This window comes from Tenrec ecaudatus, chromosome 10 (assembly GCF_050624435.1).
Source record: "Tenrec ecaudatus isolate mTenEca1 chromosome 10, mTenEca1.hap1, whole genome shotgun sequence".
Classification (NCBI taxonomy): domain Eukaryota; kingdom Metazoa; phylum Chordata; class Mammalia; order Afrosoricida; family Tenrecidae; genus Tenrec; species Tenrec ecaudatus.
Genome location: NC_134539.1, coordinates 55,356,153 through 55,428,241, shown reverse-complemented (window position 1 = coordinate 55,428,241; position 72,089 = coordinate 55,356,153).

Here is a 72,089-nt window from a genome sequence, read left to right as displayed (position 1 = left end):
CTGAAATTATTTGTAATTGTTTTTTTCCCCCTGGGATGGATGATGGAAACATTGCTATTTTATTTTTGTATCTTTGTGCTTACCTTCATTTACATTGTTGCCTTTAGTTCAACACATTTTATTCACAAAATGCTGTACTTCAAAACCACTTGGCCCTTCACATAAAATCAGACTACTATCACAGGCTTTAACCCATGTCATGTCATTTAATCACCACCCTCTAGTTTCATTGAATATATTTCATCTTGGTCTTTATCACCTCTGTCTTTTCTGAGAAATGATCTTTGAACATGGCCATGTCTGTTTAGATGTTTCCCATAAAACCTATTAACACTGAAGATGAGGTTTAATAACCAATTTTCCTCAAGAAAGCAGAACTTCTTGTATATGAAAGGTGACTCAACTTTTGGTATAATTGTCCACTTAGTAAAGGCTTGATTTTAAGAGGGTAATTTACATGGAAAAGTTTCAGATTGGGGGTATTGATGTCACATGTAAGGACAATGCGGGCAGGATGCATTCCTTGGAAACAAAAGGTTAGTATGTTCAGGGAAGAATATATCAACATGTAAGCAATTTTTTACCAGAAAAAAATGTATCCACAACTATAATCAAGTAAACCTGACTGTAGTAATACAAAACTGTCTACAGCTATGCATAAGCAAATCAGTCTGAGAATCTTCGGACATCACTCACCCAGGTGGTAACTCACTCCTCCCTAGTCAATTGTCCAACATTTCAAGACAGCTCAAGGTGAATCTGATCTTACCTGCAATCAGTGCTTAACTCTCTACCTTTCTCATGTTCCCTTTCTCTATAGACTCCGTTCTTTGCTTGATGGATGACATGCTTGGTAATTTTCCTTAGTGCTACCGAGCTCTAGCGGTATTATGCCTCAATAAAGCTCCATTAAGAAAAAAACAAACCAACTGTGGTGATTCTTCTGGACAGTTCTAAGGAATGCTTGGCTGCTAAAAGATGGTTCCAATCTACCCGTGGTTCCGTGGGAGAAAAGACCTGGTGAGATGTTCCCTCACTGTAATCAATCTAAGGAACTCTATGGGGAAGTTCCACTCTGACCTACAGTGTTGGTGGCTATGAGTTGGAATCAACCAATGGTTAAAAATAGCAAATACAATATGTTCATTCAATGCAGGACAGAGACATTGGTACTAGATCTTGATTAGTATGCCAACCAGGGTCTCGTCTATGGTCATGGGAGTAGCAAAAGGTCAAAGTCAAAATGTGCTTCAAAGGAAGAGAGAGCACACATGTAGAAGTCTTGTTTCATGAATTGAATGTAGTATCCCTCAATCCATCCCTATATTTATCTCTATCGTCTCATGTCTATACCTCCCAATGGGACCATGGTTGAAGATGTTAGGTTAAAAACAAAACACAGAAGCTACAGCTATGCTAGTGTAGGATGGTACCTAATGCTAAACCCTTCTGAGAAGTAGCTGATGAGAAGGCTAGCAAGTACAGACCCAGTCACAGAAGGGGGAAGAGGACTGAGCCAATGCACCTGCAAAGCAAGGAATTACAAGAGATAACTAGGCTAGCAGGGATTCGACGCTCCTGGTGCTTCCTTTTACCTGCTCTAATTGTGAGATAATAAACTTTTATCCTTTAATGCAATTCACCCTTTCAGATTATGTTACAGCAGCTTTTGGAAACAAAGATAGTCCTACTATTACAATAACCATCATATCTGCATCAAGATTGTGCCTTTTACTGCCAGCAATTTGGAAGAATAAAAAATATATTGTCCGTTAAAATTGCATAAATAAATTTAAACCTTTAAATATTGTTGCTGGGAGGTTTCTTCAAGTTTTTTTCTTGTGAGGCCTGCCCATGCTATGATCATTCCATATTCATAAACACTAAGAATTTGAACTTAATTAGATAACTATGTCCACCAGAAATAAATTGTTGCTCTCAAGTGCTTGCTATTGAGTCGGATTCAATTAGTTGGGTCCTTCTGTATAACAGAATGAAACACTGCCTTGTTCTGCACCAATCTCACAATTATTGCTACATTTCAGCTCCTGGTTGTAGCCACTGTGTCAATCCATCTTTCTGGGAAGCTTGCTTCCTCGTTTATTTTTCTGCTAGCCTTCTGCTTAAAATATAATGTCCTTCTCGAGGGATTGGTCTTTCCTGATCATCTCTGAGATGTATAGGAGTTGGAGTCTTGCCATTTTGCTTCTATGGTGCATTCTGGCTGTACAACTTTACTCATTCTACAAGTCTGTGCTGACAATGGGTTCTCTAGAGAAGCAAAACCAATCTTCTATATAGAAATTGATTTGTATCAACAAATGGCTGACACAATTGCAGCAACAGGTATGTCCAGTCTGGTTCAAGTCAGGCTGCCCCTGACAAGTGGAAGCTGATAAACAGGAAGCAGGATGATGAAGCAGAGAGAGGAGGGGCATCGGCTGGCAGATACAGAGGTCTGAAGTCAATCGAATAAATCTACCTTTGGTAGCTCACTGACGATTCCTGGCAGGCAACCCAATGGGAGATTAAGGAACCAGACACCAGATGCAGGTCTGACGAAGCTGAGGTGTCATCAGACTGTGACCCAATTGGTATGTAGTGCTAGGCCCCTACTCTTGTTTAGTTGACATAATCCCTAACACCACAGTCCAGAGCATATGGAATATTTCTTTGTCAATGCAATCATTAGAATGCATCAATTCTTCTCTCAACTTCCTTATTCATTGACTAGATTGCACATGCCGAATAGACAATTGAAAGAACCAAGGTGCACATTAGGTGAACCTAATCCTCAACGTGACATCTTCACTCTCTCACGCATTAAGTAAATTGCTTGCATCACTTTTTTCACTGCAAATGCTTGATTTTATGACTGGTGCTTTCCTGAGTACTAATTGTGGGAACAAGAAAAATGCAATCCGTCACAGTCTCAACCTTTGCTCCATTTATCATGGTATATTTTTATTGGTCCAGTTATGTCGATGTTAATTTTCTTTACTTTGAAGTATTATCCACAGTCTTCATGTTACCATAGGCTTTGATCTTCATCGGTATGTGCTTTGTCTTCTTTTCTTCAGCAATTCATGAGCTAAGAAATTTCAAAATAATAAAATTTACAAATATCTAATGATAGAATAAAGGGAAGCTACCGAGGGGCTCTCTGTTATTAAGTGACCACATGTGAACCGAGCAACTGGAGTATTGCTATGTACAGAATGGTACCAAGTCGTGACATTGCTTAAATTGGGACAGCTATGACTGAGGCCTCATCTACGAAGACTGAGCTAAAAACCCTCTCCTAGCAGCACTGAATCCATTTTATCATAGGGTATTTTAAAAGGCTTCTGCGTTAGCCTTTGGACTTTGAATTGGATTCAAGAAACTGGTTGCTGTTTTATATCATGAATACCAGAAAGTCCATTGATATCTCTGTATTATTCATGACCATTTTGTGAATACAATGGGCTGCTCTAAATGATATGAAATTTTGTCCAACTCTAGCAGACTATGATTCTTTTAATTTTTATCTGCCTGATTTTAGCAAAAGTTAATACATATTTTTAAATTTTATTGAGCTGTAATTAACATAGAAAATTTAATAGTTCAATCATATCAAGAGAGGCTGTGCAGTCCCTGCCACAATCAGCTTCGGAACCTTTTCTTCCGTCCTAGAACCATTGATGCTGACTGCCCATTTCCTCCACCCTCCCTTCCATGCCTCCAGGCAGCCATTAATCCTAACCTTAATATTATCTATTAAGGCTGAAAGGGAAAAGTAGGCTGCAAATGCTAGAAATATGTATAAGCATATGTATCTCATGACCTGCCAATGATCTGAGCAAATCTTTAAAATATAGACAAAAATTAGTATGGAACCAAGAGCAGTTGAATTAAAATGATGGATATTATTAATAGGATCAAAATGGGTCTTAAAGTCCATGATAGAAAGGCAGTTTCTGAATAGAAGAAGCAAATTACCTAAGAAGAGCTATTTTAATTCAGAAGGCACGCTAACTCTTCTTTGAATCATGCTGGCAGTAAAGTTTCAGTTGGTGTGGTTATTCAGCAACTTCTTGGAGGGATAAGAGAAATAGACTTTTCTGGCCATTTTAGATACAGAAAGAAGAGTGGCCTGCTGTGTTAGCCACGTTGATCATGGCTGCAGGCTGTGAGATGGGACAATATGGAACTTAAAAAGAACCAAGGAAAATTAGAGACGAGCAGGCTCTGAGGTACAACATTCTGTTTATTTTTCCATTTTACAGATGAAGTAGTATAAAGAAAGATATTTTCCTAGGTTCATGCACCAATTTAGTCTCAGAGCTATTTCTGGATCTCAAATCAATTAATCTTTTATTCAATGTGCTTTTGCTGTGTTTGTGACTCCAATTAAAAATGATAAACAAGAAAGTCATAAATAAAGAGATGAATAACCTATAGGGAGTGAGTATGCTTGTCTCCTATACTTACTGAAAAATATTCTGAAATGTTTTAAAGAGTTAAAGAAAAAAATGTAAAAGAGTGTATAGCTGGACTTGTGTATGAGATTAAGAATATTTGTTCTTTCTAACCATGAAACCAAGAACATAAATAAATTACAAGGGGAATGATAAATATGACTGCATATAAATGTAAATGTGTCATTTATCATAAACAACGTAAACACATTTATGGTAAATCAGGGGCAAGAATACTTACCTTGATCGGTAAGGTCCTGGTGTTCGTTTTAAAAAGTATTCCATTGCCAATAATAATACAAAAAATAGAAATGAGGATAAGATATTGAGTAAACCAAGCACAATTAGTATAACGCATGATAATATTTTTAGACTTACAAGTAAATACTGCAATGCAATTAAAATAAGATGGTACCATTTTCCCTTATCAAATTTGAAATGATTTAGACTGGTGATATCTGCTACTGGTGAGGCTGGGAGAAAGTCCTAATTATCCTACTGTGCGATGATATTGTATAATTGGCTCTCACTATGGGCTACCTCCCTCTATTAGTTCCATCCTTGTAGAGACAGAGGTTGTGTTCTTCTCTGTGGGAGTGATACGTTTTTTCCTTAGATGTCAGGCTTCCACGTGTGATTTATTTTAGCCAAGCAGGTGTGAGCAGGAGTGACAAGCTGTTTTAATTTGGGAACTGTTAAGTAGGACGTCCCAGATAGAGCTGTTGTTTCTGCCTGGACCGCAGATGTAAAGAAAAGCCACGGGGAAGAGCCCCAAATGACACACAGCCGTGAAATCAGCTTTGGTCACTTCACCTATGTAACTATGAGATTGTTTTGATTGTACCTTTAGCTTAAAAAACTGACAAATGTAATAGACATGCAAGCTACATATGTTATATGAAAGTTTTGACAATACATATCAGGGGCCTTAGAGACGAGTCAACATGATTGAATTATGTATTTACTGCCATGCCTTTGTGTGCTGTGGAGAGGGGGACTTGAATTCCCTATTTTTAGTATTTAAATACCTAAGTATTTGCACCACACAGGGACTTCCTGCCATGTTAGAAAATCATTTCACTTATTCTCAGAAAGAATATCTAATGGCATTAGAAAGTGGTCACTACACTCATATTATGAGGTACAATGTTTTCCCTATAGAATCTTTCAATATTTATGCTTTATTGACTACACAGAAGTATCCAACTCTGTGGGTGGTAACAAACTCTGGATAGCCTTAGGAAGGATCAGAATTCCGGAACACCTCACTGTGCTCCTGCAGAAACCGTGCGCCGAGCAGGGCAGCTTTGGAAGCAGAATAAGGGGATAGCATATGGTTGAAAATCAAGAAAGGTGTGCATCGCAGTTGTATCATCTCACCATACTTTCTCAATCCGTATTCTAAGCAAATAATCAGAGAAGTGGGAATGTATGATGAAAACAGCAGCATCCAAATTGGTGGAAGGCTTATTAATAACCTGTGATATGCAGATGCCACAACTTTGATTGTGGGAAAGTTGAGGACTTGAAACCCTTGTTCATGAAGATGAAGGACTGCAGTCTTCAGGATGAATTACAACTCGACGTAAAGAAAACCAAAATCCTCACAACCAGACAAATGGGCAACATGATGACCAATGGAGAAAATATTGAAATGGCCAATGACTTCATCTCGCTTAGATCCACCCTGCTCAGGGGAGCAGCCGTCAAGAGACGGAACAACACACTTCAGTGGGCAAATCTCCTACCACTGTTGAGATGTTTAAAGTGTTGAAAAACACAAATCTAAGCTTGGAGAGTAAAGTGTGCCTGACCAAAGCCGTGATATTTTCAATTGCCTCAAGTGAAAGTTGAACATTGAACTAGGAAGACAGAGGAAGAAGCCATGTGTTGGAATTCGGCAATCGGGAAAGAAGATTGAGAGTATCACGGGCTGACAAAAGAACCAACAAATGTGTCTTGGAAGAAATACGGCAAGAATGCTCCTTAGAAGTAAGGATGGTGAGATTTTGTTCCCCGTACTTTCTAGATGTCATCAGGAGAGAACAGTCCTTGGAAAAGACATCACCCTTGATAAAGTAGAAGGACAATTAAATAAAAAAGAGGACCTTTGACAAGATGGATGGACACAGTGGCTGCAACAATGGGCTCAAACATAAGAACAACTGTGAGGATGGTGCAGGACCCGACTGTGTTTCACTTGGGTGCATGTAGGTCGCAATGTGTCACACCAACGTGACTGCCCCCGAGTATAGCAACAGTAAGAGGTGTGTGTGTGTGTCAGTGTGCGGGGTGGGGGAACTGTTTACAAACTTGAAAAGTCAGAATGGTGCCAAAATTGTAATACATACAAATATGCATAAATACTGTTAGGAATTTTATCAACACTTTGCATGTGTTTATTACTTGATAGGTGAGAAAAAAAGGTTATTTTATTACTTTTCTATATACATAACTGATTTTTTTAAATCATGAAGAATAGGATGTTTATTTTCCTAACTTGAAAAATCTACTCTCTAATTAGAAAAAATAACATCTAAAAAAATTAGATTGTCCTCACTCTGTAAAAAAAAAGATGGAATTTAAGAGAGATTATGCAGATCCTGGAGAAGCCAGAACTTAAACCTGATTCGGTTTATGCTTTTAAGCATTATATATTTCTTGCTCTAACATTATACCTTCTTGACTCTCCTCTCCTACTGCCATCGAGTCAATTCCAACTCACAGAGACCCTGCAGGGCAGGGAAGAACTGGCCCTGTGCGTTAACCAAGACTGCACATCCTTACAGGAAGAGGAAGCTTCTTGGCCCTGTGGGGTGATAGTTTCTAATCTTGAGGGTAACAGCCCAACACATAACCCACTGTTCCTCACACATGCCCAGGGCTCCTTGAACATACTTCTGTTCAAGTAACATCTGTGTCGTGTAAATCTAAACCAGTTGTTTGTTAACATAGTTATCACCTTAGGACAAAATTTTAATAAAAGCAGAATAGGTTATATGTCTTCATGCACTGTAATTAAGGATTCTGCCATTTATTCAGTTAAAAAATGTTACCTATCACCTACCAAGTCCCAGGAACAATGCAAGACACAGACAATTGAGCCAGAAATAGGAAAAAAGTGAGGTCTCCCCTCATAGAACTTCCTGCCACGTAGACAGAGATTTTCCGCTGTACTATCGACTGTCCCTAGCAACTAGCCTTCGATTTCCTCCCCATAGCATCACTCTAGACATCAGAGTGAATTTTACATTATGAATGTTCATTAAGTGTTTTTTGTACATGTTTATTTTGTTGGCTGATTTTAAATCTCTGTACCCATCTGCCAAAAAAGTTCTCTAGCATGTTTCTGTCTATATCACAGAGGGCATTCTTTACCTAAAAGTAGGCGGGATATATATCCTGAGAATTTCCCCACTGTGCATCGATTTATTTGGTTTCCCTCTTTTTACCTTGCCCATTTGGATGACTTTTCCCCCTTCTACTTTTCTTTATAAACAACGCTATAATGAATATTCATATAAACGGAACTGGGCATATGTGCAGGTATTTCCTTATGATAACTCACTATGGCACATGTTTCTGTTTTAAGAATGTCTAATTAACTCATACTAGCCTGGTTGTGTTGGCACAGCTGGCTATTCACCGACCCCTCTGTGAGAGAAAGCTGAGCCTGGTAACGTCCATAGAGATAGGAAGTCCTGAAAGCCCAAAGGAGCCTTCTTGGACTCCGGCCGCGAATGGGGAATGAACTCCTACGCACCCTTGAAAGCCTTTCTTAGCCACTCTTTCTAAAGATTTTCCCCACCCATTGGGCTTGATGAACGCTCCTCTCTCAGTGTCACTGTTGAACTACCTGTTTAACTATCTAATGTGTGACCCTACCTGATGGCTGCCTGACCCAAATGCCTAGCACGTGGAAGGTAGCCAGTGCATGGTGGCTCAGTCAATGGAACTAAATGTTACAGACAACAGACACCAAGACTGCAGGACACACAGAAACCAGGAAACAATGAGGATTTTCTTGATTAAGAAACTTAATATCTACTTAACTTTGAGAACAAGTAGAAGGTAGGTCTCCCCCTCCCCGCCCCCACCCTCCCCTACCCGCATCTCCACACATACAACTTAAGTTAAATATATGAAATCGATGAGGGTGACGTGCTTTGAGAGATTAATGCAAATAATGAGAAAAATGAACGCTTGCACAGGGCTGGTGGCAGCTTCAGAATCATCTAAAGCAGTGATTCTCAACCAGTGGGTCATGGGGGTCGAACGACCCTTTCACAGGGAACGCCTAAGACTATTGGAAAACACATATTTCCCATGGTCTTAGGAACGAAGACATGGCTCCTCTTTCTGTCTCCAGGCGGGTCGGCCCACATGCAGATACGCCCAGATATGTGTACCCGGCATGAAGACTGTTCCCCATGCTACACCATGCTTCCAGACAAAATTCATTTATTTGTCATAGAAATGTATATTTCACAATATACAATTACATATTGTTTTGTGAATGCTTTAATTATGTTCAACGAACATAATTTTATGGTTGGGGGTCACTGCAACCTGAGGAACTGTATGAAAGGGTCGCAGCATTAGGAAGGTTGAGGACCAGTGATCTGAAGGATAGCCTAGAGGTGATGCTGCTGCTGGAATTCACGTTCTTAGTTTACCAAGAGAATGCTTTACTTCTGGAAGACATACACCTTCACAAGAGAACTTTACCTAGAGACTCCTGGGAGGAGGAAAATCTCATCTTCCACATGCACACCTAGCATTTTTTAAAAGTTTTATTGGCACATAATCCACACGTTATGCAATTCAGTAGTTCAATCATATCAAGAAGAGCTGTACAATCATTACCACCATCAATTTTAGAACGTTTTCTCCACTCTTGTTCTCATTGTTATTCGCTTCTCAAACACCTCCCATCCCTCTCCTCCACGCCAACCGTCCCTGCCATACCCGCAAAGAACTACTAACAAAGTTACTGGCTCTATAGATTTTTTTTCTATCTTGGATTTCATATACATAAAAACATACACAAAAACAAATAAAAACTAACAATAGTAGCAAAGTTAAGTAGAACTAAATCTCAACTGAAATGAAAGTAAAAAATATTAAAGACAAGAACAATTTAAAAATGGGTCACAGGGCAATGAAATGACAAGGCGTTATACTTGAACCTAGCCACATCTAGAATAATTTACTCTCCGGAGCATGCATCAGAGCAAGGCTACTCACATCCTTGGCCTGTGATCAGAGGGGATCCACTGGGGTTTTATGCACATGCATTTCCCGTACACTTTTGTTTTCTCTAAACTGAAACAACTTTTACATGGGTCAAAAGGGAGATAAAACGATATTCCATTTTAACATAACTATATGCACCATAATCAACTTTACAGATCAATGCTCTTGATCTGACAACAAATCTATTCACAAGTCTCGTCAACTTTGGATTGAGGGGATTCACCGGAGGCTTGATCTATTTGTGGACCTTGCAAATAGACTTTAGGTTTCACTGTCATCCACAGTCTTCTACAAACCAGGTGTTCACAATTTAAACTAGGATACCATTCCCTTCTTTGGATTGGTTTTTATTTAATCTTTGTTTGTAATTACATATTGTGAAATATTTCCTTTTTTAAATTTTTTAACATTTTATTAGGGACTCATACAACTCTTATCACAATCCATACATATACATACATCAATTGTATAAAGCACATCTGTACATTCTTTGCCCTAATCATTTTCAAAGCATTTGCTCTCCACTTAAGCCCTTTGCATCAAATCCTCTTTTTCCCCATCCCTCCCCACTTCTCCCTCCCTCATGAGCCCTTGATAATTTATAAATTATTATTTTGTCATATCTTGTCCTATCTGAGATCTCCCTTCACCCCCTTATCTGTTGTCTGTCCCCCAGGGAGGAGGTCACTTGTAGATCCTTGTAATCGGTTCCCCCTTTCCAACCCACTCACCCTCTACCTTCCCAGTATCAGCCCTCACAGCCCTGATTCTGAAAGTATCATCTACCCTGGATTCCCTGTGCCTCCAGCTCCTATTTGCACCAGTGTACAACCTCTGCTCTATCCAGGCTTGCAAGGTAGAATTCGGATCATGGTAGTAGGGGGGGTGCTAATCTTTTAAAAATCATTTTATTGAGGGCTCATAAACTCTTATCACAATCCACATATCCATCCATTGTGTCAAGCACATTTGTACATTTGTTGCCATCATTTTCAAAACCTTTTCTTTCTACATGAGCCCTTTGTATCAGCTCCTCACTTTTTTGCCTTCCTCCCTAACCTTCCTCCTGAACTTTTGATATTTTATAAATTATTATTTTGTCATGTCTTACATTGACTGATGTCTCCCTTCCCCCACATTTCTGTTGTCTGTCCCCCAAGGAGGGGGTTATATGTAGATCATTGAGATCAATTTCCCTCCCCCCCCACCTTACCCTTACCCACATGGTATTGCCACTCTCATTATTGGTCCTGAGGGGTTTATCTACCCTGAATTCCTTATGTTTCCAGCTTTTATCTGTACCCGTGTACATGCTCTGGTCTAGCTGGATTTTTAAGGAAAAATTTCATTCATGATAGTGGGGTAAAGGAAGCATTAAAAAACTAGAGGAAAGTTGTATGTTTAATCATTGTTTTACTGCACGCTCTCTTGTCTCTTCCTTGTGACCCTTCTGGAAGGGAGTGTCCAACTGTCTACAGATGGACTTTGGGCCTCAAATCTGACTCCCCCTCATTCGCATTGATATGATTTTTTGTTCTGGGTCTTTGATGCCTGATACTTGATCCCACTGACACCTCATGATCACACAGGCTGGTGTGTTTCTTCCATGTGGACTTTTTGCTTCCAAGCTAGATGACCGCTTGTTTATTTTCAAACCTTTAAGACCCCAGATGCTATATCTTTTGATAGCCCGGCACCATCAGCTGTCTTCACTACATTTGCTCTGCACCCATTTTTTCTTCAGTGATTCTGTTGGGAAAATGAACATCATGGGATGCCAGATTATTAGAACAAAGTATTAGTGCATTGAGGGGGGGGTATTTAAGTAGAGACCCAATGCCCTTGATACTTAACATATAAATATATGTACATAGATCGATTTCCCTATTGTTATAAATAAATATATTTACATGTATACATGCCTGTATTTAGACCTCTGTAAATGCCCTTTGCCTCCTAGTTCTTTCCTCTATTTTATTTAACTTTCCTCTTGTCCCACTATTATATTTGGCCTTCATTTGATTTCAGTAATTTCTCTCAGCTACATTGCCCTTGATCAAGCCCTATCAGGCTGGATTGGAATTTGATTATTTACAATCCTTGGATCACACTTCCATGTGGATTTACTTGATTTAGTTCACACCTCAATGAAACGACTACTTGTTTGAAGACAAGCCTGTAAGAAAGACCTCAGATTCTGATAGGTAAGCATCTTCTAGCTTCTTCGCCACACTTTGCAATAGCGCTAATGTCTTCAATGATCTCTTCATGAAGTTTCACGTCAAGTGGGACCATGTAATAATAATGGATTGTTCTTTATTTTGGGCTAGAATTTAATATGAGCCTCCAATCCATTCATATACCTATGATTTATATATGTCTCTGGTTCACCTTAGAGATATCATTGCCATTTTATGTTAGAGAATATTATCATTCATCTCTCTGGGCACAGAATAATTTTGCTGATCGTGTCATAAATTTAGCCAATCATATAATTTAAAACACATTTAAGAAAAAGAAAGTATACAAGTATAGACTGGTTTCAGACCATAATACATGAATTGTTGCCCTTCACAGATTACACTCTTAAATGAATGGACACTACATTATTTACATGAACAATGGGGATTGGTGATAGGGTAAAACTTTCAATAATATGAACTGTCAATGATGGGATCATGCCTAAGAACCTATCATAATAAACAGGGTTGGCATTAAAATACTAACTACATTAGTCTTAGCTATTAAATTAGACTTGGCTAATTTAACAATGCTGTCAATAAAAAAGAAAAATAATAACAACTGCCATTGAGTCAATGCCGACTTGCAGGAACTGTCTAGGATGTGGTAGAGTTGCCTCTATGAGTTTCAGAGAATTTAACAGTTTACGTGAGTAGAAAGTCCTGGCTTTACCCCCACAAAGCAGCTGAGCTTTTGAACAGTAGACCTTGTGGATTGCAGCCCAATTTGTAACCACTACACCACTCAGGACCCTGAGCTTTACCTTGAACTCACCTGTAGCCCTTTGACACCCTAGTATGAGAAGAAGCAGATGAATGCTATCTCAAGGTTATTTCTGGAAGTCAATGGACTTTGGTTCAAATCTCTTGCCTTGAGCCTGCTCCATAAGGTACTTCTATTGATAGATGCTTGATGCTCAATTCCATCATCTCTATTCCACCATCATCTCTATTCCAGGTCACTTAGACCCTCCTTGCATATCTCCAAAAAATGAGTAAATTACTAGTTACATAAGTAAATTAGTTCAGTTACTCACATGGTGCTTAACAAACTCCCTTCAAGTACCTTCTTAATTAATGGTAGCTAAATTTGCATGACTTGTCTTCTATTAATTCTTAGATGCCTTTCTTTAAATTTACTCTCATGTAAAATAGAACTTGATGCCACACTATTAGAAAACCAGTATCTTTTGGCCAAAATATGTTATCAATACAAATAAATTCAACTAAGAGTTCATTGACATAAATGAATGCAACTACATATATCCAGACACATACATAACACACACATAAAACCCACGTGTCTAAAACCATGCCACTAACCACAAGTACTATGTGCACCACATTTTTAATTACTTGGAATTAATACATATATCAAATCATTCCATAACTCAATCATTGTACATTTGCTACCCCAGTTTCCAAACATTCTTTTTCTAAATGGACATCTTAACATCATCACCCCTTTACCCCCTCTATGTCCCTCTACCCCCAAAACCCTCATTCCACTTACTGACTCTATAAATTTATCAGGCCTGGTTTTCAAACCCTGAGAAAAGAAAAATCATTTACTGCACCCTTGGGAGAGTGACCTCCAACACTCCCAAGATACCCCCTAACATATACATAGGTACATGATTTTGAAGGAGGGAAAAAAAAAAGACTATACCTCTTTAAGCAAAGCTGTAATTGCTTATTCCCATTCGACAATTTTAACAAATGCACCTTACCCAAGTAATTATAAGGAATAAATCCCAGTATTGGAAATAGGTACTCCCTAACTCATAGCGACTCCCCCACTGTGGGTTTCAGAGACTGTAACTGTTTACTAGAAAATAAGGCTCAGTCTTCAGGTGGCTCCAAACTGTTGCCCATTAGGATCACAGTCCAACCATTATGCTACCAGGACTCCCTTGGATATAGGTCGGATGGAACTTGGAAGAAAATCCATCAGTAAGACAACTTCCTGCTCAAGTGCAGTGGGACTTCATGGTAGTAGCAGCCCTATAAAGCCAGTTCCTTCACTTAGAAACACGTTCCTCATTTAAGCTAAAAAAAAAAAAAGCAGAAGAACTCTATTTTAAGTGATTAAATGCAGATTAAACAATTCCCCTACAACCCAATTTCCTCTGTAAATTTGCTCACTGAATCCTTTCTCCATAAAGAGTACAAAAGGAAATTTCTAACCAGTCCCAATGAGAGCGAGGACTGAAAATCCTTTTGCTTAAAAGACTCGCCAGTTTCTTGTCCTCTGGCCAATTGCAATTGGCTATGTGACCTGGAGCGATCATTTACCCGGATTTCAGAACCTGTGAGAAGATTTCCTGGTCGGTCCCAGAAGGTGGTCCCTAGAACACCAGCCTGGATGCTGCCCTTAGCAGGCCAATTGCACTGGGTAGACCTTGGAACCCAGCATCAGCCCTTCTCCCCACATTGGCTCAGCAAATCACAGTCCTTTGAACAGGTCTGCCCTGTGATTCTGGTGCTGAAGTTCAAGAGCCACTGGACTAGAAGATAGAAAAAGCCCCATGGCTTGGCCTCTGTGAGGTACCATGCTTGTTGCGGCTGCTAAATAAGAAGGGAGCAAAACGACCCGTGCTGCCAGCGGACAACCGGCTCCATGAGCTGCGTGGAGGATGAATTTATCCTTTGGGGAAGCGTCGCCTGTCCTAACTAATGCTTACAGATCCCAATGGGGCAAAATTCCTAGGACCAGTTTCTCTGGCCACCTGGAAAGGAAGCAGCGCCAATCTGGGCGAGCTCTCTCCTGATGTTTAGGGAAGGAGAGAGGCAGGCAGATGATGTCTTCGTTAGGAGCAGCTTGGCATGCATGCATCAGGCATCTTGTATACAAACAGAAGTGGTGCCTGATTTGGCCTCAGGAATATGGTTCCCGGAGATAAGGAAACACCCAGGCACTAAGGTCCTCCTTTATTTTCCCCTTCCAAGTTGTGGGCAGAGGGGAGAGTCTTGAGGGCACAGGGGGGCTACAGGGGAGCAAATCAAAGCAAGACCGAGGAAAAGAGAAAGTTCCAAAAACACCAAGGCCACAAAATGCTTTCTATCCCACAAAGTCCCGAGGGAGCAACGATTTTCCTAGCAAACAAATTCATCACCGCCCTCGCGGAGCCTGCACTGATGACAAGGGAAGGGCTGATGGTGGAGGGAGGGAGAGGACGAGAGGGACTCGCGCGCCATCTAGTGCTCCTTCAGAGAAGGCGCCAGTCCTAGCATGGCTGACTGGCCATGAAGTTTTTGTTTTTTTAAACGAAAGCCCTTAATATGATTTAATTGCTGTTCCTCAGGGAGTTCAGCAAACCCTGAGAGCCCCACCATGCAGAATCAGAAAGCACGGATGGTAATGGCATGGGTGACAACCGGGCGGGAGGCAGCTGCTGGGTCAGAGCGTGTTCATTGTATCAACAATTTCCTGTTGTTGGTAAAGCACTCCACTCCACGTGGCGTTGAATTGTCTGAAGTTCATTCTCGCCTCAAATGAACCTGAGGTTTAGGCGCCGATGGAACAACCACCTCACATTTTACCTGCGGAAACTAAAGTCACCGCGAACAATGAAAGAAAATTAAATTCACTGCCCAGAGAGCGCTGATTCTGACTCCTGGTGACCCTTGGAGAATTGCCTCTGTGGGTTTGCGGAGTGTCGCTCTCTGCAGCAGCAGAAAGCCGCCTCTTGCTCCCCACAAGGCTGGTGGTGTTCCACCTGCTGGCCTCCTAGTTAGCAACGCGACCCAGGGCTCCTGGCCAGAGCAGAAGAAGGACGAGAGACTGGCCCCTCACCGCTCTGCTTCTTGGCACGATCTCTGTGGTGTTCTTAGCCACACTACCAAAGATCCTGACCAGGTCAGGACAGCCTTCCCTTCACAGATTGCTTTCTGGATATCGCACAAACCTCTTGGCCTTCAGAAGCCAGAATTAAAAGAAACAATTCTGCCCCTTGCAGTCCATTCCGCAGGGCGGCCCGAAGAACACAGGAAGTGTGTGTTGCTTTGTTTCCACACAGTTTGCAAATTGATTGACCAGCAGGCCTTAATCACAGGCAACCTTAGGCAATTCCTCTGGACTCACTGACAAATAGTGCAGACGCTTAGCTCCTTTAGAGACAAGGTGAAGAGGAAAAGGTAGAACCCCACCCCACCCCAAAAAAAATCCAGCAAAATGTTTAATTGGCAAATTGAGAGTGGAAGAGGCATTATTGGCCACCTGCTTTGTCCCAACTCAGAAAAACTAGAGCTTCCTCAGGACCCACTGTGACAAACCCTCCCACTTTCTTCCCTGCGCCTTCCCACACGCACTATACAGTTTCCACACCACTGAATCTAGCAGGCTATGACATTTCCCTCCTTAACTCTCTGCTATGACTTTCCATTGCGCTCCTAAGAAAACTAGCGACATTTCTTATGGTCCTGGGTCCTAGGTGAGCTGGTGTTGGATTCTTGATCCTTCTTAATCTGTTTTCTAGATCTTTCGCACCTGGGAGGGGTCAGCCCGAACTTCTGATCATTTGTACGCATGCTAAGCCAGGTGCTGCTCTAGCAACTGTGTGGTTTATTTTATGTTAAGAACTCCATTTCCTTCCGTCCTGGCATGCCCCCTTTGGTTCTCAAGTGCTCCTTCCTCAGATACTCTCGGTCAATACCACCTACAGCTCTTTCCCTCCTGAAATTTTCTACCACTTCAGCTTCTCCCCTATCCTTTCCATCTCTCCTTCTACTTACAACATGCTAAAATGGCCTTCCTTTTTACAACATATTTTTCTCCTACCTATCTGGGTTCCTCATTAGAATATATGCTGGAATGGTATAAATATTTACCATATTTTCAGTACAGGACTTAGATTTGAGTACATGCTCAGTAAATATTTCTCCTACCAAAACGTATCTTTTTAGGAAATGATGGTGTATCCATTAGTTAGTTACATATTTTTAAATGCAAAATCATATTTTATGCCATAATAAAAAAAACTTAAATCCAACAATTCAATCATGTTTATATACTCCAAAGCAGTGTGCATGTATGTGTGTACAAAGATAATAATACGCATCACAGTACTAGGAATCATCACTAGGACCAACCACTAATAATTATATTAATCAATAATACTAGTATTATTAATAGTTTCAATAAAAATAATATTAGTAAATATCCAGGGTAGCATTAATATTAATAAATGTTCCTAATAGACTAGTATTCAACAATGAAATGGAAATAGATTATCACTACACGCAAAAAATTGGCATAAATTTTAAGAGTAGCATTGAGTAAAAGAGACCATAATTTAACCAATATTCTAAATATTATTCCTTCTACCTAATGTTTAAAACATAATTCAAATTAATTTCCAGTGATATGATTTAGAACAAGTATTTTCATTGGAGGGAAACATAGTAATAGGCGAAAGGGCAGGGGGACTATTTGCTTGTCCTGTTGTTTGGTGTCTTGAACCTAACAAAGGAATCTAACCCCGCACCGTCTTGTACCGTCCTCACCATTGATGTGCTTGTCCCCATTGTTGGAGACACTAGATCAGTTCATCTCTTTGCGAGTCTTCCTCTTTTTACGTGATCCTCCACTTTGCCGAGTCTGGTGTCTTTTCCAAGGGGTTGCTCTTTCCTGTCAACATGTTCAAGGCTGATCATCCTTGTTCCTAACAAGCACTCTGGCTGTACTTCTTCCAAGACAGCGTGCTTCTTCCTCTGGTCCTCAGGGATACCTTCAAGATTCTTCACCAGCGCCATAACTTAAATGCATCGCTTCTTCTCATGCTTCCTGTCCATCGCTCAATTTTCACATGCACACTAGGACCACCTTAGTCTTTGCTGTGTCATGTCTTTACGACTTTAAGGAGGTCTTGTGCAGCGGTTTTGTCCAGTGAAAGGCATCATTAGAGTTCTTGACAGCTACTTCCATGAGCATTGATCGCGGGTCCAAGTAAAATGAAATCCTTGACAGCTTCCATGTTTTCTCTTTGCTATTCACTGTGGATTGGTCCATTGTGAGGACTTTTGTTTGCTTTACATTCAATCTCAAATCCATGCAAAAGGCGGTGTTTTGTTTTGTTTTTTTAATTTTCATCAACAAATATTTAATGTCTTTGCTTGCCTCGGCAGAGAAGGTTATGTCATCTATGTGGTGAAGGTTGAGAATAAGCCTTCCTCCCATTCTGAGTAGCTGTTCTTCTGCATGCAGTCCAGCTTCTTAAATTCTTGGTTCAGCATACAGACTGAATAAGTGTGGTGAAAGGATGTAGTCCTGAGGCACACCTTCCTGCTTTTAAGCCATGCAGTACTCTCTTCTTAGGGCTGTCTTCAGATTTCCTAGGAGCATATTAAATGTTCTGGAATTCCCATTCTTCACAATGTTATCCATAATTCATGACACCCAGTCAAATGCCTTTTCACAATTGATGACACCCAAGCAAACAAATGTCTGGTTTCTTCTTTCAGCCAAGACACATTTATTCCTGGTTTCCAGTCCTCTTTCAACTCTGGCTTGAATTTTGTGCAGCTCAAGGTTCTGATTTTCAATAACCTTCAGCAAGATTTGACATGTAGGTGATAGCCATGATATTGTTTTATAATGTCCACATTCTCTTGGATCACCTAACTGTGGATAGGGATCTCTTCATTTCTAAAGCCATATGATTGTCTATTTTACTAACCGTTTGTAATCCAGTGGCCTCTATTTATCAATGCAGCTTGATAGAAAGTCTGATGACTTCTAGATGGATGAAGTTGGTAGAATTCTTCAAATTCTTAACCATTTGTCATTCTGGGCCTAGTAAATTATATGATTATCTGACTCGAAACGGCCAATGCCAGTCCATTTCCACTCACTAATACCTAAGATATACGTTTTTATGTGTCCCATTTAGTTTTTGACAACTTCCCATTTTCTGATATTGATACTTTATACAATCCATGTTCTTGTTATTAATAAATGATTACAGCTGTTTCTTCTCATTTTGAGTCAGGCCCCATTAGCAAATAAAGGTGTCAAGAGCATTGGCTCACCTGCATCATTAAGATGAGCCCTACTTCGGGGAGGCGGCTTCTTCTCAGCTGCAATTCAAATGTTTTTCAACCTGAGGAGCTCAGTTTTCTGGTACTATATTTGATTGTTGTGCTGCTCTTCCTATGGGTTTCATAGCTAAGCCTTTCAAAGTAGATAGTCTGTTCCGTACTCATAGTTTATTCTGAATCTACAAGCTCTGCTGAACTCGTTCACCACAGGTGATCCTGCTGGTATTTGAAACACTGATGGTGTCGCTTTCAGTAGCATAGCAACCTGCAAGGCACCACAGTGTGACAAACGACCAGTGTGGTGGGTGGGATTCTAGAGTTCAGCAAATGTTATCTTCCCTTGTCTGTGTCGCGGTTACATGGGGACTCTTCTTGTGAAAATCCATCAAAGACCATGCATAGTAAGGGTTTGAGTACTTTGCAGTATCTAATTATACTTCAACGAAAAATATTACACAAAACATAATGACTGCTTGCATAAAGGGAGAAAAAAGGGAAAGAAGAGAATGCAGGATGGGAAGGAGAAAAGAACCAAAAAGCAGAGAAAGGGTGGGGAGACAAAGAAAGGAAGGGCTACGTTGACTTCCCCCTTGCTATGTCTCATCAAGCTCCAGCGATCACAGCCACCTCACGGTGAATACATCACCTTCAGCTACATTAATTCTGCATTTCATTCTCATCTGCTCTTTTGGAAGTCTATGTTGGTGTCTGCTGTGTGTTTTCCCTCTTGGATTCTTCCTCCGTATCTGTCAGTAGGCATGGGAGCATCAGGACAACCCGGGAGATGCAAATAGTACTTTTCTAACCACCATGAGGCTTCAATGTCTGGGAATGAATATATTTTTAATTCTTAGTCGTTCACTAACCTGACTAACCTGATGCTGTCATAGTTGTGAATAACCAGAAGGAAGAGTCAGTCATTCATTGAATGGGGGTGGGGGGGCGATGGATTTGAGGCATGATATGCAAATTGGGAAAATTCCGTTTGCAACAAGTAACCTTAAGTTGCATATGTGCTGGGTTCATTGATTACCTATATCTCCTTCCGCCTTTTGGCTCCCACTGCCTCCAATAAGGAATATCCGACAGCTGAGCTCTTGAGCACTCAGAGCTATAAAAGTGAGAGTTATACAGTAGTACTCAATGTTATTTAGGTTATATTAGGTTATGATATTCTAAATGAGTGGAACCCAAATCTTGTTGCTATCAGAATCACCTAGGGATCTTGTTAAAAATATGTTCTCCAAGTTTTGTTCCAGGCTTACTGATTCTGAGACTCTGGGTATCTATAGTAGTTAGCAAGGTTCTTAAGTCATTCTCATGTACCAAAGCACAGAGGTTAAGAGTAACTTGTTTTAAACGTCAGGCCTCTCTTAGAGTCTTAGTTTCCTATCACGTCCTATTGTGTAGCCCTGAGAATTTATCTAAATGTTTAACTTCTATGTATTCATTTGTAACATAAAGACAATCATTATATAGCTCATTAAATAATGTGTCCATCACTGATACAAAATTGACATTTTAAAAACACTCTTTAAAAATATTTTATTCCCTCATTAATATAGGTGATATTAGAACATTAATTATAGACCTAGACACATTTACATATTGGTGATTTGTGTTCTGCCCACATATGGCTACCAAAAATTTGGGCATTTACTTTGTAGATCGAGCACTGGTATGTCAGTTTGTCTTACAACCGTAACTTATGTGTTACGATGCCAGAAGCTAAGTTACCAATATTTCCAAATCATCAGAGTCAGCCATCATAGACATATTTTAGGAACTCTTCTAGACTCAGATAGAATAGGTAGAAAGGTTTATCAAACTCCCTTTACAAAGATAGACAAGGAGATCCCTGTGATTCAGAGCAGACCATCACCCTGTATTGCGCCAGAAGAGGGGCACGCAGGGTTGGAAGATAGCCAGAATGCATAGGGGCTAAACCATGGTGGACTGGATCAGACAAATGATCCTGCAAACGCCCAGCTCTGGACTTCGAGCTCTATTTTACATGGTGTGGCTGAGGTTCAACTGATTCAAAGGCAACTGATGACACCGGTAACAATTTATCTCCTAGACTGTAAGCATAATCAGGACAGGATTCAGCTTAATTTATCCTGTCATTGCATTTTGTATATTTAGTTTTCCATCTAACATAATGCCGGGCATACAGAGTTATACATAACCAGTGATGCATGGATGAACGCCTCATTAATGAATGATTAAGGATGGACAATTCTGTAGCACTACCTCTGAGACTTCCGTGCCCATGCCAGTAAGTCATGAAGAGAAAAACATACTGTCTGCTTGGAACTCTCTCTGGGAAATTTCAAAGTTCTGAGGTTGCCAAGTTAACCAACACAACACAGGACACTCAGTACATTTCGATTTTAGATAAGCAATTATTTTTTTTAGTATAAATATGTCCCATGAACATAATTATGCTAAAAACCATTTGTTGTTTATCTGAAATTCAATTGAGCATCCCGTTTTTTTGGGTCTGGAAACCCCAGACACTAATTTCCTCTCGTGTTGAAAATCAGGAACATGACATGAGTTGGTAGTTAAAATGTAGTTTATAAAGATCTGATTCACTGTTTGGGGTGTGTGACTGTGTGTGTGTTTATGCTCTTAAGTGAAAAATAGAATGAGACGTATTTTCAGTAAGATTTTGCCATTTAATTACAGCATTGTTCAGCAACATGTAAAAGGTTACAATATTCACCATTCTATTTAGTTTGTTGAGTGCTTTCTTATTACAGAGGAGTTCCAGGTCCGCAGCCAATCCTCCCTTCTATTGGCTTCTCTAATAAAAGCAAGGCCCATGTTTGAGCTAACAAGTAATTAGCCTTCATAAGAAATGTGTAAACAAATCATTGACTCATGAACTTTCTAATTGTTCTCACCTATTATTTGATCTGAGCTCATAATACCGCCATAGAAGTAATTCAAATGCTGGCTGGGGGATTAAATAGATTATCTTTAAGGTTTTTAATGTGTCCATGAGTTATACAAGGGGCATAGATTCAATTCACATGCATCTATAGGCAGGCATAGACATTCAAACACACGCTCAGGAAGTGGACTGTTTAAGAAAAGAGACTAAGTGAGCTGCTTAAATAGAAGGTCTATGAGATGGGGAACCAACCGTAGTCACTTGCACCTCTTTCCTGCCCAAGGCACCATTTCTTTAAAGCTGTCATGTCATCCCCTCACCCGGTGGCCTTCTCACCTCACTGACTCGGCTTCATAGACTTATCTTAGAGGAACATCTATGACCGTGTCGGCGACTATGCTGCTTCACCACCGTAGGCAGTTGCTACCAGGTTGATTCTGACTTATGGCGACCCCTCGTATTCCAGAGCCAAACTGCTCTCCGTAAGGTTTTAAAGCAGCCGCTTTTGGAAAAACAGATCTGCGGGGTTTTCTTCTGAAGTACTTTTAGGTGGGTTTGAAACTTTAAACTTTTAGTTAGTAGTCCTCAGTTAACCCATGTGCTTAGATTACTATAAATGTACTGTTGTCTTTCTGTGTGTGTATCAATTATTTTATCTTAGGAGATAAACTCCTCCTAGGTAGTTAGACAAGTTAGGCATCAGTCATATCTCCAATTAAAAATGTTTACTATTACCCATCCAATTTTACTTCTAATACCCACATCTCAAATGTCTAAAATTGACTTGGTCCTGCAATCCTCTTATAAAAGGAACTGCTTCTCCATTTCTACTCCCTGTCTCATGAATAATTCCGCTGGAGCCAAGATAAGCTGCGGAGTAAATGTGGATCCCAGCGACCTGCGATTCAACTCTAGCTCTGTACTAAAGAGCTCTCCAATCTCAAGCCAATAACAGAAGAGTTCATTTTCTCATCTCTGCCATGAATTCAAAGATTGTGCCGAGTGAATTCAAAGATACTCTCTATCTCTACAGGTGTTCGTCTTTAAAGTTCCGGAGCCTTTTACATCAATATCATAGTTACTAGAAACCAGGAGTTGAATTAAATGAGTATTTCTGTGGGAAGAAGAAGAGCAAGGGAAATAATGTCATCCCAGGAAGCCAGAGAATGTGAGACTCATTATAATTTTTTAATCACTTTTATTCTTTTACGGGCATCCAGACCTCTTATTGAAAATTGAATCTAGGAGTAGGAAGAATAGAATATGGTACTATAATCATTAAGTGAAATCTGTTGCCATTGAGTAAATTCTGAATCATAGTCACCCTATAAACTCACTGTCATCAAGTTGATTCCAACTGATCCAGTTGCTATGGGACAGGGTAGAAGGGTCCCTATGTGTTTCGGAATCTGTAACTCTTTACAAGATTTGCATCTTTCTCCTAAAGAGCAGCTGGTTGTTTTGAACTGACGATCTTGGCAACACACCATGTATCCACTATGCCACCAAGAATCCAAGGCAGAACAAAATTTCTCCATGGAGTTTCCAACTCTCTACCTATTTACGGAATTAGATTGCCACATTTTTGTCCCATGGAGTGGCTGGTGGGATTAAATGACTGACTTTTTAGATAGTAGCCAATGACCATTGTACCATCAAGGCTGTGCTTCCAGTCTTTGCTTTGAAGTAATTCATTATAATTGCGTTTATACACAATGGTGCATGGTCGACTGTTCCATATTGGATTATCTATTAGTGCCTGCTTTAGAATGATGACCATTATGCTGTTTCAAATGTACTGACAGTGAACTGTGTACCAGAGACTGTCCTAACCACTTTAGAAGCAGTATATGCTCTGAAACTGGGAACAATCCCACTGTGCTATGTAGTGTGGTCCTCCTGGCACAGATGAACCATCCTCCTGCGGCTTAGGAGGGTTCACTGTGTGTCCACCCGCACACAGCCTGCACTTTGTGGAGCGGGAAGGCGAGCTCAGGCCCCTGTGGCGAGAAGCCGAGCAGTCCACCCCAATTGCAGCGCCTCTTTTCTCCATTGTGGCATGGATTGCTCTGTGTTGTGTGTTTCTCTGCTCCCCGCTAACCTCACTATATTTTTGAGCGAAGTAGAGACCAGGTCCTTCGTTCCGGCCTATACTTGCTCCCAGGAAAGGTCTTAGTACATCCAGGGTGCAGACAGGGCACGTCTGATGAGGTAATGGAAGAATCACTAATGCTTGTCTTTATCTTCTTACAGTCATCTTGAGAATCGTGCCTATGTCAGATCTGTCTTCCCAATTGTGCTCAACAATGTTGAGGTGACACTTCCAATATTAGTAACATGGATTGAATTATTTGAGTGCGAGGGCTTTGAACATTGAAGAAGAGGGAGGGGGAAGCAATGCTCTGGGGATGATAATAGCTCCTGGATTGGCTTGAGCTTTGGGAACCTAAGAAAAGATTGCTAAAATCCAGGAAACACTGACATAATGCTGACATGGGTTTTAAAAGCTTTCTTTTTTTAATTACTCAATCCATGTGTGTGTTCATTTCCTTTATAGATTTGGGTGAAATGTTAACGACAGAAGTACAGTCTCTATCCTAACCAGCTAAGGATGTGTATGTATTAGGGGGAGAGTTTACAAAGAACAGTGGTGAAGATTGCACTGTGAAAACATCACTACAGGAAAGGGTCAGGTTTCTAAGGGACCCAAGGAGAAGGGCTTCTAACCCAGACTTGTTGATAAGAGAGCTTAGTCAGTAATATTTTCTGCTAAAATTACGTGAGAGTTATTACATAAAGAGAAATAGCATTAATAAGGGAGAACACAAGGAGTCTGATCGCATCCTCTGTCTATTCAAAAATCATCTTCCCTTTGTTTAGGGAGGTTTGGGCTATTTCTGTTCAGGAAGATACAAAGTTATATCTACCAAGGAGAAAGATTCCATTCTAGAAAATAAATAAATAAATAGATCAACTCTTTCTACCTCTTGATGGGGAAAATACGTACAGAGAAAGTGTCTGCTCTTTATAGAAAGCTGCTTTCTGCCTCTGATTATAGTGGCAGGATGATCAGCGCTGCTGCAGCTATTTTGTAACCATTAGGTAAGCATGCATAGACTCCAGAAACCAATCTGCTCAGATCCCTTCTATTGTGGAGTTAATGTATTATTCCCAGCAAACGTTCATTTTTTTTGAACTGATCTTTGGGTGAGAAAAGTAAATGATTCTTTGTTCAAGCCACTAATCAATGTTATTTCTCTTGCTTGTGGTAGAAAGTACTCTTCGTTGAAAGAGAAGCTGAGGGACATAGATGGACGCAGGTAAAGGTTCGGGGCCTATTAAGATTGTAACATATTTCAAAATGGGAAAGAAGTTTCAAAGTCGGCTGAATGATCACAGCAATTGCAGAGGAGGGGGTTAAAGGAAAAGGAGGGCCATCACTTGCCTCCCTCTCACCTTCCTTTATTCCACAAATATTTATGGACAATCTCATTTTATTCCAGGATCATAGCAACACACAAGTCCCAACCATATGTCAAACTGCCCGACAAGCAGTAGACAAAGTGCACTGGGTAAATCTGCTGAACAAAACCTCTTTAAAGTGTTGAAAAGCAAGGATCCTATTTTGATGAGTAAGATTAGCCTGACCCAAGCTGCTGTATGCAGTTCACCTCATATGCATGTGAAAGTTGGACAATGAATAAGGAATCTTGCATAAGAATCACTCCATTTCAATTGTGGTGCTGGAGAAGAATATTAAAGGTGCCACAAACTGCCCCAAAACAAAACACAATAAAACAGATCACATGGAACTTGGGAAAAGTATAGTCAGAAAGGCTCCTTAGAAGCAAGAATGGAGCATCTCTGTCTTGCATACTTTGGACATGTTCTCCGGAGGGACGGATCCCTGGAAAAGAGCATGGTGTTTGGGAACCTAAAGGGGCAGCTAAAAAGAGGAAGACCCTTGATGAGATGAATTGACTGAGTGGCTGCAACACTGGGACTTAAGAATAATTGTGAGCTGGTGGGGCGTAGTTCTGTTGTACATAAGGGTCGCTGTGAGTAGAGACAACTAGATGGCCCCTAGCAGCAGCTATGACGAATGCGATAACAATGAAGATGACAACACCTACTATTACTACCACTGTTACTACCATTATATTTTTGTTAGCGTTCTTACTACTTCTTTTGTTAGGCACTGGAGAGACAGCGAAAGCTAAACAGAAAACAATCTCAAAGCCAATGGAGTCTGTTTTCCAAGGGTTACGGATTGCTGGCTCTGATAGAGCAAAATCAAGACATGCCTGATTGGGAAGACAGCTTTTTGTACAAATAATTGAGATAAGATGAGAAGGCTCCGGCCCGGAGGATACATATTCCCAGTAGCGAGCAGAACAGCTGCAAAGCCCTAAAGGGCACGTTCAAGGAATACGGAGATTCGTGTCCCTGGGAGAGTAAGCCAGAGAGTCCTAGGAGAGACGCACACAGAGATAGAGGGGATGGGCTCACGTTGCATAGACTTCTGAAAAATCATTTACAAGAACCTAGGGTTTTTGTTTTGTTTTCACACATACTACAAAAAATGCTGTGGGGCTTTGGATAATGCATTGTTAGGTGTAATACTGTTATTCCTGCAGAGCTGTTTCTTGTTCTGAGGTGACTCGTGTGTTGCTGTGCTGCTACAAGCTAGGGTCACTAGGGTAAAAGGTTCGGACATTATCTGCTACAGCGATGGAAGATAAGCCCCGGGAGTCACTGAACATCACATGGGAAGAGTTGTCTTCTTAAACTAGAGTAACCTGAATGACACGGATGTAGCAACAGTCTTGAGACCTTCATTTGCTGATATGGCATGAGTGAAAATGAGAAGAAACAGCTTTAAAATATGGACTACATGAAATAAACAAAAAATAGAAACTGTCAAAAGTGAAATAGCACACTTCAAGGCCCGTATCCTAGATACCAATGAAGTTAAATGGAAAGGTGCTGTACACTGTGGATCAGACAGTTATATAGTGTCTTATTTCAGGAATGAAAAATCACAGGTAACCACTGATAATGCTATCAATGATAAGATCTCTACACCTTAAACAAAGAACAATTAACAGCTATTAAAAAAAAAACAAACCACCAACCACCAAAGAGATGATTTGACCAAATTCTGCAATCTGAAATTGATTTGACATAAAATCAAGGTCCATTGATAATTGTTGTGTTTGGAATACGAAATCTAGAAACAAACAAAAAATATTAGTAGGAAAATATGACCTTGAGGAACAACACTGGAGGTGACATGATAGAATTTTGCGAGATCAATGACCTACGTATTGGAAGTACCTTTTTGAACAATATAAATAGCAACTATACAGGTGGACTTTGCGAGATAGAATGCAGAGGAATTGAATTGGCTGTGGCTGTTGAAAGAAAAGATGGAGAAGTTCAATGTCATCAGTCATAACAAGCTCAGAAGCAGACAATCAATTACTCATACATATGTTCAAGTTCAAACTGAAAAAAATGAAAACAAATCCATAAGGGCAAAAATATAAACTCGAAATTTTCTCACCTGAATTGAGATTCTATGTCAATAATAGATATGACGGATTGAACAGTAGTGATTGAAAATGAGTTGTAGGGTACTGTCAAGGATGTTTGACATGAAGAGCATCATATGTGAAGAAAATGCAAAAAAATTAAAAGACAGGGAAGGAAAAAAAACAACATAATTAGCAGAGGGGACTTTAAAACTTTTTTTTTCAAACTAGTATGCCTAAATGAAATGGAAGAAATAAGTAAAAGAGCCGAGCAGAAGACTAAGTAAAGAACTAAATGAACTGTTTCGAGACCTGGTGCTAGAAAGACAAACCAGAAGAGAATGCTCAGCATTTCTCCAGCCCAAGAGCTGAAGAACAAATTCAAGCCTAGGTTTGCTCTGTTGAAAGGGCCTATTAACTCAGAGAACCTGCAGGCAGAAGGCTCTGTGCGAGGGAAGATGATGAGCCTTCTGTTGTACATGTGGCCAATTCCTGAAGAAGGGAGTCGGCCTGGTAAAGAAGAGAATCAGCAAAAGAGATATGCTATTCATGAAATGAAACGACACAGTAGTGCGACCATAGGCTCAAACCCAGCAACAATTGTGAGGAGGATACAGGAGTGGGAAGTGCTTCATTCTGTTGTGTACAAAGTTGCCACGAATCAGAATTCACCAGAAGGCACTTAGCACAGCAGAATGCTGTAAAGAGACACAGTGATTAGTGACAGAGAAAGATACTCACTTCAGTATGTGAGTGTTGACGATGTGATCATATTTAGATAAGGGGTGGCTTAGCAAATGAGATGAGATGTTTGGAATTTTGTTTTCTCTTTTTGCAGTTGAATGATGAATTTACTAATGGATTGAAAGTAAGATATAAAGGAAAGGGTCAAGTCTGATTCCAAAGCACATACGCAAACAACTGAAAAGATGGAGTTTTCATTTATAATGATAGAAATTAAGGTTTGGTTTTGGACTTGTCAATCTTGAACCATTTAGATATTAAAGTGGAGACATCACAGGAACCAGTAATTTAGCAGAGACTCCCTGGGCTAGTGCCAGAAGTATGAGCAATATTCAAACATGAAGTGTGAAGTATCTCCAGCCTTCAACTTGGTATGTGAAGACATGAGATACCATCTGTCTGTCAGTTTTGTCGTACAGGAATGGCTGGTGTGATGCTAACAATACAGCAGGTTTTGACAGAGCTTCCAGACTAAGACAGACTAGGAAGAAATGCCTACTTCTGGTAACCAGGTAATAAAAACCATATGGATGACAGAAAGCAAAATATTTTCAGAAATATTTCTGGAAGAGAAGCGTCCTAACTTGAAAAATACTCAACACAGTGTGGCCACAACAATGGAGGAGAGCATACCAATAGAGGAGACCCAGGACCGGACAGCATTTGATTCTGTTGTGCACAGCACCACCGTGACTTGGCATTGGTTCTATGGTAACTCCCAAGAAAACCATGAGGCTGGAAGCGATAACCGGGAGTGTGAGCAGTAAAGGGTTAGAATTGCAAAGGCTGGTGGTGGGGAATTCTGATGATCAAAGATTTTTAAAATAAGTCAAAGCAAGCAAAAGGGATTGAGGAGGAGTAAGTTGAGGAAGAGTCAAGAGTATGGTAGACTGAGAATCAAGCAAGGAAGTATCAAAAAGAAGAAAACTGATAGCGATTGAATGCCACATCTTGTGTTAGTTAAAGCTGTTATTAGATGTCCAATGTACTGATTCTATCTTCAAGCTCAGGAGAATGCTGAAGCAACCATCGGGCACAAAATTATTCCATCACAAACTGGCTAGACATTGTTATTGGATCAATGGAGAAGGAATCAAAGTCAGGCTCCCTGATCTAGAAGTCGGAGAATAATAGCATTGCCAGGACTATTGCATGTTTGGGGCATGCCAATTTTTCCTTAAAAAATTAAATATAGAAATTATTCTGCAAAAAATGACAAGAAACCAATATTTCAGCCAGCTGATGAGCTGAGATTGCTCAGGAAGCATTCAGCAGGATAAAACAGCCTTAGTGAGTCTCTATCATGTAAGCACGCATGTCAAGTAATGTGAGAAATTCCTCAGAAACCAAGGAAGCAAAAACTAGAGAGAGAGAGTTAAAAGTTTCAGCTTCGTGCATCATTAATGAACAAAAAGGAAAAGAGAAACCCATCTCACTCTGTGGTACAGAGAAATGATGGAGCACCAAACTCTTATCAGACCACTCTCCGTGCTTCATAAAATATGAGCAACTCTGGCAACCAGGTAAAATGAAGAAAAAACTATGCAAAACACACCCGTATTCTTGTGCACACACAGGGAAAGATAGGAGAAATGAGGACTTCTATGTTGATTTCCCGAGGATGGGAAAGTAAGGCCTTTTATACACCTATATGTGTGCGTGGGTGTGTTTGTATGTGTGTATATTCAATATATATTGAGGAGACTTCTGAAAGTTTATGGAAAATATTATCATTTAATTCTATTTTACATGAACCTTTTGAAGCATCCTTGAGTGAATATATGCATATGGTGCATATTTGTATTTGTTTATACTTAGAAATATATGTATATGTAAAATTTATATATATATAAATGTTGTCAAATATCAAATTTATTTGGTACACTAGCTATCTTATTTTGTGCCTTCACAGGTCTACTCTTGACTTCTATTGAGCTAAATGACCTTTATGAACAATTTTTGTGTATGGTATTTGTGTTAGTCTAGGTACTTTAGAGAAACAAATCCATAGAAACTCATGTATATGAGAGAGTTTTATATAAAGGTTAAGTGTGCATCAAGAAAACATCCCAACCCAGTGCTTCCCAAGCCCACAAGTCCAACATTAGCACATATGTCCAACACCAATCCACAAAGTCCTCCTCCATCTCACAAAACACACACAATGATGCCAACTGCAGGAGGAAAGCCAAGTCAGTGAATGTGTAAGCATCTCAGCACTGGCAAGGGTCTCCACATGGGTGCTCCATCACCCAGGGACTGCATATGGGTAGGTTAATGTGGCTTTTCCTCAGGGATTTCTTGCAGGAAGTCAGCCTTGCAAGCTGAAGCAGGGAACTGCCTAAGGCAGCTGCACCCTGGTCCCGCCATCACAAAGCAAGGGACCCAAGAACTAGAATGGCAAGGTTAACAGCCATTTATCCCTCTGCCCTTCAATTAACCCCACAGGTGTTTGTCGGCCAGTTTGACACAATAAACTAACTACCTCGGTATTCATGAATTATGGTACCATGAGCATTCAGAAAAAACCTGATTGAACAGAAAATCCTTTTTCATAAATAGAAAAATCAATTGTGTAAATATTTAAACAGTTCAAGATAATTTACTATTTCTAAGTACTCCAAAATATTTTCAAAGCACTCAGAATATATAAGGGCTGACAAAATAATTATTTTGTTGAAAACAAATCACTAAAATAGGTCCCCTAAGGACTTCTATTTCATCACACTTGGTTAAAATTATTTAAGTAGGAATCAGAAAAACTTGAAAGAGATTAGGATCATCCAAATAATACTGTTAAACATAACATATAAAAATGTGTTATATGTTAAAAAGCGTAGCTAAAAAGGAGTGCCCAGTGATGTGTTGGACTAAGCATTGAACCGCTAACTACAAGGTCAGTGGTTCAAATCCACCAGCCTCAGGAGAAAGATGAGGTCATTTGCTCTCCTGTGAAGACTTAATCTTGGAAGCCTAAGAACGAGCAATTCTATTATGTCTGCTTGGGTTACTCTGAGTTGGAATCAACTCCATGAGAGTGTTTAAAAAAAAGCACTATACATACAGTATTTCTTGTTGTCATTTTCACAGTAGTTTTTTTTTTCTCCCACAAATTCTGTGCCTATGAAAAATACTTGTGTCCTGTGTGGAAGTATGTTCAGCTATGGTCTATATTTCGACCATAATTAAAGTGGAATATGGAATGCATCCATTTTTAGAGGTAAGGGTTACCTTAGAGATTTCCTCTAAACCCTTTATTTCACTTGTGAATCAGAGAGGTTAGGCAATTTGCCTAAAGTCACACAGCAGACTAGCAAAAGGTGTAGTTAGATATTTTACTCACTGAAAGTAAGGCAATATCCACAGACAAGTCTTCTGATCATACTGAGATTTCAATTTCACAGGGCGCATACCCTAAGGATGCTGGCGTGTTTCCCGATGGTTTGCCAAGAAACAAATTTGGTACCTTTTGACATTTGGTTGGTTTAGTCACGAGTTTGTAGAGAGCTTAGTAGAGTTTCTATTTGCAAAGCACATTCACATCCATTATCTAGCATCTCCTGCCTGAGTAGCAATAGATGTAATAGCCCTGATCACAGACAGGCAAGCTAAGGTACAAGTCTGAAGACTTGTTCCGAGTGATTTAGCCAGAGATAGTTAAATCCAGGTATATAATTCCAAAAGCCGTCAGGTGACCTGGGATGGAATTTAGTTCCTAATTCATTTTGCAAAGTGCTTAGATGCAATTGACAGTCTTGTCCTCCCATACCTTGTGGTTTGAGGTCATTCAAATCCAACCATTTCCTTGCCAAGGTTACCAATCTGAAAGAAGAAGTAAATGAGAACACTCAAGTCTAGGTATATTTCTAGTATTTATATGTGCATGCTGTGTGAGCTTCATCTACATTATGCAAAAAAGTTTATTTTCCACCTAGCTTCTCTTCTTGCAAAGAGCTACTAAATAAGATGGTTTATTTCGCATGATTGATTACAGGAATCCTGCTCATATATCCAAGCGCTGACATTTTAAATCACATCTTCTTTTCAATTGAAGGGAATGAAATGATTTTCATATCTTGACATGATTGATCATTTGGAAGCCGAAGCCAAAAATCTATAAGAGTTCAATCTATAGCGCCTACCAGCTGATAGCATATTATCAAAGCTTATTAAAATCATGCATGACTTGCAACTGCAGCTTTATATCTGACAGTAAGCAAATATAATGGCCTTCTGCCTTCAGATTGCACCTTTGTATTAATGTGGTGGTTGATATATCTATTTATGAAAAGATTATAGGTTATATAAATTTTACCTTTACAGATAAATGGTAATTCTTTTGTGGTTAATCTCCATAAGAGTTTGGGGAAATCTAAAGTCATGATGGGGCTGGACGTTTATCAGAGGCAGATTTGTCGAGACTCTAACAGCAAGCTGGTTGTCTCAATAGGATACTGCTTCCTGATTTTTTCAGTGGTCTCTTCCTTTAATCAAAACCCTGAGAGGCAGCTCAGCTATAAAGATGAGTCATCAGGACACACAGGCTGAAATTTACACACCACAGTGAAGTCAACTTATCGAAGAAGAAGGTTTCCTTCATTTAAAGTTACGCAGCAGGATATGGAACATAGAGACCAGCCACTGTTCTGAGGGTTGGCACATTTATTGGAAAATCAATGCTTAAGTTATCATTTCCCCTACTTTAATTATAATTCCAATTTTCTTTTTGGATGGTGCAGATCAAATAAAAATAGGCTATGTCTCTTCATTGTAAACACCTCTCCATAAATCTAGGCTCTGTCATTACTGGGCTCTACAGAAGGCATTTAGCTCGGCTCTTCTGTGCCTAGAGTTCGATTCTGTTGGAAGATTTGCAGCGTCAGATAGAAGTCCCCTAGTGACCACACAGAGACATCCTCAACCCGCCTTCCAAGAAGCAAACATTTCAAGCTGAGGCTCTTCTAAACATCAAGTGAGTAAGTTAAGCAATGCATGTAAACACATGCTTCAAGGGAAGACATTTTATTCCTATAATACTTACAAACTCTAATGATTGGCTATGTTGTTTTTTTTTTAATCCTGCTAACACTGATTCTTCTAAGATAGGATGATGAACCAATATGGGGTATATGATGGGACTCAAAACATATGAAACATTCCATTTTTTTCATTACATTGTTCACGGGGACCTTGTGAAGTACCCCCTAGGGCCCCTATATTCAGATAGTTTACTGTTCAAAGGGCAAACAGTACAACAAATTAATGGGCTAAAGAACGATGTTCCATAGTAGAAAAAAGATAAAAAGATTCACGTAGGAAGACAAGCAAGGGCTCCTTTAAAAAATGCTTCATGGTCGAATGGGAGATTCACCGGTGTCCTGGGGATGAAGTTAAAAAGGCAGGGAAAGAAGACATTAGGAAGGAAGGAAGCTGGGCCAACAGACGGCCGATGAGCTGGGTCTACAGGAGAAATGCTGGGTTGTGCAGTGAGAGGCACACACCTGGATTTCGTAGGCATGGACCAGGCTAATAACAAATCCACAGTAATGGTAAAATGTTGTGCTTTATCCTGAGGCTAGGCAGCTCTAATAGGTTGAGTTTATTTATTTTTTTATTTTTTGGTGTGTGTTTTAGAATGGAGAAAATAGGTTACAGGTGATTCTAGTTCGAGTTAATGAAGGCATGACAATTTGATATTTGGTGATAAGTAAGGCACTAAATCAACTTTTTTGGGCCAGCATTTCCAGTGGATTGTCAGTTATCATGTAGTAATCCCCCCCTTGAGAAGAGCTGCTGTAGGATGTTACCTGCTTCCATTATGAATAGACAATGTAGAAAAGCTTGCTTGTTTTTTGCTGTTCTGGATCCTACATCTGCCACATAACCTGACCTCTGGTTCTTTGGCCTTGAGAGAATAGCCTGCTGTATTGTCTGCCCTTCTGGGAATTGCTTGCCAGCCTTGGATTAATTTAGCTCTGCAGTTAATCTTGGTTTCATCAGGCCCTGCAGAAAAACATGCATTTTTGTGTGGTTTTGGTTTGTTTGTTTATCAATAATTATGTTGGAACAACAGGAAGTACCCCTCTGACTGCTGGTCACCAAGAAAGTACTCTGGGAGGTGAGCAGGGAAAGCCCAGAAACTATTGAAACCAGGGGATATAGTGTCACGGAGTGAGTTGTTTGCGTACGTAGACTCAAGTCATCAACTTCCTGAGGAATGGCGAATAAAATGGATTGTGAGTTTGACTCATGTAGGGACATTGTCTACAGTTTTTATTGCGGCAGAGTAAAAGAACCTTTGAGTTAATGAACATCCACAGCTCACTCTAGAACAGTCACAAATGGGGAGAAAAGAGACCGTCACATATGGAGGATTTCACAGAATATTGTGGTTAATTGCATTTGTTGAGATTGGTTGTGAACATATATGAAGCATATATGAACTTGATACATGTACTGTGTGTGTGTGTAATCCCTCCAGATTTCCTTATCCCTCTCATCTAGATAGAGGTCTGAATAGCCACAAAAGGAAGGAAGAAGAAAAGAAGTGACAAACGTAACAGCAGATCCAGGTACACAGAAGGCTACCCCAGAGCCAGTCTTGTGGGCTGGATCAAATTTGAGTGACATTGTTGACCCTGAGAAAAGAAAGCACTCCTCTTCTTCGCTACATACGCCCACAAAATTTCAAAGTGCTGCTGATGGAAGCCATGCTGGAATGGCTTCATGGTGATCAGGAGATTCATTAAATGAATATGCCCTGTACACAGGTCATGATATGGTAATCAAGGAAGTTCCTTCTACATGGACTGCCCCCCCACCCCCGTGACCTTACCATTATGAAACAAAGCAACAAGTCAAGAATAGAGGCGGATCTGTTTGCATAACTACCCCACATAGGTTTCATAGAGGAGGTCCAATGCAATGGAATTACCCCCATGATCACATCCAGTAGGAGCAGTCAACTACTTACAGGGGCGTTTCCTTAAGGAAGTGGTTCTCAACCTGTGGGTCACAACCCCTTTGGAGGTTGAACGACCCTATCACAGGGGTCACCCAATTCATAACAGGGGCAAAATGACAGTTATAATTCTATATAATTCTATGGTTGGGGGTAACCACAACATAAGGAACTGTATGAAAGGGTCACGGCATTAGGAAGGTTGAGAACCACTGCCTTAAGGGGATGGACTACACTGAGCGCAACACATTCTGGCAAAGGTCTCAGACTATTTGCTCTTTCTAGATTGTGCATCTGTCTCATCAACATCGGACTTGCAGTGCTGTCTGTCGGCGACCTCAGCACCTGCAAATCTTAGACTCATGAGCTTCCTGTGCAGCTCATAGCCCATCCGCCTGCTCTTTAACCCACTGATCTTGAGCCTGTCAGTCCCTGCAGCTATGACTCAAGAGAAGCTGAATCTGACATTTAATCCATGGAATTGGGACATGCCTTCTTTTACAACCACATGAAGCCTGTTCTTGGGGGTAACTCTCTCTCTTTATATAAGTATACATACATAAACTTCACTGGTTTTGCTTCTTTGGAGAACCCAACATAAGACACCATAGCTTCAGGCACTGAAATGGAAGGAGATTAGGTAGCAGAGTTACCTGGAAAGCAGGAATTCAAACCAGATTCACCTGTGTCCTCCATCTATGTTGGAGAAGCCCTAGTAGTCTAGTGGTTACACTTTGGGCAGTGATCAGCAAGGTTTGCAGTTGAAACCAGCAGCCACTCTGTGGGAGAAAGACGGGGCTTTTTACTGCCTTAAAAGGTACAGTCAAGGAAACTCGCAACGGCAGTTCTACCCTGATCTATAGAGTCTCTACGAGTTGGCATCAACTCGATGGCAGTGAGTTTGAGTTTATACCATGTTTATTGATGCATGCTAATGTGCTGATATGTCCTGTTTTATGCCTATAATTCTGTGCATTGTTGCTGTTGTTGTTAGTGCATACAGTGGACGACTGTTCAGTAAGTAACTGGTGAAAGTAAGTGACCTCAACAAAAATAATCATGTTCTTTTTTTAGATGCATACTCACACATCATCATTTTGCAGATTGAGTTGAAAAGGTCTTGGTGAGTGTAAATAAAGATTTCAAATGAAAATGAGCACTTAATGGACAAAAGAGTGCTCTAATATCAATGAAAGAGGATTTGGATCTACACAGAAGTGTTTCCAAGTCCTGGGATGCTCTGCCTTCCACTGAGATGTGAGCCACACTGGGACGTATGGACTTGACACTTAAGAAGTGTCAGTTCTTAATCATTTCTTCCTGCAAAAGGAATCTGGATTGTCTCAGCCATGGCAACTGCCTGGAGAAACGAGTCAGCAAGGAGACCAATTGTGTCACTTGTAAAGGAGCAGAGTTAGGAGGCTCTATGGCATCCTTCCTTGAAATTTATACCAACATAATAAACGTAAGGCAGACTTCAGCTAGAGGAACCAAATAAATTGACAATATTCCTATCTCGAGTTTCCATGTCACTCTTCACTGTGGGTAGTATGGTATGATAGTGTCTCTAAATCACCCAAGAAGACCGTGTACACACATGCAGTCATGGCAGTATGCAAATACAATGGTGCAGTTTTAAGGGCTTATGGGGGTACTTTGAACCCTTACAAGACCTTAGTTTCTGAATCCTCAAATTGGAGGAACATTCTTGGTTTAAGAGCCAAAGGCTATGTTATTCAATCTTGGTACAATAATTTGATTTCATTAATAAACCAGAGAAAATTACTCCCCTACCTAAATTGAAATAGAAACAGAGAGTGAGTGAGAGAGAGAGGAGGCTGGTATATGCAGACCTCATATGTGCTCAAGGTGTGTAAGATAGAAAATATTAAGGCAATTATTCGATCCACTACAGTCAACAAAGTTAATTGTCTTTAAAAGTAATAACCATTGACAGTGCTGTATATTTAAAAAATAAAAATAGAAAAAAAGGTCGTTTCAATGTTTCATTTTACATTTTATTTGGTCTCTGTGTATAAAAATTTAGATGATAAGGTATGGAGTTATTAGGGCCATATCAGAATATTATGGTACCTCTACTGGGACCAATGCAGGAATTTAGACAAAGTTGTATTACTTACTTTGGTCAATGGAATGTGAATAAATGACATGTAACTTCCAGGTAGAAGCTTTGTGATCCAGAATGCACTTTACTGTGTTTTCTTCGGTTACACAGAATACTTTAAATACATCATGAAGTGCAGTCCAATGCAATGACGCTCTACCTGTCTGAATCCTTGAACCATTTTAACAGGAAGATTCCCTTCTGAATACGTTGGAACATGCAGTGTAAACAAGCAGTTTTCATTTAGTGTCTTTCTTCGATCACTAGAATGGAAGCCCTGTATAGACAGATTTTTATTTGCGATGTTAAGACTCAGATTGAGGTTGGATCATGTAGGACACCCAACTCCATACTTTACTCAATTTCAGCCTTGGCCAAGAATCAGTGTAAGAGATTGATGATTTAATAAGCTACCCTAAGCTCTTATATATTTTTGGCTCACCAAGAAAATAGATTGTATATTATAAATAGCAAAGGACACATTTGATTTTAAAAGTAACCACTATGCTTTCTTCAGCATACAGATATATTGAGCCTCACTTCATGACCTTAATAACTTATTTACCAAAAGGATGTAGTGAAAGCTATATTCTTGGGCTCCCATTTGCCTACTATTCACGTTTGCTTTCCAGGGATAGGAAGTACCATCTTTCCATTTGCTGTAGCAGAAGCGAGAAACAGGAGCATTTGGCTAGCACAATAAAACTGTATGTACTTCTTTGATTTTTCCTCTTACACTTTATATATGTGTTATTTATAGTAAGCCTTCCCTCATTAGAATGTAAACTGCACATTGGCCAAATTTTAATTTGTTTTGTTCATGTCTACATTCCAACTACTAGATCAAAGCTTGCACATAGTATTTACTTTAAATATGTGTTGGAAGTTTGGGGTGTCATTACAGGGTTATCATCATATGGGTTATCATCGCTATATTGTCATCATTGTAGAAACATATATCACATTTTAAAAGATATTTACTAAATAATTTGGGAATTGTAGCCTAGAGAATACTAAGAGAAACAAGGAAACTAGGCATAGCTATTTAAAGGATATGCTCTTGAAAACTATAAGAGGATTTTCCCATAATTCTATTTAGCTCTAAAAGCATAAATGTACTAGTGGATAGATGTAATATCAAGTATATGTTTTCTGATGTCAGATAAAGTGGAATTTGACTCTTGGCTGCAAAATGTACTACGTGTGTGGTTTGTGTTATTTAACCAAAGATACTAAGCCAAACTTCACTTCTTTCCATCTCACTTTCCTTCATTTTTTCATGGTGAATTACCAGGGTAAAATTTCTTATATTTGGCATTACTGCTTTCTCCCCCACTGATCAGATTCTGTGTTCATTCCCAGATCTCTCCTGTTATAAAGAAATAGACACCAAACATATTTTTTAACTTTTTTCTCAGTGCTCCAACAGGTTTCCAGTAAATACTGTTAAATGGGTGCTTATGCCTTCTCCCCAATAATTAGCATACCCCCCCCCTCCACCCCCGACCACCACAACCCAGTCTTCCTGGCAAGACTTGGCAGCTACATACAAAGGCCTAATACAAGACAACAGACCCTGAGAGGCTGGAGCTAAGTGGATGCAGATTGCTTTAAATCAAAAAGGAAAGGGCATCAAATCATCAAGGCATCCTTTGGTAACCAGCTCGACGATATGTGAAATTAAGGGGATAGGCGACGTGTCAGCAGTAAAATGCTGTAATCCACTCTGCTTCCCCCGTAGCGTGGTGCCATTGTTGGTTTACTCACGAGTAGCACCAGGGAACTGTCCCAAAGGTTTAAAATGCCATAGCCAAAAATAATATCCTTCTTCAGAAGAGCTAAGATGAGGGTAGTCTGGATTGTTTCTCTTTTTTTGACAAGGGAAGTAGTGAGCTAGAGGTTAGTTTTGCTACAAATAATTCTGTTGCCCTCCCATAAGGTCAGCAAAATTTGGAAACAATTACAATGAATCGTTGATTAATCAAACTCCAACCAGGTCAACTCCTTAGTTAACCTACCTCAGAATTTTAAGATGCAAACACGTGTCAATGGTAGCTAACTTGCATGATTCCAAGGGCACTTCCTTTTATTCTTGGTCAAGCATTACTGCACGTTTCTAATGAGCTCAAATAATAAACAAGGGAGCTTCCGAGAGATCCTGGAAAAATGAAATGTTCCCACCAAATTTTGAAGCCCCCTTGTATGTATACCCATTCTCTTTTTTTTTGGTATAAAAATGGAATAATTTGCCGTCCATCTCCCATGGAGGAGGTCACATGTGGATCCTTGTAATCAGTTCCCCCTTTCCAACCCACTCACCCTCCACTCTCCCAGCATCGCCCCTCATACCTTTGGTCCTGAAGGTATCATCCACCCTGGATTCCCTGTGCCTCCAGCTCCCATATGCACCAGTGTACCACCTCTGCCCTATCCAGCCCTGCAAGGTAGAATTCAGATCATGGTAGTTGGGGGGAGGAAGCATCCAGGATCTGGGGGAAAGCTGTGTTCTTCATCGGTACTACCTCGCACCCTGACTGACCCATCTCCTCTCCTAAACCCCTCTGTGATGGGATCTCCAGTGGCCGACACTTGGGCCTTGGGTCTCCACTCTGCACTTCCCCCTTCATTCAATATGGTATATATATATATATATATATATATATATATATATATATATATATATATACACACACACACACACACACACATATACACATATATATACATATATCTATTTTTTTGCATGATGCCTTATACTTGGTCCCTTTGTCATTTTTGCTTCTGAGTTAGATGGCCGCTTGTTCACCTTCAAGCCTTTAAGACCCCAGACACTATCTCTTTTGATAACCGGGCACTATCAGCTTTCTTCACCACACCTCCTCCATGGGAGATGGACAGCACAGAAGGGGGGAGGGGAGACTCCGGATAGGGCAAGATATGACAAAATAACAATGTATAAATTACCAAGGGCACATGAGGGAGGGGCGAGCGGGGAGGCAGGGAAAAAAAAAGAGGACCTGATGCAAAGGGCTTAAGTGGAGAGCAAATGCTCTGAGAATGATTGGGGCAGGGAATGTGCAGATGTGCTTTATACAATTGATGTATGTATATGTATGGATTGTGATAAGAGTTGTATGAACCCCTAATAAAATGTAAAAAATAGAAAAGAGGAGGAAAAAACAAGAAAATGATTAGGGCAAAGAATGTACAGATGTGCTTTATACAATTGATGTATGTATATGTATGGATTGTGATAAGAGGTGTATGAGCCCCTAATAAAATGTTTAAAAAATTTAAAAAGATACAAGTACCTATGACCTAGCACCTAACAATAACAATTTGATGAACAAAAGTTTTTAATATTTTAGATATTTAAAAAAATAGAATAATTTATATTTGTTCAATCTATGTGTTAAATTACAAGATACTTCTTCTTCCATTACCTATATCAGTCTGGTCTCACAGTTCTACATTATTAAAAAGAAAACTCAAAATAACTGGAGCAAAACCAGAAACCTTATAAGACTGATATAATACTCCTACAACACAATACCCCCAGGGCAGAATAAGTGTACTTCCCAGAATAACTAGATTCAGAAACTCAGTAATGTCACCAGAGTTTCATCTTTTTCTGCCTCCCTGTCTCTCTGTTGCAGCCTCCTCTGTTGTGGTTGGCTTAGGCTTCCTTAGATCTTACATCACCCATCTCAGGAAGAAGGCCTGAATCAACATGGTAGTTTTAGATTTTTTATTTATTTGGCTTGGCTTGCATGTTCATTCCACTATTCTGATTGACAAGGCTTATGATATATATTCACTCATAAAGTCAGATCTAGACTTAGCTTCACCTGAAATACATAAACTAGAAAAGACATTTTCAGTGTATTATTTTATGTAATTATCACAACAATCCATCATCAAATGTGGACATGTCTTATGAGAAAGGTAATTTGGCAAACTAGAAAGATATGGGTCATACAGACCTCTTTTAACTCTGTGCTATCAATCAACTGATGTGGCATCTGAGAACCTCAGTTTCTCAGCTGTAAAATAAGGATGGTCTGCACATTTGTAATGAGCATTAAACGGCATATAAAAAAGAAAAAGATCCTTGCACTGTACTGAATTATTAATTTCTATATTAACTGTGTAAAATAAACAACTTCAAATGTCAACTCCAGCAAGTTGACTGTGACACTACACTGATGGACTGAGCTTGGCTCTTGGCAAATACGTATGTTCCCATCAGTTCAACACATTTCCTCATTCTGTGACCATCAGCTACCCAGGGTATGTTCTCCCAGTGCAAGAGGGCAGAAACATAGAATGGGAAAGCAAACCACAAAACCACATCAACTCTTTTCACTTCGATTATACGTGCTGACATCTGATAGAAAACCGTGCCTTCCCGTGGCTGAGTCCCATATCACTAGACTTGTGAATACACTCTGCCTACTCTGTTGAGAGGCCTAGACAAGTCACTTGGCAAAGGGTAACGATGTCTAACTCAGCTACAAGGAAGAAATGAAATACTGGGGGAAGTAACCCAGTCCACCATAAACTCCCAAAAGGCAGTCGGAATGATTAGATTTGTCATTGTAATTCACCATCCGGAAAAAATCACTTTAGGATTTAAAATTGAAAATTTAAGATAAAGAGAAAGTGTCAGAAATCTGGTATAACCCTCACTCATCATTTCCCCCTTTGACTAGACTTGCTTCTGTGATCACCAAGCTTCAAGGAGTCACGTGTCTGCATGTTACTAAGGAGTTCGGGTGACACTGTGATTCAAAGCTCAGCTGCAAATCATATGATTGGCAGGTCCAGTCTACCAGCAGCTACAGGGGAGAAATATGGGGCTGTCCGTTTTTAGAAAGATTTATAGCCTTGGAAATGTTTGGGCTTACTATGAGTAAGGATATACTCAATAACAATGATTTGGGTTTGTTTATGTGTTGTATGTTGTCTCGTGACTTGAGTACACTTCGACTGGATATCTATTTACACTCTCTCCTTGGCTCGCCATAAGGATAAATCTCCTCTCCCACAGTCAGGTCTGCAGCCCAGCCCAGTTCTCAACCCATCAGACATGATCCGTAGGAATACCCAGTCAGCAACGTTCGTTTGCACTGACCTACTTGTGCTTCCTTACTGCAAGGACAATTTTCACGTCATTTTATCATATCAGCAATTCTACTTCTCAGTATGGCTGGCATCTATCTCTTGCATGACCCCAAAAGATCCCTCCTATCAAACCAAAGTCTTTTAAAAATATATATTACCAGTAACCAAGGTAAGCATGGGTTTACTTGTGCTTACTTAGTAATCTGAGGTGGGTGTTCCACTTGATCTTCACCACATGGCATGAAACTGTTCATTACAAATAATAAGAACAGGTAAGTGAGCTAATCTTACCTTACTTGTTGGCTAATCCACCCCATCCACAGGCACTCATTGCCCTGGTGGATTGAATAACCACTGCATCAATGACGATCTATGACCTATTCAAAGTTCACCCTTTCCCGTTCCCTTGATAAAATTAAGAAAATGAATTTGAGGGTAGGGAGAATAGTGAAGAATTTAAATTTAAACAACATATCTTGCTTTCTCTGTGGTCAATGAGACTCACTACCACCATGTTGGTTGTGGTTCATTGGGCTCCTGTACTGTATATCTTTATATGAGAAGCCGTCCTACCTGTATTCCAAATTCGAATGGTTGTGGACCACTAATGCCTGACCCACAGCACCACCACAGCTCCGTATGCACTAGCTAGGGCTCCCCAAAATATTATCAAAGGGATTCTCTTCATTTGTACATTCCCTTATTCCTTTTTGGAACAGAAATTGATTATATAAATCCTAACTCTCAATTTTAGATTCTGAACAGGACCTCAAAGTCCAAACACTCTCCACCATTCATTCGATTCTGACTCACAGAGACCCAGTCCTACTGAGTAGAACTCCTCTGAGTTTCCAAAGCAGTAAATCATTACGGAATCGGGCAGCCTCATTTTTCTCCCTCAGCATATCTGGTGAATTCAAACTGGTAACCAGTGATTAGCAGGCCAACACAGAACCCACTACCCCACCAGGGCTTCTCAGGATAGTACAGTCAAAGTCAGGATTGGGGGAGATCCCTGGATAGTTGCAGTTCTCCTGTGAGAGAAAACTGAGCTCAATTTGTTTACACAATCATGTTAAAGACTGAGGTTTTGATACTTGTAGACAAACACAGTATTATCATAGGTTCATGGGAGGTGCTATTTGGATCTGACTTTGAAAACTACGAGGAAACTGTACATTTAGGCTAAAATGAACATGGACAGAAAGAGAATCAAACTGAGACAAGACAGCTTCCTTGATAACAACCGCTTCATAGACTTGGAATTCATGATCACATCAAGAGGAGCTGATGCCAAGGACTCAAGTAGAAAGAAAATGTTTTGAGACTGATGATGGCAACAAATGTGCAAATGTGCTTGACACAATGGATGGATGTATGGATTGTGATAAGAGCTGTATGAACCCCCAATAAAATGATTTTTTAAAAAAAGAAATGTTTGTTTTTTGAGAAGAAATTTAGAATGGCTAAGAAAATCTGATTAATTAAATGTATAAATAACTACATATTTACAAGAGTTTGAATTGTCAAATATAGGAGGTAGTTGAGCAATAATCTAAGAAAAGCTAAAAATGACTGCTCTTATTTGATGTGTCATTAATAAAAATAGATTTTCCAAGCTACATTCTACTAAACTGAATCAAAACAGTGTTTCCTTAAAAAGAGAATATTGAATTTTTACCAATATCATATATTTTTATGCTTATTAGTAATACTGTTCCTTTGCTGAATTATATGGTCATACAATTTTTCTCCTTTGTTCCGATAATGTGGTTGGTTGAACTAATTGGTTTTTCAATAAATAACTTGCATTCCCAAAATAAACCCAACTTCGTAACAATTTTTAAAAAGTTACCACGAACTCTAGACTTCTTGGAGACGTGGATGGTAAATGAAAACCTTAAAATCTTACCCTGAGATAATCTTAAACCAAAAATATTTCCCGAAGTCATTTTAAAACAAACAATCATTTAGCTTAACTCATAAATTGTCAGCCCTGAATATGATGTTCTTTGAAGAGTTCCCATGGGATCATATTGAAAAGACAACTCAGAGATTAGACTGCCACCTGAGCGGCTCATGAGGCTATCTTCATGTTGGAGGAAGAGCTCAGAATAGGAGGGGACAATGGTTGCGCAACTTGAAGGATGTAAGCAGTGTCACTGATGGGACATGTAGAAACTTATGAATTGATGATGCATATTTTGCTACTCTGTACACATGGGGTCACTGTGAATCTAAGTGGTAACTAAAAACATGATAATAGCAAGATGAAATTATCACAATTGTTGTGGAAAAAAAATTTGGGTTTTTTTTTTTTTTTTTTAAGATTTGGAACCAATTCCCTGGGGAGCAAGGAGCCTGGCTGGCATGGTGGGTTGTGTGTTAAGCAACCAACCACAAGGCTGGCATTTTGAGACTACCAGCTGCTCTGCATGAGGAAGATGAGGCCTTTTGTTCCCATAAAGATTTACAGTCTTGGAAATGCACCGGGCCAGCTCTAGTCTGTCCAATAGGGTCTCTGTGAGTCAGAATTGACTCAGCAGTAGTGTGTTGGGTATGGGACATGTCTTTGTCTTACTCTTGCAAATTAAAAAGAGAAGAGAAGAGAAAAAAACAGGCACATTCTTCTCACCCGAAAGACGGGTTGCACCATCTCTAAACTTCTTCAAGGCAATGTGTTAACAAATAGTATTGATTGTATATTGTCGTTGAATATATAATACATGCATATCTAAGAACACTGTGATGAGCTGGGAAGCATCATAACCTTCCCACAAGCTCAGAAGTACACTATGTGATTGCCCAATAATTATATATTTTCTATAATGCATAAAAATAATTTCTCAATGCGCTTCAGAAAATGGAAGGAAAGATGGAGATATGTGAAACACAGATGCTACCTTCAAAATTTTTGGTCTAGTAATTACCAACACATAGCCACAACTTCTCAAATTAGCATTTATTTCTTCATTTTAAAATTTATTTTTTTCCCATTTTATTGGGGGCTCATACAACTCTTATCACAATCTATATATACATCCATGTATCAAGCACATTTGTATATTTGTTGCCATCATCATTCTCAAAACATTTGTTTTCTACTTGAGCCAGCCCTTGGTATCAGTTCCTCATTTTTAAAATCATTTTATTAGGGGCTCATACAACTCCTATCAAAATCCATACATGCATCAATTGTGTAAAGCACATTTGTACGTCCGTTGCCCCCATCATTCTCAAAACTTTTGCTCTCCACCCAAGCCCCTGGCATCAGGTCCTCATTTTTCCCCTTCCTCCCCACTGGCCCCTCCCTCATGAAACCTTGATAATTTATGAATTATTGTTTTTTCATATCTTGCTCTCTCCCTTCACCCACTCATCTGTTGTATGTCCCCCAGGGAGAGGTCATATGAAGATCCTTGAAATAGCATCCCCTTTCCAACCCACTCTCTATGCCCTCCCAGTATCGCCACTCACACCACTGGTCCTGAGGGGATCATCCACCCTGGATTCCTTGTGTTTCCAGTTAAACCAATAAAGATATATGGGGTGCTTGAAATACTTCTAGAAAAATAGAATTGAAGGTTGATGAGAATTTTTCCACAAATATTTTGAAGCCCCTCATTTTAATGAAAATGTTGACTCAACCCCACCTCTGGAGAACGATTGGGCTGTCTGCTCGCCTTCCAGGATCATTATGAGTCAGGGGCAGGGGCCTTGGTTTATGTATCAGGGACTATCCTACTTGCACAAAATATGTCAATGAACAAAAGATGTCAATATTACTGTTGTACACTTACAGTTTAGACGATGCCATTGAACTATGCGTCCTTTAGAAGCAAGGGTATGGTTGAGACAGCCTATTTGCCTTCCTAAATCTCCAGCCCCTCTGAAGGTAGGCAGAACTCTGTGACTAGTTCTGCTCAGTGGGGTGTGGTGAGTGTCACTTCTGGGCTGGTGTAGAGAAGAGTTAAAAACACATGTGATTTCTCATTCTCCTTTTTCCTTGCCTGTTCAGCAAAGCTTGAATTCACAGTTTGAGACTTATCAGTCTGAGTCTCTGAGAAATTACACAGAGCAGAGTCCTTAATTCAATGCACATGAAGAGGATAAAGTGGTTGTAGTAGTCAACTGAGATTTTCAGAGTGTTTACTGCACAATATAGCGGAGCCCATGTTGACGAATGTACCCAATCCTATTCAAAGATGGAGCCACTGCTCATAACAGGTGCTTGGTCAATAGAAAGCATTCAAGAAATTACTCAAAGATATCCAATAGCCCCAAACAGTTTTTAAGTAGCCTAAAGAAAGGATTGATTTTTATTTGTAATATCAAAGAGAACTTCATGAAAAGGTGGTGTTTGTCAGGGAGAAAGTAATGCATTCTAATGACTTGTATAGATTTTGCCTTTAAACAAACCTGGGTTTGATACCCAGAATCATCAACTGTCTTGGAAAAGTTACTTAAATCCTCAGAACTTCGTTCCTTTATTCCTGAACTGGGGATAATTTCTACTATGTTATGATATTTTGTGAGTATTTTGTGAGTAAAAGTTAAAAAAAATCGAATCAATTGTTTACAGTGCCACTCACCATAAGTAATCTGAATGTAAATGCATTGGTTGTGTGAAGATAGCGATGGTAAAGTGTGCGGCTTGTGTGGGAAATGGGTGTATTTTGACTACAACATCTAGCATCCACGTTAACAATGACGCTTATCATTTGTGTGCCATTTCCAGCACCTCAGTATGCATGATCTCTTATATTCTTCAAATAAGCTCTTTGAGATAATTCTTCATGATGGTTAGCATTTTTTTTATTATTATTATTTTTTTTGATGGTTAGCATTTAACAGACACATACTGAAGTACTACTATCACTCAAGGGAATTAATTGGAGTTTGAAAACTCAAGCCTCTGTCTACTGATAAAATATCTAGTGTTTTCTCTAGCGTACCAAGTGCCTTCTATGACACACTCAGTACAAAATACAGAGCTTCCTGTGGTAGATGCTCCTGCTGTTCGATTGGTCAAAGTTCTCTTATGCAGCTTTGTCCATCCCAGCTGTGCTCCTGATGAGGTTCTGCCTCCGCCAATCTGATCCTGTGGGCCCAGAAAGCCTATTAAGTAGCCCTACAAGAAGAAGCAACTGACTGTGATCCTCTTTCCCTCTTGGAAATTACTTGTCTCTATAATTTTTATATATATCTCTGTCTTTCCAAAGCAATCCACGACCTGAAGTAAAGGGCACCTGTTTAAACAGGTTGCTTAGAAACCAACCAAGACAAGATGAAGAACTTCACAGGAATCTTAACCAGCTCCCTGCATCCCCGAGCCTGGTGGCTTTCTATTCTGACACGGCAATAGGGACAAATAATTGCACACTCTTTCCTGGACTTGCTGGCACAACAGCTCAGGCATCAGTTGGCAAGCAACTACACTTGCTGCTTGCTCTTACAGATGCAAGTTGGCGACGCAGAAGAACGCTTTGATTCTCTTAAGGAGAGCAATTTAAAATCCACCTGCTAGGTTATTGCAGCTCCACATCTGTGAGTTCAAAGAAATCCTCACGGGGTGAATGTCTTGAATAAACCAGGAGCAAATAAATACGATTTTTGTAAATAAGGGAACCATTAGTGAATGCAGCCAAAGCCTTCATTAAACACTGATCCTGGAGTTTCTTGGTTTCCAAGGACTTCAGAATTGGAAGGCACTTCATTTCCAATTCCACTGCCTATTTAATTAATAACATTATCACCTTTACTAGCCACCTCTTTCTTCCCTAAGAACCCCCTCCAACTTCTTGTAGTGCTGAATACTTGGCCCGAAAAGGAGGCATAATACCCTGGCTTCAGCTTATTAGTCAGTCTCTTCTAACAATTTCAAATAAGACACAAGAGTCCTGGGAACTGGGTAATTGAGTCATTTTCATGAAAAACACCAACATAAGAGAATGTAAGTGACTGATTTTCTCTCAAACTGCCTTATTATATGACCTGGCTGTCAGTCTTTTCTTTAGATGGTATGAGATATGCCATATTGTTCTAGCCAAAAATTAATACTTAAAGGAGTTTGATACAACTTTTTTTCTTTTTTCTATCCATATCACTGATTGAACATCACTAACTCTAATAATTCAGGATAAAATCCCCTCTCACTTCGCAATGCCATCTTCTCATCCTCTCTGCATAAGATAACATATTCAACAGATACAAATCCTGATTATTCTAGCTCTTAAATATGTTCTTCATTTTGTACATTTCTACAGCTCTCGCCTGCATCTAAGTTTTCATCCGTCTGAACTTGTGTTTCATCTGTCTGATCTCCAATTCTGCAGTCCTGCCTCCTTACACAATGAATCTATTCTGAGGGAAAAAATGTTGTTGTTGTTGAAAAATAACTACTATAGCTAAGGCTTTCATTTAACCAGAATTTTTTAAATACTCTCCTTTCTTGTCCTTTCTAAAATGTATAGGCTGTTTTAATTTTTAAGTCCATTATGACTATGAAGACACTGAGCTCACATGGATGGCTAGCTACAGATACCTGGTGAGGAGAAGTTTTAGACACAGGCAGGACAACCTAAGGGCCTATTCTCTGAACTATTAGGGTGATTGTCCCATGTGTGATTTGTGAGTTTAAACATCTTTCACAAGCATACAAATGTCCTGCAGACAAAGATAGGATGTGAACCCTCATCCCTCTGACCCATGCCCTTCACTTTACATTTGGTTATGCTCTCCCCACTCTCCTGCTTAAAAACTTATTTGGAAGCATTTTTCCTATACTAATATTAAGTCCTTTTATAATATGGTTCTCATTAAACCTTTGAACCTTCTCTCCCATCGATCTATCAATCTCCACTTTATGTGCTATATACACACTTATCATCTAAATGCCTTCTCTTGTTATTTCCTTCACATTTTAATCTAGCATACTTCTATGAACCACAGTCCAGCATTAATGTTTACAAACGAAATGATAATATTCCCTCAAACTCAAAGTAAGGGCTCATTTCTCCAAAGTCCGAGTACCCCAAACATTTTAGGATAAGGGGATATAGGAGGGATGTGAGCCGCAGGTAAAGAAAAGCAATTTTAACCTATCATTATTAGCTCTCAGAGAATTAGGAGGAGCTCATACAAGTTAGTTTCCTAAAGCTTAACCTTATGTCCAATTCCTGAGATTCACCTTGTACTTTCTCTAGAGTTGGAGTTTCTTTCTTCTTTACTGTATCTCAGACACTAAAATTCCATCAAGCATACAGCAAAATCTGAATAACTATTTTATTTTTTAAATTGAGCTGATTTGTCTTCAACATCCTTCTCATCTTGATTCATTTATATCGTTCTCCACAGGGGCTTCAACTGAGAGTGCGAATAATCTTTTTGATAGCGCACTGTACCTTTCAAGGTAACTGATTCCAGTCATATTGTTCAGTGTCGTTGAGTGGGTTCGGACTTACAGTGACCCTATGTGCTAGAGAAAAAACCTGTCTGGGCCTACAGCATCTTAACAACTGTCATTATGGCTGAGCCTATCGTGGCAGTCATTGAGTTCATGCAAGAATTTACTAGTAGGCCTAACAATGTGCTTCTAAGGGAATAATCATTTCACATTATGATTTCCACCAGAAAGGGTGGAAAAGTGGAAGAAACAAAAGAAGAAACGGGGTGGGGGAAAGTGGCAAAAGTAAAAAGGGGCAAAGAAAACAGAGCAGGAAGAAAAGGGGAAATTTGGGGGAAGAAATGAAATCATTGCAGAAAGGAGAGGAAGCATGATTCCTTTATTCGTCATATCAGAGACAGCATTTCATATCCCACACAGATCTGCTCCTACATTTCACACAGATCTGGTTCTACATCAAATCCAGGGGGATGATGATTTTGTCCCCATTTTGCTTATGGGGAAATTTTGGCTTGAAACATATGGTAAACTCTCAGGTAGTCACTGTCGATTAGACGCCAGAACTGATGTTGAGCTGAAGCATGTGTCACACTGGGTTCTTAATCACGGTGATGTAGCACCTCTCTTTTGGCCTAGTCCTGCTTTTGTGTCTTACTGAATATGTGTTCTTCATCTTCCCCATAGTAGTCCTTTAGGTATTTGTAGAAAGGGATCATATTTCTCTTGAGTTGTTTCTTTGCCAGTTTAATATCTCCATCTTTCAATAGCTGTTCAAAACAATTTTGACTTCTCTTGAACTTTTAGATCAATCCCTTCAGTCAATGTCTCTCTCCCCACAGTGTTCATTAGAACTGCAGAGAATCACAACATGTCCTTCACATTTATTTCTATGGATACTGCTCATTCATTTTCTTGTCTCAGAAAAAATATGATTAAATATTTCTCCCTTTTCATCTAGTTGAAGTCAGAATGTAGTTAAAGAAGATGATACCTGTAAATCCTATTTGGAGAAATAAGGTAGCAAAATTGGTCAGAACATTTTCTTTGATAGCAGAAGGATCTGTGTGTTACTCTGAATGTACCACAGTACTTAGTACTTGTGTGGTTGATTAGGTCATTTGAAATCTCTAATATTTAAGTAAAATCAACTATAAATATCTATAAATAGGTGGTTGAGATGCTTAAGTAACGCATGTAAACACAGGGCATATTATGAGAAAGTCTTCACTATTACTCTTCCGTGTGGCCTCAGATAGATTCTCATTTGAACCTCCTCAAACGTTGAGACGTCGAAAGACTTTTTTATAGTACTCATTTCTTTAAAAGAAAATTAATGTTGTGTGCGGGGTAACAGTGGATGCTCCATTTTACATCGAGCAGCAGTTCATGCACGTTTTGTGTCGTCTTACGCATTGCAAACCTTCAAGGAAGCAGAACATATCCCACTTCCTCCCTGTTTCTATTTTTCCACTTTTCCTAATCTTCTGAACTCTGTTCTTGAATAAATGCTGACCTTTTGGTCTCAAATGGTTGATTAAGGCTTTCGTGTTCTCCTTACTTATACTTATTTAGTACTTGGCTGACAACACAGTCACAGGGGTGAGCGCATTTCCAGATTGAAGGGTAAGTAACCCCCAGAATCTTGGAGGGGGTGGGGTGGGATGGATTATATACTTCCAGTGAGCTTGGCTTATTTTACAATTTTGAGTTCCATTCACATTTTTTTCTCCTACTCTACCTAGGAAATTATCATGTGATCCTTTGATTACTATGAGCCTTGCAATGGTATTGTGTCTTCTTTGACTCCTTGGGAAAGGGATTGTATCACATGTACATTTTATGTCATTTTTTTGTTTAGTATGTTTTCAAATTTATTCCTGTTTCTCTGTATATAATAGTTTACTCTTGCACATACTGTCCTTCATTCATTATTTTATTAGATATGAGTTATCACTTGTTTAGGCATGTTTGGATGCAACCATTATGACGAGTGTTAGACAGGGTTCTCTTGAGCGACAAAACCCGATTGCTAATAATTTTATACATATATTTATAAAGATAGATATATAACATAAGAAATGAGCAGTTAAGTAGTATAAATGGCTCAGTGCAACTTACTCCCATGAGAGAGTTGTGAGACACTGGCAGGCCTTCAAGTCTTGAGGGTCGCCAGGTAGTCCTCTGTAGAGAGATTCAGGCTATCCCGGCACATGCAGCAAACAGCAAGGCAGGTCACCAACAGTCATCCAGGTTACCGACAGTCAGGTGACCAACAGTCAGCCCCCAGGTAAAGAGATGTAAATTCAAATTGTGTGGCAAACCAAGTCTTGAAGGAACCTCAAATTACAGCAACACGGTGCACAGATTAGGTGTCCCACAGGTAGTGTAGCTTGCAAATTGAGGCACAGAACAAGCAAGGCAGCCGAACACTGATCCGATGATCAAAGAGTGAGAGACAAGAAAGGTGAGGCTCGCCAAGCCAGTTATCTTTCCACCTTTCAATTAATCTCACATGTGATTATTGGCCAGGCTGGCACAATAAACTATCTGCCTCAATCCACCCCTTGCCAACCTGGCACCTGTACACAATTCTTTAGCCATATATAATTATATAATTTCCGGACATTGATGAAATCACACTTATACTTATCATCAATCATCAATCATACATATAAATGAAAACACACTGAGTCAAATTCTATGTGATATATCATACCTGAACAAAGGAAAGATATGCAATAAGCACATAAAGAGAAAATACACTGACAATTACAAACCTCGCTTTTACAATTGATCATGTGGTCGTAACTGATAGGTAGAACTACCTTCTTCTACTACCCATTCTGTATTACCTTTGCCCTCAGCAAGCACCTCAGCTGGCTGTGGATTTTTGCCTGGTGGGGTGACCCAAACCTTCATTCTTGAGGGGTCTGGGTCATTATAAGTCCTGTCAGGATTGGGTTGCTGTAATTTACCATTTACTTTAATCACAGGGCATGGTAGCAGCAAGAGTCGGTCAATGGGATCTCCTGACTTCCTGACATATTCTTCTCTACCTCCATTATGCAACACCAGTCCAATTTATCCTTGGTACTCAGTATCAATCATATCACTTAGTACAGAAACACCCTTCCTGACCTGTTTATCCAAAGGCATGAGAAGCCCAAAGTGGCCAGGGGGAATTCTCAGCTGCCAGGTCAGTAGAGTCCATGCTGTGTTTCCAGGTGGGAGAGTTCCTTCCTTCGGGACCAGGACCTCCAGGTCTGAGGAACACAGGATTTTGGGGACAGGAAGCAAAAATGCTGCAAGTGATCATTAGGAGTAACGGAATGGTGCCACTCCAGCTTCCACCCCTTGGTTCCTGGACCCATGAATTCTGGCTATTAGAGACACAGCACCATATATTGGCTGCTGGTTTAGAATGTACACAGTTTCCTGGAGAACATTGCCCCAGCCCCGCAAGTTGCTGCCACCTAGTTGGCGCGGTAATTGTGTCTTTAGGAGCCCATTTGATTGTTCTATCAAGCCAGCAGCTTCAGGATGGTGAGGAACATGATACAACCAGTAGATTCCATGGGAATGGGCCCATGCCGCACTGCATTTTCTGTGAAGTGAGTTCTTTGATCTGAAGCAATGCTATATGGGATGCCATGTCAGTGGATGAGGCATTCTGTGAGTCCACGAATAGTAATTTTGGCAGCAGCATTGCGTACAGGGAAGGCAAATCCATATCCAGAGTAGGTGTCTATTCCAGTAAGAACAAAACGCTGTCCCCTCCATGATGGAAGTGGCCCTATGTAATCAACCTGCTGCCAAGTTGCTGGTGGCTCTCCCAGAGGAGATCGTGCTTGTCCAAGTCTTTTGGCGGATGTTACCCTCATTTGTAGGGTGTATAATTGGTGTGGGTGTTGTATCACAGAGTCTTCTTCCCTTCAGGAGATATTGCCAAGTAAATACAACTATTTACACTTCCATGGATAATGTATGAATGTTCAAATTGTCCTACATGTTCACTAAAAATTATATTAGACGTCTTTTTCATCCATAGCTGTATGTTGAATGTACAGTATCTCATGAAGTTTTGATTTCCGTTCCCCTAACATAGCCATAAGATAAAAATGTCTGTCGGCTGTTATGGAGTGAGCCATAGTCAAGCAGTTGGCGAAGCTTTGGCCTGTGATCCTCGGGACTGACCTTTCAGAACCACTAGGCACTCCACAAGACAAAAAAAAAAAAAAAATGATTCAATTGCAGTGGATTTGATTTTGGGAATGATTATTACTTCCCCTCAAGTCTATAAAGATTCACAGTGACCCACATATACAGAGTAGATCTGCTCAATATGGTCTTCTAGAAAGTGACCGCCCAGAGGCAGACCCCAAGATTGGTTCTCGAGGGTGCCTTTGGGTAGTTTGAACAGACCATCCTTAAGCCAACAGTTAACTATGTAACCACTTGTTTTACCCAGAGATGAGGATAATTAGTTTTTTTATAATCTATTTTATGAAGTGCCTTTTAAAGCACTTATCCATTTTTATTAGAAATATCTTAGCATTTTTTCAAGTTTTATTGCTATTTATAGTGGAAGTGAAGTCCAAAACCAGCTAGCATATTATGGCCATTTAATTGTTTAAAGGTTGGTTTTAAACTGCAAATCACTGTAAAAGTGTGTCATTATTTAAATCATTATTATTAAGAGTATCATCTTTAATTTTTTTAGAAATTATCATTAGATAACAGAACTCTCTCATTCTTGTTATCCTGACAAAATGTAACTTTGATTTTCAAACCTGTATAGCAGTGTACAATATATATATTTTTATACTACCAAGCGTTAAGACAAAAATTGCTATCCTATAAAAATTCCGTTTCTATCATAACAGTGTGTACTTCCCTTCCAATCATGTAATAATGTATGAGGAGTGATGCAAGCCATTCATCAGATTTTTATTTCAAAACCACTATTGTTTATAAGGCCACCAAAGGTATAAGTTCTAGAAGGTAATGTAAAATAGTAGAAGTAGCGTGCGTTTTAGTCCAAAATTGGTTTGCTGAACCAGCTCTGCCACTTACTGATTATATAACCTTGGATCATTTGTTTAGCACCTTATATCTGTGAATTTTTCCTATGCAAATCATGTGAATAAGAAACCTTACCTCCCTATTTCAAAGACTTGTGATCAGGTTGAACTAAGTTTTTGAAATATGAAGTTGTAAATAAAGCCACTACTTTTGCAATGTTATTAAGTATCAGGTGTGCTACGGCACTCTTATATGCCATCGTATTTGCTTTTCACAATAATCCTATAATGTACATACTACTGTCCTTGGTTTATAGTTTGGGAGGGAAAACATTCTTAGAGGGATCAAATAGATTGCTTACTTGAATTTCAAGCTAATGCCCATTTCCCATTGGGGGCTTCATTCTTCCTTGGCCATTACAGCCAGTATTACCACATTTGCAGCCCAATCACTAAATTGCTCTATGAACATAGCCACTTCCTGTGAAGTGAGCAGATAAGCAGTCACAATCGTGCAGTTGTCCCCAAAGCAACTTGAATTTGATTCAAAGAGAGAGGGGAAAAGTATTGCAGCATTTAAACTTTAATTTACAAGTTCTCATCTCATTAAAAAGCACACTGATAACACATTAGTTAAGCACACGACTGAGAATAAGAAGGTTAGAAGTTTGAACCCACCAGCTCTTCAGCTGGAGGAACATGTGACAGTGATTTCATAATGATTTTCAGCCTTGAACTGTCAGTCAAGAAATTCTACACAGAGGGGTGCTATGAGTTGGAATTAACTGGAATTCAATGAATTCTGGTTATTCATTGGAGATATTTTATAAACAGTCAAGAAATCAAAGTACTATATTGGGCTAGTACACTGAAAACTATTTCTTTAAAGTGTTAAAAACACAAATATGTAACTTTGAAGACTAAAATGTGTCTGACACAGCCATGGAATGTTCAACCACCTTGTCTGCATATGGAAACTGTAAAATAATTTTAAAAACTGAGGAAGACTTGATGCCATTATACTATTAAACAGAAGAGAGACTCTTCCTCCCTTAGATTACCAATCGCATCCTAGGCACGTGCCTATTACTTGCATCTTCCATTTCGATTCATTAGTCCTTGGAATTAGCAGGGAGAGTAAATGCACCCTGACTGCCGGGAGAATAAGCGCATCAGTCTCGGAAGAAGTAGCGGCAGGAAACACCTTAGCAGTGAGGATGTTGAGACTTCCTATCATATCCTTTGGCTATTCCATCAGAAGGGCCAGCTCCTGGAGAAGGCCATCATGCCTGGTAAAGAGGAGGGGCAGCAAGAGAAGAGGAAGGCCCTCAACTAGATCAGTTGACAAAGTGGCTATAACAATGAGCGCAACCACAATGATCGTGAAGACGGCACAGGATATGGCAGCGCTTTGTTCAATTGTCCATAGGACCATTATGAGTTGAAACCAACATGTTACCTAACCACAATATCTATGATTTTATATGGGCAAAGGGAAAGTAGTGAAAGGACCTGAGAACGTGTGTTCTTCTCTGAGATGAGTGAAATGCTGTTAAGTACAAGAGAGATTCTTCCTGCCTGAGATTACCAATCACATCCTAGGCACATGCCTATTACTTGCGTCTTCCATTCGATTCATTAGTCCTTGGAATTAGCAGGGCATGGGTAACAGGGGTATCCAGACATGTTCTTAGTGGTGCAAACTTCCTTGTCTTTACACGGTGACTCTAGTGCATTTATAATTGGTACATCCGGGATCCAGAGAACTGTGCAGCTCTGGCATACTGGGATTTCTCCAGTGAGAAAAAACACTCTGACTGAATCTAAAATGGCCTGTGTTTGCAGCCCTTATTTTCTGTAGATTTCAGTGTACGCACAGGGGAGAGGAGAAGGAGAAACAGGGAGGATGCAGACGTACAGCAAATAATAACTCCTGGGTTGACAAGAGCCGTGGCATATTTAGGTGAGAGGAAAACACATGCTAATTATATAAAACTTCAAAATTTAAATAACTCACAAATGGGATGGCCATGAGTCAGAATCAATTTGATGGAAATGTTATTTTTGAGGTTTGTAAAATACAGACTATCTCAGTTTTCAAAAAAGGCAGGCATCACCATTGATCCTCTTCCTTGGATGACATTATTGAGGATCAGAGAGGTTACAAGTCTCATAGAGTCAATGAGAGGGAGAACTTAGGATCCTTGGTTCCCAGGTCAGTTCATTTCCCATTGCACTGGGTTGTTTTCTAGGACCAGAATATAAAGTGCCCAGAATTGAAAATGAAAGTCTGAAAGGAGCAAAGAAAATATGGAGTATTCAGCAAACTGGTATAATCCACCAAAATCAGAGAAAATTTAAATTGAAGTTCTTCTAGTATAGTGGGAGACAAGAGCATTGCTTTACCAAATAATATACAATGGAACGGGAAGTTAGATTGGGTTGTGAAGCATGGAGCCACAGAGTCCTCCAGGATATCCTTGCTACACTGTGACACCAATATTTATTTATTTATTTTTTGACACTAATATTTAATTAGTAACTGTGTCGTGATAATAGTTCATTGCTGTGGAATATCAATTTCATTGTGTGTAAAATGAGATTGTGTCATCTACCGTAGCCTTTCTGACTGTGATGCGAATTAAATCAAGACTGATATTGTTTGTTAGGTGCTGCAGAGTCAGTTCCTTCCCACTCAACATGATGTCTCTCTCCAGGGACTGGTCTTTCCTGCCAGCACACTCAAAGTAAGTAAGATGAAGTCTCTCCATCCTCGCCTCTAAGGATTATTCAGGCTGTACTTCTTCCCAGACACATTTATTTGCTCTATTGGTAGTTCATGGCACATTCGACATTCTTTGAAAGTACCGCAACTCAAATGCATCATTACTTCTTCAGACTTCCTTATTCAATGTCCAACTTCCATATGCATATGAAAATACCGTGGCTTGGATCAGGCCTAGCGTAGACCTCAAAGTAACCTCCTTGCTTTTTAACACTTTAATGAGATCGTGTGCAGCAGATTGACTCAATATAATGAGTTGCTTGATCTCTTGAGTTACTTCAGTGAGCCTTGATTGTGGATCCAAGCAAGACTAAATCCTTGACAACTGCAATCTTTTCTCCCTTTATCATGATGTCATGTGCTGGTGCAGTTGTCGGATTCTGTTTTTCTTTATACTGCTTTTAATCCATACTGAAAGCTTCAAGACCAAAAAATTACCTAACTGCTATCATTACTACTATCCTATTAATAGGAGTCCTGATCATGCAGCAGGTTATGCACTGGGATGCTCACCCCAAAGCCACTCCAAGGATGAAGAGGAGGTCTTCCCCCATCAAGGTTTATGTCCTTGGAAACACAAAGGCAGCTCTATTGTATTTCACAGAATCACTACAAGTCAGAATAACACACTGGCAATACTTTATTTTCGTGGATTTTATCCTATTAACATAAATTATCAAAGTTGTGAGAGACACGAGTAAAATTGTTCTGCTAGGATAGTTATCAAAATCTTGTGCATAATAAGGAATTCCTGGGTAGTACAAAGGAGCCCCGATGGTGTAGCAGGTAGCACAGTGAGCTGCTGATCACAAGGGCAGCAGTTCAAAACCATCAGTTACCCTGCAGGAGAAAGATGAGCCTTTCTCCTCCCCCAAAGAGTTGCAGCTTCAGAAACCCACAGGGGCAGGTATAGTCTGTCCGAATGAGTCACTGTGGGTCAAAATTGACTCAAGGGCAGGAACTTTATTTTTGTTTTTGTCATAGTGGAAATGGTTTAGCACTAGGGTATTAACTGAAAGGTTGGCTATTTGAATCTACCCAGAATGCATCTTGGAAGAAAGGCTAAATGATCTACTTCCAAGAGGTTCCAGTCACGGAAAACCTTTTGACACACAGTTCTACTCGGAAACTCGTGGGGGTGCGATGGGTCCAAATCAACTCATCGGCAACTGCTTTTCTTGTCTTTCTTTCTTTTTTGGTGGTGGTAGTGGGGAGGTCCTAGAAAAGATGCAATTGATGCTGAATTTTTATAATGAAATCATACTTTATTCATGCTCCTTGTCTAATTTTGTACATACCTTGATTTTACAGTTATTTTTCATTCAGTATGTAGTATAAATTTTCACAGGGTTCTACACTTCTCTTTAGTGGCCTGACCTTGATTTATTTGGTCTGAATTCTCTTCATTGCCAACTTCTTGATTAGCAATGCTCATTTCCATATTCGGCATGATTATTCTTTGCGTGGTAGCTGAAATCCTCAAAACATCAGCAAGCCCCGTTTGCTTGAGCCAGAACCAGAAGGCATTTGGTCCAGGATCAATAATACGAGGATCAAATGCCTGCTTGGCCAGTGTCAATGGGAACAAAATATAGACTAAGAATAGGACATCCCTTCTCTGCTATGACTCCTTTTAAATGAGGCATATGCTCTAAAATCACCAAAGTTACCACTTGTCTGAATCCCTCCCTTAAATTACTTGTGTACTCCATTCCATTAGACGTTTGAATTTGAGGCCCTTGACCTAAAGACCATACTTTGTCTTGCCCAAACAAAACAAAACTATGAAATAATGAAGATCAGTTTGCAGACCCTAGCTACTATACATAGTATACTAAGGTCAAAGTCCTGACCATCCTCAGCTCACCTCCCAGCCCAGTCCTAACCAAAACCAAACCCACTGCCATTCCAACTCAGAGTGACTCTATAGGACACAGTAACACTCTCTCCCTTGGGTTTCAAGACTGTAAATCTTTACAGGAACAGATAGACTCATCTTTCTCTCTCAGAAGCATTGGCAGGTTCAAACTACTGACCTTGAGGTTAATAGCTCAACCTGTAATCCACTGCTGCTGCCATCCTTAAAATTAGGTACAGTATTACCAATCATCAACAATTGAAACTGAAACCAGTAGAATCAATTACACATAAATTAACTTTTAATTTTATTCAATAGATATAATAAGCCAATCAGTTGTTAAGGAAATTATTAGACTAAAAAAATGCACTTGATGATTTTGTTAGTGATCAGATTGTGTTTACCCCATGAACAGGTTTTTTCCAAAGTCAATCAGAAAAGCAGAATATGTGTGATGTTCACAAATCCAAGGGCTGAATTTTAATGTAATGTGAAGATCTACTTGTGAGTATTAATAATTTTAGAGGAGATCAAAATATATGTCAATCAATTCTATAATAATTTAAATGTCTGTATTAATAGATAGCAATATTTTAAAAATAGCTTGCTTGAAGGATGAAATAGAAGATATTCCCAAGAAAAAGTGTCCGTGTGTTTGCAGCTCTGTCCATGTTTAATTAGTGCCATATGATTGGGCTCATAAGCACTGGGAACAGGTAAAATGTCCAGGCCCTGAGGTAGACCCTGAGATCTCACTCACTGCCATGGAGTCGATTTCTACTCATAGTCACCCTACAGGATGGAGTAGATCTGTCCCTGTTGGTTTTCAAGGTTATAAATGTTGATAGAACTAGATAGCCTCATCTTCCTCTCCTGGAGGGGTTGGTGTCTTATCTTAAGAAAAGAAGAATGATAAAAACAAAAGACTCATGGAAACCATTAGTACAATAAACTAATGGACCATGCACTCACCAGTCTACAAAATCCTGAAACCAGAAAAACTAGATGGTGCCCTGTGATACAACCAACCGCTTTGAAAGAGATCACATGAGAAGGTCCAAGATAGAATAGGAGTAAGAACATGGAACAACACTCAAAACCATGAAGGGAATAGGCTTGCTGGTCAGATAGAGCCTGGTGGAATCCCCACGGCTTTGTTCCTTGGTCATTCTTCAGATCTGGAACTGAATTCTCCTCTATGACTTAATTTTAAGCCAAACAAAATTCAGGTCTAGAAATCAATTATACACTGTTTTGTGCATACACGTTAGAGTAACTGACCATTTGGAACCATGGGGGCAGCATTGACCCCAGGACAAAGTTCATAAGGTTAGGGAAAAAAGAGAAATGGAGACAGGAAAGGCAAGGAGGAGGTGACATGGGTGAAGTACCGTTGAAAGGATGAAGCAGAGTGTGTATGAATCCTTGCATTTAAACTGAGAATCTGCTCTGTAAGTTTTCACCTGATTCACACTAAAAAGTAAAAAGAAAGGATGAAATAAAGAAATCACAAGAGCAGGTTCAAAAAGAGGTGAAGAATTATAGGTGTCAAGCTGATTGGAGATCTCCAAGGCCTTAGGACACAAGCTGAAGAGACAAGGATTTTCCCCGAGAGTCAAAAGAGTGGAGACCCTTCAGCTTAAGCAGTGTCCTTAATTGGACTTCTACCGTCTTAAACTGTGATAAAATGAATTGGTTAAAGGAGAAAAAATTGTTAACAATTCCCCAAAGACATATGAATCCTAAACATGCATGCCCCACGAAGGACAAAAATATATGAGTCGATATCTGAGAGACTAAAACAGAGAAATAGACAAAGCTACTATCCTTGGCACTGTTAACCTCCCCTCTGTCAGGAACTGAATACTCCATTTTAAAAGACTTATCCTTCTGAAGTTTTTGTGGAAGATACAGCAAGATATACCACATATTGTCTATAAAACACCCTTAAACCCATTTAAAAAAATAGAAACCAAACAAAGATTATTCTCAGGCCATAGTGGAACTAAACTTAAACTCACTGCCATCAAGTCAATGCTGATTCATCATGACCTTCTGAAAGGGGGTCCAAGAGTGAAACTGTTTATGGGAGTAGAAAGCCCAGTCTTTCTCCTGAAGAGCTGCTGGGACTTGTAAACTGCTGACGGTGAGGATCCCAGCCCAACACCTTACTACTGGAACACCAGGGATCCACTGGTGGAATTAAGTTGGATATTTATGCAAGGAATATAGATGAAACATCTTTGAAGATTTGAAAATGAATGACCGCCTTTTAAATGGAAAGAGGAGAGTTGAATTCAGAAAGTTATTGAAGTTATTGAAAATTAAAATGTGACATATCAAAATGTGTGGAACATAAAAATACCCACAGCATTAAACATATTTGTTAAAAAAAATAGAGAAAGTATTAAAATAAACAACCTCAATTTCAATGTTAGAAAACCAAAGAAGGGCAAATCACACCTAAATCGAGGTAAGAAAAATTAAAAATTTAAAAGTAGAATACAAATCAAATACATTTTAAACAGAAAAAGAAGAACAAAAAACAGCCAAGGCAAAAAAAATATTAGTTGAAATGTTTAATAAAAGTGATAAATTTTATCTAGGCTAATCAATATAGCTTTAGAAGAAATATATGAACAATGTCAAAAATATAAAAGAGGCTATCACTGCTGATCAGAGGAAAGGGGATTACTTAGTGTAGGTATCTCCTAGAACACGTGATAATCCATGTGATAATCCATTAACCAGATGAAGAATATGTGGGAGAGGAGCGAGAAATGTATATGCTCTTTCCAGTTTTAGGGTAGACAAGCAAATTCAACAAAAAAGGTGAGAGATTGACAGTGACAATAAGAAAATAAAAGAAATTTGGTTGCTTGAAGTTCAAGAGCAAGAATTGAAGGATGAAGCTGAGCAGTTTAACATGGACCAGATTGATTGTGAGCTGGGTCAGGTCACACTGACCTTATTCTTAGGACAGTGGCCAGGCTATCCATAATGTGAACCTGGGAAATGATATGATCACAATTATATGTTGTAAAGATCATTTTGACTTCATAATTGCATTGGTGAGTGGTGAGTCTGAATGCAAGCAATCTAGTTGTGAGACTCTTTGCAGTTATCCAAATAAAGATGATGTTGACCTAGCCTCCAATAGCTTGGGAGTGGTCTGGTAGATCTGAATTTGAAGCACCGCCCAGGATGAATATATATACAGGGTCTCAGGTTCTCTGATTCTGTGTCTGTTACTGACATACAATGACTGCAGCAATGTAGATCAGACATTCTATTTGCACTGTCAAAAGCATTCTGCACTTTTCTACCTTTCCCTTTCTCCCCAAGAAAAACACCTATTCAAATCATTCCAGGGTGAAAAGTTCTTCAGAGAGAACACACTGAATATGTCCCCCCTGCCAGCCCTCAGAATGACAGTAATAGAGAATCTGCGTGCCCCCCCCCCCACTTCTCTGACACACATTGCCCAAACCCACCCCATTTAAAAGAAACAAAAGATGTCTCAAGGACTCCTTTGGAAAGATAAACATTCAAAATGATATGACTAGGCTGTTTCCATGGCAATTCAAGCTTTTTTACATTGTGATAATTTCTGAAAATGGAAATTTCCTTTTGTCTCTTAATGTTACTTCCTGTTTGCTTTGTGGTATGTGGGTATTCACATTCAGACAGACTTAAATAAAAGAGTTAAGCCTCTTGTTTATTTTCTTACTTCACACAGCTTACTAGCCTGGAGAGATTATAGAGGCTCTTCAAGCTGGACTTTGAACCAGTCTGAACCAGTGCAGTCAAGGATGATAAAGCAAAATAAAAATTTGATATTTGGGTTCATCAAAACTGGAAAAATCACAGGCTCGGTCTCTGGAATGGGAAACTTGAAAGAGTTGGCGTGAGCCCTCCCAGGAAACTGGATGATGGGTAGAAGAGGGGAGAGGGACCCATCTCCTGGGGATACAGTCAGCCATCATCTGTGAGCAGGGCATAGCTGTTTCCAAATCTGACAGTTGGGAGAAATAGTTTCTACCCAACATACACACTGCTTTGGTTTCCTAAGTCAGAGATTTGCTTTCTAAGGGGGCTTGGATTCGTCCTTTTACCCTTTCAAGTTATTGTTCCAACTCTGCCAAATTTTGAAAATTTGGGTCTCTTCCTGTTTTATAACTGAACTAGGAAGAATTATTTCACAGCCCTGTGTTAAAGAGTACATCAAATAGATATTCAGTGTGGGGACTGGAGAGAGGATTATACTAATAGTTAAGTTTGTTTTTTTAATAGCAAATATTTCCGTATGAAATGAAAATGATATATAGAATCAGCATAAAGGCATACTGTATAGAAAATCACCAGTCCAAATTTCTTTCAAGTGTGCACCATACTTTAAAAAGACAGTTTCTTCCCAACTGAAAATTCTTAGCAGGGCATGGGTGGAAAAGTGGAAGCTTTAGACTTTAACTTTTTGGTAGTCTTTAACTTAAGATTTTTCTCTAGTCCTATGAGACTATCAAACTTGCTGTTCCTTCCCTCCATCTCGTGGGAATTGTTTCTGCCCACTTTTCCCAGTCCTCTCTACATATTGCTTAGCAGCCAGAAATGTAGTAATGGACAAAACAGCTTCAGATATCCCCCCGTGTTATCCTTCATTCTGGGTTAGCGATTCCATAAATTCTGGTTACCATAGCCTAGCCGATGTCTTTAAGCAGCGGTATTATTATTCTGTTTCTGTTGAAGACTAATTTTAAGAGCTGGAAGAGGCCCCAATAAAAATATTTTAAAAAGAAAAAAATATGTTAAAATAAAGTAAAGTCTGTTGTGAAATAATAATTTAAAAAGATTAATTCTTGGCAGAAAAACTAATCTACCACAAGCTAGTTACTCATACTTAGAAGTCTATCTTTCAAATTTCATACCAGCAACTACTGCTCTAGGGAAGAACAGAGGCCTCAAATGTAAGCATGATTTATAGAAACACATTTATTAATTCTTAAATAAGACAAAGACACAGCACACAATGTGGATCAAATAGGCCATCCACAACAGGCTGTGATGGTATTCAAGGATCTACAGGAAAGCAGCCATTTAAATAGGAACTAGTGTTCAAGATAAACGGTCACAAAAGCATGATTGGCAGGAGATCAAATTATCATGAGTGGAGACAATACTACAGTAGCAGGAAAGGGGCCATAATTGGGATCCATGCACTATTCTAGGTAGAAATCTATAAGATTGGTTCAGGTGTCCCTGACTAGGGAAGTCAAGGTAGGCTGACCCATAAGTACCCTAAATTTGGTCAGGGTCACAAGCAAGGAAGTCCCTAAGGGCTAAACTGCCCTCCTGGGCTGGCTAGGGAAATGGTACCGATCCACGTTAGCACACCCTGCTTGAGGACAATGCTGTCCACAGTGCTGATTAATGACCAGAAAGAATTCCATAAACGTTGACTCTTATGTGGTGGTTCAAAAATGTATTTAGCACTCTCACTAGTCCGTAGTCTTCTGGAAAACCAGTGCTCAGAACTTAAGCTCTAATCTACTGCTAGCCGTTCTACCTTGAAAGGTACGGAAGAAAAATGGACAATCTACGGCTCTAAAGACTCGACCTGGAAAATTCTATACAGAAGTTCTACTCTGTCTTAAAGAGTCAACACCCACCCATCGCCTTTAGCTGATTCTACTTCATAGCACCTCCATGTAGGGTTTCCAAAGCTTTAACAGATTGTTATTATTATTTCCATAGACGTAAATAATAACCTTGGTATACGATTATGACACTTTCCAGCACTCTCAGGCCTTCTGACACCAAAGCTGGCTGATTCTGAATGTTCGCTTTTGTATTGGCCGGAGGAAAGCCTCCTTTCCAGCAGGCACTTAACAGGCTGCAGACAGAAAGGCTACGAGAGGTTATTAGGTCCATCTGAAAACAACTGGAAAGACAGATATACGTGTAAGCCTGTAAGCATTTCTGCATTTTGTTACTTGTCAACTTCTTAACATGGAATGGGTCTGAGAAGACCAGGGAAGTTTTCTGGTTTGTATGCAGGTATACTTTCCCACAAGTCTGATTCACAATTAAGCTTCAATAACATGGGTAAGTGTCAACAGATTGCCTTTTAGTGTTATTTGTATATACAATTGTTTAAGAACACACATGATTGTTTTATTTTCCACAAATTTGCTAATATACGCTATCGCAATAACTCTTTGCAACCATCCTATGAGATAGAAATCACTAGTCCGCACTCCAGATAAAGACACTGAGATTCAAAACATTGTTCACTTGCCCAAAATTATTGAGTCAAAATCTGGCAATTATTTTTCTTGAAACTGCTCTTTTGAGGGCTGGCCATCTGAAAAGTTTCTATTCAGAAGGCTTGCTTCCTGTTCTTTGAATATGTGAATTGTACCCGATTATTTTGTAGGTTGCTCATGTGATAATACAATAACACTGAATAACCATGAGGACAACAACAAAAAGTTCAATGCACAAAATGATCATTTAAAATAAGCAGTGGAACCAAATTGCATATCCTCCGTGACAGGCTTCAGAGCTCTTGCTCCTAGTCGCTGTTGTGAAATATTCCTTTTGCTTTGTCCTTGATCTTGAGGGGTCCAATGCCCTTCTCAACATTCTGCCATTCTCCAGGCCATGACCATTAATCAATACTAAGTTCTCCTTCATCTCAGATCATAAATCACCAGGCCATCCTAGTGCAGCTAGGTAATGGCTCTGATGAGCTAATTCACACCAAGGTGTGAATGAATAATGATGGTTTCATAAGTTTCCCACTTGGGAGTCTGTTTATAGTTTAAGGAAAGGCCCACCTGCTTCCCCAGTGAAGTGTGACATGTGGAGATTTCTGAGCCTACTAGTTAGCCAGATAAAGGAAGAAGTAATGTTTGGAGAAGTGGAATCACTTGTTAAACTGTTTGGTTTGCATAAATTGGTATAAAGACATCTTGTTATCTAACATTTTCCATTTACCACAACAATAAGGAGTATATCTGGCAGTAAGAAGCTCTGAGTTCCCCCAAAGGGTCCCTTACTAGTGAAACCCCTGTGTAGATGGAAAAGTAGCCTGTACTTTCACGATCTAGGAGGTTAGAGGGAGTAGGGTCTCCCTGAACTCTGAATCCTGAGCAGATGAGAGGGAGTACTGGACTGGGACCAGCAGGGATAGGAGGAAACCCATTGGATCTTGGGTATCTAGGGGAGGAGCCCAGAGTAGCAGCAGCTTGTGTCCTAATAGTAGACTGCCATCAAGTATGAAACAATGTGGGAGATCAGGCCCCAGCCTCCAATCCTAAGGAGTGGCCACAGGAATGGTCCAGGGGGTATAAAGGCACCTGTATAGCCCTTCATGCTCCTTTCTTGGGGGTGCAGGGAAGAGTAGAGAAGGGTATTTGGACAAGTAGGCGGAAGCAAAGGGTGGGACCAACCCTTGCTATCCCTGCCTTAGAGGAAGTTCTAGATTTTTTTCCTAACAGTTTTATTGGCATATAATTTACATATCCTACAATTCAATAGTCCGAGCACATCAAGATTTGTACAGTCATCATGACAATCAGTTTTAAAACATTTTCTTCATTTTTGCATTCATCATTATAAGCTTGCCATTTCCCCAATGTCTCCTGCCAGACTCCCAGGGAACCACTAATCCAGTTACTGTCTAGAGATTTACCTGCCTGAATTTCACATACAGAAAAACACTATAAAGCAAACAAATTTAAATATGAGAATAAAGTAAAACAGATAAAAAACCTCAGTAGAAAAGAAAGCAGAAACTATTAAAAACTAGAAAAAATTAATTGGATCATAAGGGAGATCAAATGGCAGAGTGCTCAATTTTAACCTGACTGCATCTGCAACAACCCAATGCATGCTGCCGCTTAGAAAGACTATTCACATCCTTGGTCCATGGTTAGAGGGGATTTGCCAGGGGCTTAATCAATATGCATCCTCCCTTTACTGTTAACAAACAAACCCCGAAACATCTTTAAAATGGGTCAAAAGGAAGATGAAATGGTAAAATATTGCATTTTGATCTAACTACATATTCCATAATCAACATTACAGTGGTCTCTCTCTGATAACAAGGCTATACACACGCTTCAAGTATGATTGGGGGGGGGGGGATTCATCAGAGGCTTAATCCATGTGTAGATCCTGCACATGGATTTGGGGCTTCCACTGTCATCCATAGCCTTTGGCAAATTCTTACAGAAACATGGTGGCGACAAGAGCCAGAAAATGCTCATGTGAAGGACTGACAGGAGGACCCTGTGGACCTGTGCACTCCCTTGTGGCACCCAGGCCCTTCCCCTGCTTCAATGATATGACAAGGAGCACCACCACCACCCCTCCCTGGAAAAGGGCCATTGAATGGATGAACTAGGGCCACCCACTTCACCCATGATGAAGACAGGAAAGGGAGAGGGCGGCAGCGACGGGACATGGGTGCCCAGTTTCTGGAAGATTGTGTGACTCTCCCCTGCCAACAGATGACATAGGGGAGGGAGTTGTGGCAATGTCCAGTAACCTCATTGGGGGCCCAGTAGCACATTCACAATACAGATGAAGAAGTGGGGTGATGTGATCACCTATCATTTTTGCATAACACTGATATTTGCATAACACCTTGGTCTTTGGAAATGAATCCTGTCAACTAGTAAAGAATAGATTATAAAGGGAAATGTCAAATGGAAGATAGTGAAAGGGAGGGTACCACCCTTTCCTGAAAGATGATGATCATTCCTACTTGGCCCCACAACAAGAAATTCCGGTAACCATTAACTCCAGGGAAGAGTGCTGCCCTGCTCAAATACTCTTGGAGGGCAGATGTTTGTCTAGTTTTCAGAACATTAGAATAAGGCAAAAATTCTTTCATCCTGGGTTAGATTATCCTCGCATCCTAGGTTAGCATTTCTAGAGACAATGCATGTCTTCAAGAGACGATTCATCCTTGTACTCAAGCCAATTTGAAGTTTCAAAACAAACACATCAATGCTTTTAAATGTGTGTGTGTGCATGCTTAGAAAATATTTGAATTCCTTTATAACCCCAAACTCACTGTCCTTTAGTTTATTCTGATCTATCGAGACTCTAGAGAGGGTGTCCAAGGCTCTCAATATTTACCCAGGCAGGCAGATACATTTTTCTTCCTCTGATTTAAGATTAAACTCCATTGATAGGCTCATGGTACATATGGACAATAGAATTTCCCTTTCTTTTAAAAACTGCTGATTTTTTAATTGTGAACTAGGTGTGGATTTACATATCAGATTATTGCTTTTGCATTCCCCATTTTAACCACGTATCCAACCTCCCAGTGCCTTGCTCTATTTCCCTCTCCTTCCTCCCTTTTCTCTCTCCCTCTTGATGTATATCATTTACCCACCCTCTGTCTGGGTAAAACATGAGCCTTGCTACTCTTGCAAATGTTACAGTGTCAGAACCCCATGAGCAGTTGTCCATGTCCTTCAGGGGGATCTGAGTCTGAGTTGATTAGATCTCAGAGTTTGGTTTTGAAGCGGCAAAGTTAATGCGCATTTTGCCTCTGGTCTATTGCTTCTCCTTTCCATCCTTTTCTTCCCTTTTCTCCCTGGTAACCATCAAGGTCTGTTTCTTCAGGAATAAAAACATTTTCTTGATTTTTTTTTATAACAGTGGTCTCATAGAATATCGTCCCCTTTGTTTTGATTAACTTCAGTCAGTGTAATATCCCCTAAGTCCATCCAGGAAATATTTCACAATTTCGTTATTCTTTAGTAGTAAGTAATATTCCATTGTGCGTGTGTACCAAATTTTGTTAATTCCCTTTTCCACATATGGGAAATCGGTTTTTTTCTTGCCTTTGTGACTAATGCTGCAGGGAACATGAATGAGCATATGTTGGTTCATCTTGTGCTCCTTATTTCTGTAGGGTACATGCCAAGCAATGCAAGTGCTGGGACTTATGGCACCTCTGTTTGCAATTGGTTGTGGAAATGCCACATGGCATTGTTCAGCGATTGCACTGGGTTACAGTCCTAGTAGAGATTCCAGGTTCTCTGCACACTCTCCAGCATTTGTTTTTTCTGGGTTTTTTTTTGTTTGTTTGTTGTTGTTGAAATTTTCTATCAATGCGTTAAGGTCATTTCTTCATAATGCTCATGTCCTGAGATGCAGCTCAGGTACAGGACTTACAGAAGGCTTTCTACATCCTCATCCCGAGGCTAGTTCAATTCTCTAATACAGCTCTGCAGTATTAGACTGAGGTATGCCTTCTTAAAACAGACTGCATAAGGAGGTTCTGCTCAGTGCTTAGAGAAAAAGAAAAAAAGATCAAGCTGAAGAGATGATGAACTTGAATAAGTTCATTATAGCCCTGCACTATTAACTTTGTTTCGACAAGCTGCTGAATCTCTGGAAGCACTCACACATCTCTGCCAGGAAATCGGAAGACAAAGACTTGGGCATCTTAGTGATTCATAGCCGTTCCTATTTCTAAAAAGGTGACCCATCAGCATGGACATATAATAGAGAAATATTATTAATATCACATTAAAGTAAAGATTGTTGGACTGTTGGATGATGATCATCCAATAATTGTGGCAGCAGTACATTGACTGGGAGCTGCCAATATGCAATCTTGACTCTAAAGAGGACGCGGAATAAGAGATTTCACTACTGACATCAGATGGATCATGACGAACAGCAGAGCATAAGACCAGAAATGCATTTACTTGAGCGTTGTTGACTATGCTAAGACATTCGACTTTGTGGACCATAGCAAACAGCAGATAGCTTCAGGAAGGATGGAAATTACAGAGCACCTGATTGCACTCATGCAGAACCTATTCATAGACAAAAAGCAGTCCTTCAAACAGATACAAGGGATACTACATGGTTTAAACTCATGAAAGATATGCACCAAGGTTGTATCCTTTCACCATATTTATACAATCTGTTTACTGAGAAAATAATTAGAGAAACTTAATTATATGGAGAAGAATGTAGTATCAGAACTGTTGGAAGACTTGTCAACAACCTATGATATGCTGATGACACAGTATGCTTGCTGAAAATGAGAAGGACTTGAAACACTTGCTGATGAAGATCAAGGACTGCATTAAAACACAATGCAAAGAAAATCAAAATCATCATAACCGGACCAATATTTAACATGATAAATGAGTAGGATTAAAGTTGTCAAGGATTTTGTCTTGCTTGGATCCACAATCAATGCTTATGGAAATAACAGTCAAGAAATCGAAAGATGCACTACATTGGTTGAATCTGACCCACAAGACCTGCAAAGTGTTAAAAAGCAAGGATGCTACACTGGGGACAAAGGTGCACTTGACTCAATAGCAATATTTTCAATCACCTCACCTGCATCTGAAGGACAAATCAGTACAATTTAATTGTGGTGTCGGAAAAGAATATCGAAAGCACCACGGGCTTCCAAAACAAAACAAATCCATCTTGGAGGAAGTACAGCCCGAATCCTCCTCATAGCCAGTATGGTGCGACACCGTCAGGACAGTGCAGTCACCGAAAAGTGACCTCACGCTTGAGAAAGTAGAGGGGCTGCCAAAAGAAGGAAGAACCCTAACCAGTTGGATGGAGACGGTGGCTGCAACGATGGTCTCAAACAAGAACAGAAATGATGGGGCAGGACTAGGTAGTGCTTTGTTCTGGTATCCGTGATGTTGCTGTGAGTCGGAACTGTTATGGTACCTAACAGCAACAGCATTAACTATTGGTCATTAAAATTCTTTGACATTTTAATAAGATTGGTAAGACCCCCTATCTTGAGTACACTCTAGGATGGGGATCCAAGAATGGGATCATGAGATAAGCTTTGGGTATGCCCCATAATCCAAAACATTACTTCTTCTATTAAAAAAAACAATGAAAACATTTATTTCAGTGAAAATAATTAAATTCAAAAATTATATTTTTCTACTAAATCAATCAATTCATATAACTTCTGTAATGCTTATTTTTCCAATTACTGTTCTAAAATATTTATCATTTGAATGCATGTAAAATGTTTGGCACAATGCTTAGTCCATAGTTTGTGGTTAAGACCTACAGGCTATGGAATCAGATAGCTATGGACTAAATTTTAGTTTTCTAATTACAAACTAGATGACTCCATATGAGAGATTTTGTTCCTCTGCTCCTCAGTTTTCACATTTACATGATGCCGATTAATGACAGAGGCTTTACAGAGAAGTTCTGCTCTGACACACATGAGATTCACAGGAGTCAGAGAGGACTGGGCAGCAACTCTTTGGTATTTGTTTTTTTTGGCATATTGGTGCTTTTTCTTTGTTTGTTTGTTCTGTTCTTTTCTTTTACTCATTAACACCACTATAAAATATGATTTACAAGTAATATCTAAGTTATATATTCCTTACTCAAGTTCATCTTTTATGTGAAGTGATCTAAAGTAAGTCAGTAAAGAAAATTTTCACATAAAAAGCTTTAATTTATTTAAAATCATTTCCTATTTCACTTTTGGAATATTATAGTACGATGTTTATAAACCCTATCAATTATGGCTGAATTTTGTAGCATTAGTTCTGTAGTTACACAGCGTGGATTCCAACTCAAATCCCTAATTTTTAAACTATGTAA